At 37.6% G+C, this 53,650-nt stretch overlaps 1 long non-coding RNA gene and 1 pseudogene across 3 annotated transcripts; one reads left to right on the forward strand and one right to left on the reverse strand.

Annotated features, from left to right (window-relative positions):
* Positions 1-18,530: 18,530 nt before the first annotated feature.
* Positions 18,531-22,158, reverse strand: LOC145116288 (uncharacterized). Of its 3 annotated transcripts, none has more exons than XR_013711977.1 (5): positions 21,661-22,158; positions 20,610-20,819; positions 20,386-20,453; positions 20,176-20,229; positions 18,531-19,805 (listed from the first exon to the last, which is right to left on the reverse strand). It is a non-coding gene; the product is annotated as an uncharacterized LOC145116288 (long non-coding RNA). The 3 variants fall into 3 exon arrangements; XR_013711976.1 differs by having other exon boundaries at positions 18,531-18,805; positions 18,996-20,229; XR_013711975.1 differs by having other exon boundaries at positions 18,531-20,229.
* Positions 22,159-27,068: 4,910 nt separating this feature from the next.
* On the forward strand, positions 27,069-37,673 carry LOC145111701 (uncharacterized; annotated as a pseudogene).
* Positions 37,674-53,650: the final 15,977 nt, after the last annotated feature.

The following is a 53,650-nucleotide window of genomic DNA, read 5'->3' on the forward strand; positions in this document are numbered from 1 at the left end:
TATTTTATGTTGTATTTCAGAGACATCATGGTTGGGACACACCACAGACCTGAGACGAGCGGCGTGAGTGACGAGGAGCTTCGTCAGATGATCCACAATGAGGTGGCTGCGGCGATCCGAGCCGAGATTCCGAAGATGTTTGGGTCTATCAAGACCACATTGATTGAGACCTTTGATGAGCGGTACGCAGCGGTTACTGAGGCTGCGGCTACTGCAGCTACTGCAGCTGTTGCTGCTGCTAGACCTCAGGGGGTGACTCGATGTTGTTCCGAGAGTTCAGCAACACGAAGCCACCAGAGTTTGATGGGACGTAGGATCCGATTGCTGCGATGAGATGGATTTATGATATCGAGGGATGCTTCTACACATGTTCGTGTCCGGAGCATTTGAGGGTTCGGTTTGCACTGAACCAGCTTCGCTTGGGAGCAAAGGACTGGTGGAAGTTTGTGACGGCGAACTTCACTCTTGCAGAGATTTCGGAGGTGACCTGGGAGAGGTTCACCATCATGTTCAGAGATGAGTACGTTCCCCGGTGGAGAGAGAACGGTTGGCACATGAGTTTTTGTCCCTCAAGCAGGGGACAGAGTCAGTGACTGTGATCATGTTGGGTTTTCTACGCATCAAATAAACTCTAAAACTAGGTAGCGGAAAAATCGAAACAACGATATACCTAAGTGTACATGCATCCTATGGATCTATGGCTTCATGCAAATTACATCAACCCTAGAAAACTAAAACATAAGTAAGAAAACATACCTCTTATGTAGCCCTTGATCTCCATGCTTGAGATCTTGAACCTCCATGAAGTTGCTTGGATGAAAGGATCCAAACCAGAATCCCTCTAATGGTATCACACCTAATGACACCAAAGAGTGGAATAAAAATAACTAGGAGAAGGGTCAATTTCACAAACCCAAAGGGGTTAGAAATCGTCCCTAAGAGGGGGAGGAAGAAGGGATGGCAAAACTTCAAGCCAAGGTGCAAGGAGGAATGAAATCCCTAAGGCCCTATTTATAGCCTTGGATGCCTCCTAGGGTTTAGTACTCCTTCCCATGTGGGATGGAGGCCTAACCACGAAATTTCACTCCTTTCCCATGTGGGATGGAGTGATTTTCATCCAACCCTAATTCCATAAGGTTCTGGAACATTCCTGATTAACCAACTATCGATTAATGAACATTTAACCCTTTAATTAATTAAACTGTTAATTAATTCCCAAAATATATTTCCAAAATATATTTCCAATTAGTTTCTAATTAATTATTAACCATAATACTTAATAAACCAATTTCTCCTTTATTTATTCTACTCAATTTGGGTCTTGAGGGCAACCCAAAAGGACCCTGCTATTATTAGAAATATTACCAATAGTTAATGACCTTGGACACTATTCCAACAGTCTCCCACTTGGACAAGTCATCAACTATACGAGGACTAATATTTCTCCAATAATCAACAGAGAGTTAGCCATCCAATGCAACTACCGAACTCTTGATCTAGTCAATATTCAGCCCTTAGATAAGTGATCAACTATCCCTTCGTTCTATGATATCTGTATGAATTCGAGACATGGATAATGGTCAATCTCAAGAATTCAAGATTATGTTTCCCGATATAGATTTGTGACGACTGCATCTGACTACTAAATTGAACACATCAATTCCAGTCGGGGCTCGGCCAAGCACTTTAGATGTCAGCACCAAATCATCGAGGGGCCCAAAGATATCGCTTCTCCTATTAAGGTAGAAGGAACGAATAAACTTTGACTACATAGTTTTTGTCTATTTCATCATGTCACACATGGACATACCCTTTATAACTACCAGTTACGGTTAGCGTTGGAGTAGACCAATGCATAACAGAATCATAGAGCAAAACCCCGCATGCATGTAGGTTTGAAGAATAGAAGATATTATCGTCTTAGAATTACTCGTGACTGAATCCATGAAGTAATATCTAAGCGTGGGTTGGTCCAATACTTAAATCTCTATTAAGCACTCATGAGTGTTAGCGCAATCTCTTTGCTATGTCCGATCAATATAGACAATCCACTAATACTCATGACAGTCTTGAATCACTACTTACTTCCAAGAGTATGACCGACTGTGGACGTTTGAGTAAATTAATACTCGGGAAGTGGGTTCCACACATGCAAAAGTGAGAACGCAGTGATAGGCTAATTGAAATGACCGAAATCCATCATATATTAAGATCACCACTTAATAATCGCCAAATCAAATTAAAACTTATACCGCTTACAGTTCTCGGGTTTTAAAACAAACCAAACTAAGAGTTTTTTAAGTCAATTCACTTGCAAATTTAATGTCTCTCGACTATGTCTGACTGTCAAACTTGGTCAATGACATCGGCTTATGGAATGGATCGACAAGATTATCTTTCGATATGAATCATTGACTATGATGTCTTTACATTTGACTTACTATCAAATGTGTTGGTACTTACTGAGTATGTTTCATGTGAGCTCGTATGACTTGGGATCCATACTCGAGGTAAGTTCACCCAAAGTCACAAGAAACTTCATAAGGACCATCAATGATTGAATTTCAACAAAGATGTCACTAATGAATCTCTTTCAGTCACATTGTCCACTTTGCAATTTAACCAACTACAATATACTCTAAGTATGTTAAATCCACTATGGTGTATTACCTGGTACTCTTTCAAGCTAATATATCACCATTCAGTAAAAGCACGAATTCCGACTGCGAACGGAATTGCCTTTATTAGTGCGGAACTTAGCATCAATGTCACTCTTACAATGATCTCTTCCATACTATCAAGATCATCTCTTCTATCCTCCAAGGTCACTTAAGAATGTTCTTGATCTTGATTCATTGATTCTTGCCAAATTGATCTAATCAAAATTGTCATGCTCAAGGCATACGAGTCATTGGATCAAGTACATGTCATGGCATTTATGATCGATCCCATAGCAGAAGCATGTGGGACACGACTCATTTGCTTTAGCTCAATAGTAGAACTAGGACATTAGCATTGCTCAATGTCATGCCAGCCTAAACTCCTTTTTGAGTTCTGCATGTCGAGTTTCCTCAACATTCAATGTACTTTGGCTTAATCCAATGAATCACTTTGATCTATCTCCATAGATCCTTATTATGCACGTGTCTTGTATCTCCCATGTATATCATAGCGAAATAGTTCTCATACCAAGCCAAGCTTTTACACCTGCTAAGTTAGAATATAGTTTCCTATAAATCGTACATTGTCTATGTACAATACAAGGGTGACTACAGTGCTCCCACTAGCACTGACATATATATGGCTTATCTATGTTTCTCGAAATTCAAACTCCTTGAACTTTTCTCATTGAAACAAAGATTCCAATTACTCCCACTAGCTTTGACATATGTATGGCTCATCTTTATTTCTCGAAATTCATACACTTTGAACTTTCTCATTGAAATAATGATCCATCTTGCGAGATGCTTATTTCGGTCCATAAATGAACTTGTTAAGCTTACACATCTTTCAAAACCTATCTTGGTTTAATTATGTGTTTGTTCCTATCCATGATTGTCTCTACTTGAAGATCCGCTTGCACCTAAGGGTTAAGGTCAAGTGCTAGGTCTACCAAATAACAACATACATGGATTGAATCTCGCTTTCCAATTCCTCTTTCTATATTGTTGCCTTTAGGGCCTACTATAGCTTCCGATAGCTGGTACACTCTGATTGCTATCTACCAGTGACTCAAATACCTTAGCAATATAAACTCTTATATAACTAGGTCCATGACGTCTTCTATCAGATCTATAAGGAAAAATGGAAATATGCCAGTTTCCTTAATAGCTCTTTCAATTCCAAATTGAATGTTATGTCCAACTTTAGGCTCTTCGTTGGTTGGATCTCGAATCTTATCAAGATCAATGTGGCTCCCACTAGCCCTTTTGGAAATCAGCTCCCTCTCTCGGAAGACTGCCCTTCGAGCAACATACATTTTGTTCTCATAAGGATTGTTAAACAATTATCCAAAATGATTGATAGGTTCTCCAACGAGATAACACATCTCTATTCAATGTCCCAGATTGTCGAGCGCTTCAACGACGAGCGTAAGCCTCATAATCGTAGACTTACATATATGGAAGTGAGGATAGAATCCCACTTCACATATCATAGAGTGTTTCAGGAACCTACTTAGTTGGCACAAGACCAAAGGACTTCTTGTAACACTATTCATGGTACAATCCACGATTTGTTAGCAAATACAGTGCGACTCATCTAGTACAAAATCAATGAACGATTTGTTTCTCTATCCAACTAACACTTCCTAGTGGCAGTGTTTTGGGAGGAGACAGATCATGAAACTCTTTCACAATTACTTAGATGATCGATAAAGTTTGCACTGAGATTCTCACTATGAGTGTCTCATCCTATTGCCCAATTGATTCTCAACTTCACTTTATGAGAGCTCTGAACACCTGAAAGGTTTCAGACTCACATTCATACGAAGTTGGTATCACCATGTATTGCGATTAATCTGAACAGTCCATTAGTGTAAACTAATTCCAACAGATACTCACATCAACCAGTGAAACATTCATCATCTATCTTGATAAACAAGATTTGCATTTATCATGAGACTCGAGGTCAAATGATATCCAAAATCCGATCCAACTGGATACTTGGTAATGCATTCCTCGTTTATGTATCCAAGACTATGATTCCACAAATACATTTCACCCAAAACTTTGGATGTATTTGAATCAGTACATATTGTGGTCATTCTGAACGATCCATTAGTTGAACTAACATCAACAGATATTCACAATAATACACCTTATTTAAATGCTCGAATCAATTTTGAACGATTGCTACTATACTAGCTTCATAGATTTCATGACTTTCTTTTAACATGTTAGAATGCTCTACATTTAAATAAGTCAGAACTATCTCATGAATTATAGTATAAAAAATTTTAGTTATATTACCATAGACTAAACTCTTGAGGAAAATTGTCATTTGATCCCATGAATGTAGCAAGGGCTTGGCATTCATGATCAAATTATCTTCTCCATGTTCTAGTCTTCTTACTTCATTTTAGTAACTGCACATTCTTGCAAATGTCAGTACTAATCCTCAGTAAAATACTCAAGGTTTAGAAGTAATGTTTTGATGGCATTATAAATTCATATATTTTTTTGAATAACAAACATGAAAGAACTAGTTATCTTTTGATCCAATGGAAAGTAGCACGGGCTCGTGATCCATGATCAAATTTAACTTCTTCATGTTCCAGTCCTTTCACCTCAAATATACATTTGGGCAAGTTTGATTTCTTAGTCCTTTTCTTGTTATGGAAACGAGCAACTATCAGAACATGTCTTAGAATAAGCCTTCCTTTGTCCTAGGTATTAGGGCCTAGATTAGGTATACCCACACTAATCGCCTTTTAAACCGTGTGCAATTGGCTTTCTTCTTCTTGACACTTCTATTAATGATAGTAAAATATGGGAGTGTTTTGAAGTTTGAGTTTCTATGACTGCCATGTTAATTCCAAAAGGAAACTTTAACATGCTCCACAACTCCTTCATGGTCATTCCAAGTTGTTCATATCAAAATCAAAATGAATTGATTATATGTACATGTCAGCTAGTCGATTAATCCTAGTCAACTCCTAACTCAAGGAAATTCCATTTTACTTCAATATGTCATTTTACAACGTACATTTGACAATTGCTCTTTCTAACACTTTAGAATGCAATGTTTGAAGTAACCAAGGAATAGCTTTAATAAAGGCATGATCTTTCTTTTCGTTTATGAGAACTACTCCCAAACTACGAATTTGACAAGATTGATCATCCTCATAGCTGACTTATGAAGTGTTATGGAAGGAATGAACTTAGGTTGCCATTTTTGAGGCTATTTCTTCAAAAGGAACCATATATGTGTTGCATGAGTGTAAAGGTTTCACCTTTACGTGATTAGTGGGTATGGAAAGGTCAGATCTATAGGTTAGAGAAGCGGATCTGACCTCAGAAGGTCATTTGAGTGTTGCCATGGACGCTACTCGCCGAGTTCATAAGTGGACTCGACGAGTCGAGTCAGGGTTGCCCCGCGATTCGTGACAGGAGTAACCCGTCGAGTGAAGGGATGACTCGACGTGCCAAGTGAGGCTAGAAGCATTCAGAGGACCCGCATGGACTCGCCGAGTCGCCCATGTGCACTCAATGAGTCGGGTCAAAGTTTGACCGTTGACTTCAGTTGACCTTAGGGTTTTGGTCAAGCTGATTCAGGAGAGTTCAGGGAGGGGTAGAATGGCCTTCTACCCAATCTTTAGATATGAGACTATGAGAGGGTATTGATCAGGAATGTTATTCAGATGATAGGAGGAGGCTAGGTCGGGACGTCAAGCACGAGAGTTTATCCGACTTCGTACGAGGTGAGTCTTCTCACTATACTATACCTAGGATGGTGCCTATGTGTGACCGGAAGGTCTTATATGCTATGAGATGTATGTGTTGTATGCTGTTATATGATATGTATGTGTTATGTATGTTATGAATGAGAAGGACCGAAAGGTCATTATGATGTGGACCGGAAGGTCATGATGATATGGACCGGAAGGTCATTACGGGTAGGACCGGAAGGTCTACCAGGGTTGTGGGACGGAAGTCCTCTGAGACACAGTGACCGGAAGGTCTTATAGCCTTGAGTGGCGTATGTGCGTATGTGGTATTTTGGGGAACTCACTAAGCATTTATGCTTACAGTTGTTGTGTTATGTGTTTCAGGTACTAACGAGGATCGCGAGAAGGCGCCGGCATGATCCGTACACACTCATGGAGTTTATGTCTTGAGATTCTGGGATATGTTTTGTTATGATAACATTGGATACATTATGTTTTGATATTACCTTATGAATAAAAGTATGTTTTAAAAATGAAAATTTGTTTTGGAAATTTACGTTGTTACAAATATATTAGTACTTATAATATATTTATAAATCATATATAACCTTCTCTCAAGAGTCCATCCTAACAAATTGTCCTGATGATATGCAACCCAAATGGACCATGCTACTCTCGGGTCAAGTACATACCAATAATAGTTATGGGCTTAGACATCTAATCCAACAGTCTCCCACTTGGATAAGTCTAAAACTATTATTGCAAGTACGACTTCATAACCCGACTAGCAATCGTAGCTCTTAAAGCCGTTGTCGAACTCAGAACAAATCAATGACGCGTCCATTAGATAAGTGATCATATATTCCTCCATTCTAGATATCATATGGACTGAGACATGGATTATAATCATTCTCTTTGTCCATTTGTTGTTTCCCGATTTCCGATTTATGACGACCGACTAATTGAACAAATCAAATCAGTCCAGGCTTGGCCAAGCACTTAGGGTGTCATCACTAAATCATCGAGGGGCCCACAAATATCGCTTTTATCCCTTTAAGGTTAAAAGGAATGGATAAACTTCGACTCATATGCTTGATCTATCTACTCATCAAATCACACACAAATATGTGTTTTATAACACCAAGTTACTGGTGCGTTTTCACATAATCAATGTGCAACCGACTTGTAGACTACAACTCATATCTCTCAGCTTGAAGAATATAAGATATTAGCATCTCATGATTCACTCGTGATAAAATCCATGAAGTGATTCAAATGAGTGTGGGTTGAATCCAATACTCGAATCTTATTCCAAAAGCACTCATGAATATTGCAGCTAAGTCTAGCCACCTAGACAGACTACAGACCCATTCATGACAGTCTTGCCTCAATACCTACTTCCAAAGTATGATCGACTGTGGATTGTTTGAATAACCTAGTTATTCGGGAAGTCAAAACATGCAAAGTGAAACACAAGAATAATACTAATCCTATATGGCCCCAAAACTCCTTGAGTGTAAATAAAACACCTTTTATCTAAGCACCATATCGATTACTCATTATTCATTGTATAATGGTTCGATTTATCAACTTAATACTTGAATAAAACAATAGTCATGCCATGCTCCAAGCATGCACACTATGTTTACCTATGGTCCTTTCTTTTGTGAAATAGATCAATTGAACACGACTCCAATGATGCTCATTTCACAATCCCAATCTCTTTTGTAAATGTAAGAATACCAAACTCTTGCCATTTACTGTAATATGTTAGATTCTAAACTTATATGAAATGATTCTCTTGTAATGACTATGCACAAAAGTCACAAGGACTTGACAACAGACATTACAAAGTATTCCAATGGAGATCAATTCCATGGAAACGAAGTCTCGTATTCAAAGTACATTCCTTTGAACATCCTTCTTAGCATTAAGTTTTCTAATCTTACACAGATTCAGAGAATAACTTCCACCTATAAAAACAATTCCATATTACCATTTTGACTATCACTTCTGAATAAGACTTGCCTCTTTTCAGAATATGTCAATATGGTCATTTCCAAAGTTTACAGTATACTTCCAATTGTCCATGAGCAACCAATCTTTGGTAAACCTCAGATTGTCCTCGACAATTGTTTAATCATTTTAGTCATATCCGGTTCTATTCCTTTTTCCCTCTTAATGCCCTAAGCATTTGGAAAATTTAGAATGGATGTAATGGATCCTATACCCGAAGCATGTGGTACACGATTCATGCTATAAAAAATTTTATTTTCCAAGTTCTCACAATTCGAACTATGAAGAGGGATGCCGTAATCATAATCGAATTTTGAGAACGCAACATATATAGAATTTCCTTATGTTGAACCATTCCAACATAACATTCATATATATCCTTGACTAAAGTTGATTAAAATCTCAATCTAAGCTTGTAGAATTGGAATGAAGTATAAAATCCTCTCCCTTAATTATAGCAAAACAACTTTTCAAGGCGAATTGAAACTTTTGGTTTCTATAATTAACATTTCTAACTTGCAACACGTAACATAATAATCATGCTCCCACTAACATGATAATTATAATTTAACCAGCATAACACTTTATGCTCCCACTAGCTTTGACATGTACCCAGAAATCAGCTGGACTTATAGAAATCAATACTTTATTGACTTTCTTACCAAAGTTCAGTTTTCTGATACGAGATGCTTTGATAGGACTTTATCAAAATCATACACCTTTTCTTAGACAGCTCACATGTGTGTCTAAACAATTTTAGAACTATGAAAAGGGATGCCGTAATCATAGTCTCAATTGTTTAGACCTTTTCCATTTCTCACAAGTCTATGTTAGTGTGCCGGTTACCCACACACGCTCCACTAATGACTTTGAGAATGCAAATATCACAATTGCTATCTACTTAAAACCTACTTAGTGAAAGCGTTTCCTCACCATCATTTTCATGAATCGGAGAGAAACCTTATGACACTTAGATTTTATTTTTTATGGTGTAGGTGTTCCTATCCATGCGAATTTGTCAAAACCATAATCATAAGACAAGGTTAGTGACAAATCCAGACTCATATGGACTGAACTTGTTTAATCTTACTTTCTTGCCACCTGACAGCACAGGGCCTACCATTGCTTCCAGGTTGTTATGCAAACAATTGAAAACTCATAGAACTCACAAGAATAGTCAACTTTTAACTGGAATAGACACAGATATAAGAATATGTCAACACGATAGGTTACAAACCTCAAGTCGTGGGCTAGTGATTAACAATACTCTTGATTAGTTCTTGAAACTATCTCAAGATCTTTTAAGACTCCCACTGACCACTTGACATATAAGATTCTCTTGTCAAGAACCATTCCTTGACAAAACAAATTATTCAAGAGTTAGTGCGGATTCTTATCAAGATAAACGCTTCTTCCAATTGGTCTTAGTTGGTCTCTGTTTTATCCAAAACATCACAACTTACCAATTTCAAATGTACAAGAGTAAGAAACATGTTACTCTATATTTAATAAGTGTTATAAACCCTTTTTTTTAAAATTATGTCACTCAAGTTACAATCTTAGACTATGACTCAGGTATCATCGGTTTGGAAAGGAAGGGTCGGGCTTGATCGCAGCGCACACACCCGTGTTTTCCACAATATGTGATTTTGGGATGAACTCTGATAAATGTTTTTAATTAGCAATGATTTGGAATGTTGAATTAAACGATATATGTGTTTTGACTATAATAAAAATGAAATTTTTACCCTTGACTTTTGGGTAGTTACAACTATAAAGTATTCTAAAAGCATAAAGCAAAGAAGACAAAGCATGGAGACAAAGTATGGAAGTTAACAAGCAACCTCCACTCTTCTCCTGACACTTTCGGCCATGAAGCCTAGAATGAGACAAAAGAGTTTACTAGTTTATTTAACCACGTTATATAAACTCACTAATATGATCATGATTAAACAAAGTGTCAAAAACTTTGTACATGACTTATTTTATCATACAATATGATATAATAACTAGTTTATTGTATCTTTTATTATTTTTTCATAAAACAATAATAATTCTCCAATTTAAATACAAGACTTGATATTGTTGGAGCATAAAAATGCTCTACAGTGTTGAGTGTTTATTAGGTTAGAATATTCCCTTGTATGTAAAGCATATTCCCTCCACTAGTATATAAAGTGGACGTGATGTTCATTTTATTATTAGTGCACTATCTAGACTTTGTAGTTTAGAGAGAGTGTAGTGAGATCTCTCCCACCAAGGGAGAGTTATCTCTCCCAACCCATGAGTGTTATTGTAATATTTTGTATATCTCTATCTATTCACTACAGTTTTACTCACATATCTTGTTCATCATGTTCATACACGATTATCTTCTAGGTGATATCTTCCGCACCGATCCAATCGATAAAATGGGAACCAGTAACCTTGAAGATCTCACGATTAGTTCAAGGCAACGATCCCGATTGATAGGCATATGTATACGAAATATGCTTTAGGCTGCAGTCAAAATCATGATTTTAAAGGTAGTTGTGTGCGTGTGGTTTTTGGCATGACAACATATCTCTATCACGTGTATTACACGTTCATATCAGCCTCCAATCAGCTCCATTTACGCTTGCTGATGACTGATCAAAGGCATTTAAAGCTTTTTGGAAATAAGGAACAACAATCAACATCTCTGCATCAGCAAGTGACATTCACGCTCCACTCAGCTTGCGCCACCTCAGATCTACCGAGTCCCACGTACATTCAAGGTGCAGACTTCTAGTTTATTGTCGCTTATTTCTTTTGAAGAAAAAAATTAATATGAAACTGGTACCCACATCCATCGTCAAACTAGAAGCAGTATTCGTCATTTGTCCATGAAATCGGCCGGACCCACCTGTCCCTCATCCAACTTTGTTCAGTCGCTTTTTGTCAGGATCTGTTGGGCATTTAATACAATGTTCACATTTTGCTTGATGGACAAATCTCTGCGCTCACAGATCATAAAACCATTTCACCTACCATTTCGTTTGTCTCATCTTTTTGTAAATTCCGAGACCACGTCTTTCTTCTCGCCTTCACAATTCCGAGACTTATGTTTTGACGCATGTGAACTTCAACTCCGAGATGACCACCTATTCCGATACTCTCCATGTGACCTCACCCACTGCATTCAATTTACTCTTTTTGTCCCATCTTCTTTTTAACTCCAAGACCAAGTCACAATACGGATCCACATTTTTGAATCCATATTCCGAGATTTCGGATCCATACCTATAGCCTACCCATTTCTAACCTTTTTCATTCCGGACCCTCATACCCATTTCGGACCTTTTGTTATTTCGGATCCTGCACCTCTACCTTATATAAGTTCTAACCCACCAAGCCCTTATGGATCCACGATGTGAATCCATTTCACCTCTAATCTTTTTTTTAACTCCGAAATTCATCATTTTTTTACCTTATTTCATTTTATTTTTTTACTCATTCCTTTTTTAAGCCTTTTTATTATAACCAATTTATTCCTTCATTTGTTTAATACCAATTATTTTTATTTTATACCAACTTTTATTAAAACCAATTAATATTTTTAACACCAATTTTAGCCCTATGGTTGATGACTTCATTCTTCTTGCTGATTATGAGTGATGACGCGGTTGGTTTAGAGATTATTATTTGTGTCTCACCTTTACCGAGCAAATCACATTTTCCGCCTCATATTTATGTGCTTCAGAGATTGATCAGTTCCGAGGTTTGCATTTTTACTCCCTTCGGACTATTTATATATTGTCTCGGACCATCATTTGGGAGTTCAGGTTTGCATTTCTGTTATCAACACTACTTCGGTTCAACATTATGATTCTTTAGCAGCGGGTTTATAATACATATTCTACAGTGTTTGTTCATTTCGGAAATACATCACCAAGTCTACCTATGACCGAGAATAATATCTTCGTTTTTACGTGTAGATGCTCACATCAAGGGGGAGCGTGCGATGCTCCATTATATTTGACATATTCTCTTGCCCGGTTTCATAATTCGTTTTGATCTTTATTGCATGGTCGATTAAAAATAGGGGGAGAATTATGAGCATCCATTCTGATTTATTATTGGAGTTTTGACGTTAGAGAAATTTGAAGATGGAGACTGATTTAGTAGTGTGATGTGGCACTGATTATTGGTCTTCACAAATCGAATTTTTGGCATTACTACATGTTCTTCGAATTATGATTATTTATCTTCAGACTCTACACTTTAGGATGTTTCATTTGTGTTTGCATCCAGATTAGATCTTATGATTTCTTGAGTTTGGATTTGCGACATTTTGAAGATGAAGATTATTTTGGCGATGTGACGTGGCACTTATTTTTGATCTTCCGATCAAATTTTTGGCATTGCTAGACCATGTCTTTGGATTCATATTATTTATTATTTGGACTTCACTTTTGGATGCTTCACATTTTCAGCAGGTTATTCTTCATAGACTATTTGGTGTATTATCACTCGAGTTCGGAATATTGAAGACGTTGTGTGATTCGACATTATGCTCTTCGGTTCTATAGTCGAGGGGGAGACTGTGAACATGATTAGTTTTTGGGGATTGATCACATTGGAAGATTGGAATTTTATACTTTTATTCAGAGATTGGGGTTTCTCAGTTTGTTCTTTGATGCTAGATATTCCATTGCCAGATTCCGATACCACGACAACTTCAGCTTTTCCGAGACTCTTCAGCACCAGACCTACCGGACCTGCTCGTCGGATGTTCTGTCTTTTATCACTGCTTTACTCATACCATTTCCGAGCATTTAGGGGGAGATTGTTGGAGAATGAAAATGCTCTACAATGTTGAGCGTTTATTAGGTTATAATATTCCCTTGTATGAAAATCATATTCTTTCCACTAGTATATAAAGTGGAGTTGATGGTCATTTTATTATTAGTGCACTATGTAGACTTTGTAGCTTAGAGAGAGTGTGGCGAGATCTCTCCCACCAAGGGAGAGTTATCTCTCCCAACCCATGAGTGTTATTGTAATATTTTGTATCTCTGTATCTATTTGCTACTACTCACATATCTTGTTCATCATGTTCATACACAATTATCTTCTTGGTAATATCTTCCGCACCGATCGAATCGATAAAATGGTAACCTATAGATATTATTTATTAATAATCATATTAATAATAAATATACAAAATATGCCAACTTTATAAATGTGTGAACCTATAGGATCATATGTTATTAGTAATATCACTCAATAATTATTATTGAGCATATAGATCCAAAACTTACGGGAGAAGTGTCTAGAATGGTCACGTTGGCCTAGTTATCGAATTTCAGAAATGCTATACGCCAAAATGATCATGCCTCCCAACTGTCCGACTGGCTAATCCTTATTTGATAAAACTCTCGGTATTCATTGGGATTGCTGATGGAGAAAGCTTTCATTTTCAGATTGTCATAATAACTAATAAGTTATAGTATTCTAGGTTAATATCAGCTAGACGCATTACCCGTTACGTTGGAGGGATATCTGTCAATCATCGGATTCGTCTAGGGGAGTTATCTCAGTATAATATGTATTATAATGCATGTCCATTCATGTTAGGATAGAAAACTAATAGAGTAGAGATGATAGATTAGTCTGTATGTGCTTAAGTGTAAACTAGTATAATAGAAAGTATAGTTGTCCATGTATTAGTAGAATCTACAGTGTACTCTTTATGTGCGTATTTGTTGTAATTAAATGTTTAGTTAGGGGATGATAGTGGAACGGTGAAAGAGGGTGGGAGCCTATAGGACAGCGTGTCGACGAAATTAACGTGTATGTTGTAAGTACACATAGACCCATGTTGACGGAACGGTTTGTAGGCCGTAAGTACACATAGACCCGTGTTCATGAAATGGCGTGTAAGTCGTAAGTACACATAGACCTGTGTTGACGAAATTGTGTGTAGGGTGTGTAACGTCCCGAAAATTTCCAGAGATTTTTCAAATATAAAATATAATAACAAGTTAAAACCTTTGTTTCAAAAACCATTAAGTAACATTCATTTGGTTGGAAACATACATTATTAGAGTTATGTTTAAAAAACCGTAGAAACGAATATCTTCGATGCATGTGTATAGTTCCGTCGAGCTCTCCTCACGAATGACCTACAAAAATGTTTAATCCACATCTATAAGAATAAAGCTTAGTGAGTTCCTCAGTATGCCATATATTTCATCATACACACAACGCATCCACACAAGAGCTCAGATCTAGCGCCGAACAATCAGATCTCATATCCACATAAACATACGTAACAATCATACATGAAGTAACGGGTCTGCTCCAACCTCGGGTGAATTCTATGGGTCGAATCATAGTCTTACATCTAGTTATGTGCTACCCCAATGGTCTTTCCCTATAATGCATTGGACTACCCCGATGGTCTTACAAGCAAGTGCCATGGGTTACACCCATGGTCATTTCCTTGAAATCCAAGAGCTACACGCATGGTCTTTTCCTTGAAATGTCATGGGCTACCCGCATGGTCTTACAAGAAAGTGTCATGGGCTACCCCCATGGCCTTTTCCTTACAATGTCGTGGGCTACCCCCATGATCATACAAGAAAGCGCCATGGGCTACCCCTGTGGTCTTTTCCTTACAATGCTATGGGCAGCCCCATGGTGTTACAAGCAAGTATCATGGGCTACCCAAATGTTCTTTTCCTTGTAATTCCATGAGCTACCCCGATGGTCTGTCAAACAATACATAAAGTTATATGTAGCCTGGAATCACATAGACAAACAAACGGATAATCCAACTAAGAGCAAACAATCAAACAAGAATATCACAATCAGCCATTAGACCAAGTGTTCTCAAGCTATCCAACTTAAACTACATAGCATCCAGGCTATCAGTACCATTTAAATACATAGCATAAACTCATAATATAAACTAACAGAGTACATTTCCTTGGAAACTAGCATTCCCTAGTTACCCTGCCCTTGACCACTTATCAATGGAGTCCTTTGCTAGTCGAACAAACATAATATTCATAACCTGCCTTTCCCAATTATCCTAACCAATCATAACTCCTAACAGTACCATACGACCAACAGGCAAGACCCTATGATTTTAGCATACTGTGACACCAAGTGTCCTACACAATGCATGCATAACAAGGAATCTTCCTAGAATACTAGCGGGCTTGTAATCTAATAGTACATCTATCCTAACATACATAGGATATACAATTAGATATATGGCATAGTGACTCACCTGAACAGGAAACACAAAGTAAAACCACTAGAGTGCCTAAGAAAAATTCCCATCTCTTTGAGCACCTACAACTATATTAATAAACCTCACTTAGCCAATATTTCAAATATTATTTATTAATATTTCATAATATATTTTATTCACTTTCATCATGATACTGGAAATGATTGTAACACTAGTCAAAATAGGTCAATAACAATCACATGTGATTATACCAATCATGTAATGTGATTTTGTTAAACTAGTAATGTGATAAATGTACTATGTAGTTCATGTTAAATTCTAATACAAATATGAACTTTCTTTATGATACAACTCAAAGTATACGTCCATACTATTCCAAAAATATAGAAAACGTCTAAATCTGACTTCGCATGAAGAAGTTATGATAAACCGAACACTATAAATCTCTATAATAAGAGGAATTAAAAGACTTAGAATTAGCTATTGGAGTCTAAAAGAGAGTTGTAGTACTCGTAAATACCTACGCGTGGATATAAAGAACGTCAAAAACGGAGTTCGTATGTGAAAGTTACGACCATCCGAAGATTCAACTGTCAGAAACCCTAATCTGACTGAGCTCACGACGTGAGCATAGAAACTCACGACGTGAGGAGTCAAATTGCCACATTTCGGACCTAGAAGGTGCGTGACGAGGCTACGAAGGGATAAGTTCTAAGCTCACGACGTGAGCAAGGATATCTCACGACATGAGGAGTCACATGGCCACCTTCCGAAGCTAGGGACGCAAATGGCAAGTCTACGGGGTGACCAGCCATGGCTCACGACGTGAGACTATATGGCTCACGACGTGAGAGGCCAAAAATCTTCCTATAAATAGCATGTTCGACCTCATCTATTCTTACACCTGAACTTCTTTCTCCTCTCTCCTTTGCTGAAGCCATCTTGCATCCCGAGCCCGATGATCGCGAACCACTCACCATTTCTGCTTAGATTACATATAATCACGCTACTAGGGTGAGTTTCACGGCCCCACTTTTTAATGTTTTCGGGGGAAAACGCATGCTAAGTATTATATATAAGTTAATATTATGTCTATATGATAGTATATCTGTATCAAGATAGATAGTTATATTAACCGGGATATAGTTGTTTTGTATCTGATATTTTGAAAATATACAACTATTGTAAAGTTGTTAGCATGCTATTATTATAGAAGTATACTAATGTAGATCTTGAGTTATACTTAGGATTCTATATATATGTTGTGAGCGATATAGTTCCAGAGTTATACTCGGAAGTTCTATATGTTAATTGATATATACGTCGTTATTGTTGGTTTTATGTCAAGATAAAACTAGGAACGTTATATGTTGTTATTATCGGTTTTATGTCAAGATAAAACTTCGTATGTTATATGTTGTTATTATTGGTTTTATGTTAAGATAAAACCTGGTTTTTCCTCAAGTTATAGCTGTTGTACTGCCTAAAGTATTATGAATTTAGGAGTAATGTTTAAAAGCATAGTCTAGTAACTTAGGGTTTTAGACACGAATATGCTTTGTTGTTAGAGTTATAGGAAGCCGACAAAGTCTACATGAGCTACCTCATTCATCAAATAAGATTGGGAATCTTAGTGGAAATCCTCTGACCTGTAACCGTTAATCCCGTGTGAGCGAGGAAGATGTGTATGGATCTATGTGGGTTAACGCCCCATCCGTGGTTGTTGGCTACAACCCAATCGGTTTTACGGTGGACTATAGATCTATGCGGGTTGACGACCCCACCCGTGGTTGCTAGCTACAACCCAACGGTCTGCGGGTGACGAACTTTCCTATTGATTGTTATGGACCCAGCGTCGATGAAGCGTACGGGGGAAGTATTTACCTTGGTGGAATCCTTTATGGCACCAATGGCGGTTTTATTGTAGCACCAATGGAGGAACCATTGGTGGGATATCATTTAATCAGAGGTTTGTATGTCTAGCAGCGGTTACGGACTCGTGGTAGCACAACTTTAGAACCATTATACTTTATCGATATACAAGTATGAATGTTAAGTATAAGTTTCCCAAAGACTTATACTCTAAGTACAAGGAACTTGTAGGTATACTACTTGCTCATTAAGTAGACAATTATACCTAGCACACTTACTCGTATAGAATTGAAATATATTTATATGTAGCGGTTTTACTCGTATAGAATTGAAATAGATTTATACGTAGCGGTTTTACTCGTATAGAATTGAAATAAGATTTATACGTAGCGGTTTTACTCGTATAGAATTGAAATAAGATTTATATGTAGCAACCTTAGTTTGTATGGGATTACAATCATTTATTCATAATATGTGAAACTTATAGGTATATCACTTATTTAATAAGTAAACCATTATACCTAATATATATATATATATATATATATATATATATATATATATATATATATATATATATATATATATATATATATATATATATATAATGTTGGAGAGTCCAAATGATACTTTCAAAACTATACTTTTGAACTTGAGAAAAAGTGTTATTTTATATGGAGTCAAAACATGTGAACTCACCAACTTTATGTTGACGTATTTTAAAATGCATGTGTTTTCAGGAAGTTGATAACTATGATACAAGAAATGACGTTACACTGCCCGGTGTTTCCGCCGACGGCCGGGGTCTGACAATGATGAACTTCTAAAGTCACGCACATTAAAGTATGATAAGTAAATGTCGCTAATATTTTAACCGCAAAATAATCAATTTGAGCCTCATGTCTAAACGAATTTATTAATACATATAATTCAAATTAATTTAATTACCTTTAATTAATTTAACCAAACCATAATCACATAAATATTATCGTTCACTAGATAAAATAAACAACCTTAACCAATAGACTTAGTTCTCATTTACAATTAACTAGGGAAGTATCCCGCTTTGCGGGGGTTAGATTTCAATCCAACCGTTTGCTTTGAAATCAAATAAGGAGGCTCAAAATATCAGCACCCCAATAAAACAATCATCCAAAAAAACCCAAATAAAACAATGGTAACGTACTCATGATCCATATTCATTGATGTATTACAGTAAAAACCTAAGAAGGTTATTCAATTACAAAATCTGGCAATTTCACCACCCAAGCTTCTTCTTTAGTATCTTAAGAGCATCTTTTGTTTGGCTGCAAAATCAAAAACATAACAGCAAGATGGAATTACTAAAGATATCATCACCCCACAAAATAAAAACTATCATCAGCTTGTGAATTTCATCAACAAAGACTTTTTCAATGTAGCTTCAATTAAATGTATTAAATGGAGAGAGAAAGCAATCATATATGGTAATGAATTAAAAGATTGAAAATAGAATACTTATTATAATGGAAAAAAAGAAGTTATATCCAGGATCCACAGCATTATCAGTATTTGACATGTCTTAATGTGTCCTTCACCAGTCTAAACCTGCGATGATCTCCCACAAATCCACAAAAATTAATATGTAAAACCCTCAAAAGTTCAAAAGTGTTGAAAAAATTTCAACAGTAAAATCGGGTTGGTCCGGTGGTTCAATCGGTTGACCCATGACCCATCCGTCAAACCGGATAAAAAAAATCGTGTTTTTCAAAAGTGATTAGCACTTCGGATGCAGTACCTGGAGCAAACTGTAAAGGGTATTTTGGTCATTTCAACATGACACAACCAAAAGGCGTTATATCAACTCTTAATTTTCACCTGAAAACCAGTGATCTTTTTGTGGCGCGACTTCTTTACTTCACACCATCACCAAAGACACCATGAGAGCAAAGAGATGTCATTCCAGCAAGTGAAAAACAAAACATCAATCTTTTTCCTTGGAAGGTGCAACATTTCTTGTTTCCTGGAAGTTCTAGGGTTGAACTTACATATCCCCAAAAGATATAAATCCACGAAAATACAACATAACTTAAAAAAGAGTGTCCACCAGAAACTACTTTCCATTTTTTTACTATAAACACAACAACCATCATGAGCTATGACATCAATAAGGTATAAAAGATAGAAGCTTACTCAATGCACCAATTCAGTCTACTGCATGCATGGTTAATAACAATCACTATAAATTATTATAAAACTCAAAAGCGTTTAAAAAAAAGTACCTTCAATGTCAAATGTGGCTTTATGTCTAAGGCACATCCTATGTTCCTAAAAAAGAAAAAGAAATATCAATTCTAACCTTCAATATAACTTCAGGAAGGATACAATTTAGAAGTAACTCATACAACTTTCTCCAAACCTGGAACAACCTATAAACATATACACATAAAAAAAGATACAATGACAGCATATACACAGCGTACAATATGTATAAAGATAGAAGGTATAGACCTTTTAGGGCTCTGCTCTTTCATAATGTCAGCTGCTATCTCAGTTACATATTCTTCCCAATTAATTGGTGAAATTGATTATGTATTTGATCAATATTCTATCACCATTAACCAATGGTTGCAATTTCTAACTTTTATCAAAAAAAAAAAAATTACTGTAAGAAGCAGAGCATAGAGTTTGCACGTACCTGTGATTGTTGTTGTAGTCCATTACAGAGAATAATCAACATCTTTCACTATCTCTGAGTACAAACATATACAACATAATTAACAATCAGGTAGGAAGATGGTAGATCAAACCAACAGAAAAAAAAGAACACGAGAGGTGCTTATGTATTTACCATCCTGTAACAAATAAAAGTGTAATCTAAGAAGAAGAGATTGATGACATAGTTTACCAAGTAGAAAAACAGTCTTCATCAGATTTTTTCATTGAGGATTTTTGTTGACCAGTTGGTGTTCAAAACTAAAAAACCACAAATAACATAAAGTTATATTTCATAATGCGAATTCCTATTCTAATATCAAGGGTCAGATCCAAATAAACTCATGCAAAGGTGAAATTAAAGTCAATAAGATCTAAAAACACAAAAAGAAATTATGAAATTGAGAAAAAACTCACTTGTCTGTTAATCATGCCAAAGCCAAAGAAATTTCGTCGAGAGGTGCTGATCTGGTTATTCCAAGAAGTTCTCCACACAGGAATCGGAGGCTACAGACGACAGCGAGAATTCCATGATCGAGGGGTCGCAGCCACAGAAGATGAGCCACAATCGGCGGCCTTCTGCTCGTCTGGCCTAGACATGATGGCATGTTTGTGTCGTGTGTGTGTCTGTTACAGCAAAACAGAAATCCGAAGCACAGACGATCAACAAAATTAGTCATTTCGAGGCTAAGGACATATTGGGAAAATAAGTAAATTAGGATAATATCCACCGAAGAAAGGCATGGTGATCTGTATTTGCAAAATCGATTGAAAGAAAGGGGTTAAGGTTCAATAGCGCTTGTAGATGGAGAAATTGGAAAGGATTAACAGGGAAAGGAATAAATCAGTGGAAAAAAAAACCGTCTTTTAATTGTCGTCGATGGTCCGCACCACCGCCTTCGAGTGCTGCCCTCTTCCTAAAGCCCTAAACCGAAAGGAAGACGCCCAGTCGACATAAGGATAGGTCGACGACCTCCAATCGAAGATGGAAGCTTCATCGGTTTACAAAAAGAGAAGGTTAAGACTGTGCGGAAGCAGCCGAGTGAATATTTGGAGAGGCAGTGATTGGAAGCATCGACATAAACTGTATCAAGAGAAATCGGTTTGTATCTATTGGATGAGGGTGGCGGTGTAGGACACGTAGTAAAAGAAAAAAGCAGCTGAAGACACGTTACCAAGAACAGAACAGATTAAAAAATAAAAAATAATAAAAAAATCCAACCAATGGCAGGGAAGTCCTATTCACCAGGCACTTTTATATATATATATATATATATATATATATATATATATATATATATATATATATATATAAAATAAGACTTTACCTTATATTATGTTTATTTTGCAATTAAACCCGGTGTTAATTAGCCCAAAACATTAATTGAATCCACCCAACAATTAAAAGCCCAAATCTTAAATATGTGGTCATAAATATGTGGTCAGTTAGGTCAAGAGGTTGCCATACTTGCCTAGGCACCGCCCAATACCCTCCGCAGTCGGCAACACTCTCTTTCTGGCAAGGTTTCCATTTCCGGTGACAACATCATCTCCGACAACGGCATGGCCTCCGATGACCATCACCCCTTTCTCCGACTACATTTCTGCGAACCATTTTCCATATGCATGGGGGTTGAAGTTGTGGATCCCTTTTAGTCCTTCTTCGCACCTAAATCTCGCCTCCACCACCTTCCCGTCTGAGTTAGATTGTACAGTCGGTACAACTCACCCACTCTCACTCCTTCTCCCTACATTCTCATCTCCATATTTTCTGGAGGTTACATCCCTGTAACGAAGCTCCGACAACGACTAGTGGTGGTATTTAGCAAAATCCGATGAGATCTTGGTGGTGGTAGCCTCCCTCTCCTTCTCTCGTTTTCATCAATTTTGAGGCTCAAGGGATGAGAGAGTATGACTCATAATGTGTGCCTAGATGTTATTTAGGAAATGGAATCAAATGGCTTTCGAGAATGACATGATTTGTAGGTTCAAATGAAGCAAAATGTGGTTAGAGTATATGCATCGGGTTAGGGAAGAAGGTGACAACTCAAATTTGGAAAGTTGACTATAAGGTCCCCAGGGTTTGGTATGTTAATGCTTTTCACCATAATCTGAGATTTTATGATCAAACGAGTTCTACAAATTATAATCTAACCCCTGGACTAAATATATGCTATTTATATTAAATAAATAAGTTATTATTATTATTATTATTATTATTAGCATTTTTATAATGTCTTTTATTTAGTTACTTCATTTTTCAAACCTACAACATTTAGGTTTTAATTATACAAATGTCTGTTATTATTTATTAATAATATTTTGAAATCATTAAGTGGAAACGAGACGTTACACCTCTCTCCCACTTGAAGTAGATTTCGTCCTCGAAATCTACCAATACAAATTTCTTCTTAACAACCTCCAAGTCACATTTAGGTTTCTAAACCACTTCCTTGTGTATGAGTTTTCAGAACTCTATTCACTAGAGTCTACAATATACAATCATAAAGTCTTCACGTACAGTTGCATAATCCATCCATGAGTAAAACTCTCAAGAATCAAATTTTCATCCACTGAAGCTCTAGAGCTAACATTCTAAAGCAATCAATCACCTTCGGGAACAAATGTCATCTCGGTCCATAGCGAGAATCACATGAACCGATGATGAACGAGTACCATACACAACCTAACTAACGAACATGCTGATCAATAATTCACCGATAACTACATAACAAGATCCACGACTAACCATCATATGCCGACAAATTCTTATCAAGACGCAAGAACAAACCCCAAACAAATAACCCAACAAACAAAGACTAAACTAGCCTACATAACCAATCTGTTCTAGCATCACTCAGGACTAACCCTAGGAATAACTAAGCAAAGGATACAACCTAACACGACCGACGAGTCTGTTGATAGAATAACTTCAGGATTGATTTGCGGAAATATAAGTTAATCTCAGTGGATCTTTTGATAAGCTCAATAATAACGAAAAATACTGAATAATCAGGAAAGATATAACAGCAAGATTAATCAATAAATATAAGCACACATACTTAGTTGAATCGTAACAAGGTTTGCATTCGAACTCGAGTTAGTAAGTGATGAACAACATAAGCAACAAATGAAGATAATGAAGACTTGTATTCAATAAAGTGTAATACAGGGAAAGTCTTGAAGAAGTGGGTTCTAGATCGATCAACATGATCACCTATAAATAGCTGAACAAGTTACATCAAAAACAATAAAATGCTCCCAAGTAAGATGGCCATACTTGCTATATTTTGACTGACATGACACAGATGACTACTCAATGTCAGAAAAGGTGAACATTACTTTTGTGACATATATGATTACAATAGACAAAGTAAATTACTTTTCGGGTCGTTCTTCTCCACACCGGTATCAGGTCTTTAGTGATAACTCCCAAGTCTTCTTAGCAATAACTACTACCACAACATCAAGTCAGGAATTCGGTACTTCTTAGCTGTAGAGGGTCACTTCATGCTTCAACATAGTCATTTCAACCCAAGTGAATGATATGGTCCACCCATAGTCTTACAATCACTTTTGTATGATAAAGCGATTCTCCCCCACTTGAAATTGACTAGACTCCAACGACTTCATAACCATTCAAAATTTTGAGTCATTCCAATAACTGCACCACTTGGTTCCTAATAACCATACCTGACATCAAAGGCATAAGAGAACCCGAATCCTTCAAACCGAAATCCAAGAGTTCCAACACACATCTACAACACCACAATCAACAAGCAATCCATTCATAAATAATCAATCTAAACAAAACCATAGTTGATTAAAAAAATACCATTCAACAGATCATCCATGTTAACAACTAAAACAACGAAAACATAAACAACAAGATACTGATGACATCAACAATGTCACATCCGATCGAGATGAAGAGCTGATAGCTCATACCCCTGTCCTTGGAACTCCAGTCGTCCCATGCCATCCATCTGGTAACTTCCAAGCTAAAAGGTGTTGGATCCAAAATCACCCCTCCGCTCTCAAAGGATAATCAAAATTAGCATGGCCTGGATGACTGTAAAAGAAGCCCCTCTTGACCGTATCTGAAATATCTCAAAACTGACACACAACAAGTGCCCCGATGAATCTGGCGACACCTACCGTAAGATCTGTAAGTTTCTCAATCTCCTTACCGAAACTTAGTCACCTCATCCTTCTTGACTGTTGATGTCGATGAATGAACCTGATCATGTATCCTTTTCCATTGACGGATCTCCAACTCTTACTCCAACTCTCTCTCTCTCTCTCTCTCTCTCTCTCTATATATATATATATATATATATATATATATATATATATATATATATATATATATATCAATCTATCCATTTCTCTCTCTCTTTCTCTCTCTCTCCCTCTCTTCCAACTAAACCGGAAAGAGTCTTATGACTCGAGATGCTCACGTGCTCTTGGATTTCTGTTCAAAACATATCATGGTAGCGAGTCATCCTCAGCTTCTCCGTTGTAGCATACTGAAGGAAAATCAATGCTCTTTCTTTGAACTTGGCGGTGATCTCCTCCATTGTCTCTATAGTCTGCTCAATTGCCAAAAACTCTCAGGCCAACTGTTAAACCTCAATCACTAGCACAAACTCCTTCTTCAATTTGGTGACAAAATCCTCCCATGACATGGACTTGACCGCATCTGGTTCGAGGCCCAAAATGACCTCGCACCACCAATCTCTAGCTCTGACACGCAGAAGACACTCTACAAATTTTACATTGGCCTCCACGGGACAAAAGCTGGCGCGAAAGACACTCTCTGTATCGTCAATCCAACGTGTACTTATGATTGGCTCCGTAATCCCAAAGAAACAATATCAAACTCCCTGAAGGTAACCATATGACCCCATGGCCGACCAGCCTCCAACTCGGCCTATAGAATCCTAATCCGCTCGTCCAACACCAAAACCATCCCGTCTCTAAGAGTACTGATCATATCTGACCAAACCTCCCTAGCAAACCATGAAATCTCTACGGTAATTATGTCGCAAATATCCCTCTCACTCAGACGTGAATCACCAACATGAAAGGTTTCCATCCTGAATTTGAAATATAATGTGAACACATCAAAGTTAATGCATAATGCCAACCCATACTATGCATACCTACCTACAAGTTTCTTGGTATTCCTGTAACACTTCCTTGACCCAAGTATGGATCTTGTGATTTCAATAGTACGGGCCCAATACTACCTTCTACACTTATCCAAACTCATTCGAAGGACTATTCCAAGATTCCCAAGTCACTTAAAATCACTCCATTATACTCCTCACTAATATGCATACAACTAGCCATATGCAAAATACTACACTTCCTCGACTCTCTTTCTAGGACTCTCCTTTCCCGCAACCCGCAAGGATTATCAAGCCTCAACTAACTTGTAGGAAATGCCTCGCAATCACATGAGCTACCAGCATGGTCTTTTCCTTGAAATGTTATGGGCTACCCGCATGGTCTTACAAGTAAGTGTCATGGGCTACCCCCATGGTCTTTTCCTTGCAATGTCATGGGCTACCCCATGGTCTTACAAGCAACTTCAAATGGGCTACCCCCATGGTCTTTTCCTTGCAATTCCATGGGCTACCCCCATGGTCTTTTCCTTGTAATTCCATGAGTTATCCCCATGGTCTTACAAGAAATTTCCATGGGCTACCCCCATGGTTTTTCAAACAATACACAAAGTCATATGTAGTTAGGAATCAGATAGACACTCGAACCAGGGCCGAATATTACAGGTGTACAATTGGTGTGTCTGCACAGGGCCTATAATTTTATGGGGCCCCAAATTTTTTTAATCCTTTAATACTAGTTAGCCCAACCAAGGGAAAATAGATTGGGGAATTCAGGAACTGCCAACACTCACAGAATCAAGGAGCGGGAAAAAAAAAGAGGCAATCAATCGATCTTCAATCTCCCCTCTATTCTCTCGATATTAGCAAAAATCAAGGAAGCCCTTTCGTATCCTGCAACGCAACAGTCTCAAAATCCAATCCCAATGAGTCCAATAATTACGGTTCTTCCTTCTCTGTTTTCTTCATTCTTGTTTTCGCTCTCCATTCTCTGATTTCTGTATCCTCTCTGATTCTCTATTTCTCTCACAAACTCACAGTCTCACTTCCACTTAGAACTAGAAGTTAATCGGAGTTCGATCCCAAAGAGTTCGATAATCAGAATCTGATTTTAGAACCTGCACCAGGTGGCATCAAAAATCAAAATCAGAATCGTTGAATCGGTCTTTTCAAGAATCAATTCAGAATCAAAAAAAGGTACTTTAAAATCAAAATAGTTTTTTAGAATATCTCACATAAACTTGAGTTCTTGATAGTTGAAAACTTTGGTTTTGATTCTCTCGACAGGCCTTGGCTCGTGAACAGTAGAACAATGAATAGTGATAACTCTTTGGTTTTCAGAAAATCCTAAAATTCTTGGTTTTTCACTTTTTCAGAAACCTGGAAATCAATATGAAGGATTAACACTTTATCCTCTTTATGATTTTCTCTATTTTATGTTGATAATGGTTTTTACCTCTTTGGTTTTTAGTAATTTTTTTCATATTTATTTATATTTTTACAGGTGCATTGTATTTGATTTGTTCAGAATCGAAAACTAAGAACTGAGAAGGAAATCAAGGAATTTACAGATCTGTAATATCACAAATGAAGAAGACATCTAAAAATTAGGTGTTTCCTCTCCTTTTTTATACTTTACTACTTTAGACTTTAGTATGTCTCCTCGAATAAGAAAATATGAATCTGGACGTGAAAAACGTAAAAAGAAACAAAAATTGAAGTATCTACTAAAGCTTAAGAATGATCTATGGATAGGTTTATAATAAAACAAACAAAAGAAAAGCAAACTATTAATATTGATACTAATGTTGATAATGTTACTGTTAATGGAACTAATAGTGATAATGTTAATGTTAATGATGCTAATATAGATGATATTAATGTTGATGATAACAATTTTGATGAAGCTAATGTTAATGATAATAATTTTGATGATTGTAATAACATTTATACATTTGATATTTTCGATCCAACAAATTAGGAAACTCTAGATTCTAATATGGTAAATATTATAGCATTAGAAGGTCCTAAAAGATATTTATCTATTCAAAATATCCTAAAGATAAATATTTAAGAAGATTTTCTGCTTTATATTATCCTAGGGTTTTACCAGATAGGGAAAAATGTGATAGAGATTGGCTTGTTTATTCTAAACAACTTGATAAAATATTTTGTTTTTGTTGTAAAATATTCAGAAAAGGGTGTGGAAAAAATCAATTAGCAAATGAATGTTTTGGGGATTTGATGCATCTTAGCACTAGAATTAAAGACCATGAAACAAGTATAGAACATGAGAAAAATAAAACTATTTGGTATGATTTGCGTTTAATATTACAAAAAAATAAAACTATTGATAAAGAGACTAAAAAACAAATAGAAAAAGAAAAAAAATCGTTGGAGAAAAGTTTCATTGAGAATTGTTGATGTTAAATTTCTTGCTAAATATAATCTAGCTTTTCGTGGTACTAAGGAGAAATTGTATGAAAGTAACAATGAAAATTTCTTAGGCTTAATCGAAATGTTAGTTGAGTTTGATGTGGTTCTCCATGAGCATGTTCAACGTATAACAATTGATGGTATCCATAATCAATATCTTGGGCATAGTATACAAAATGAATTAATATTTTTGCTTTCTCATGAAATAAAATATATGATTATTAAAGAAATAAAAAAAGCAAAATATTTTTCTATAATACTTGATTGTAGACCTTACATAAGTCACCAAGAGCAAATGACCTTGATTTTAAGATATGTAGATGTATCATCGGGTTCTGTTTGCATCAAGGAATCCTTTTTAGGGTTTTTGGATGTAAATGATACAACCGGCCAAGAATTTTTTGATGTTTTACAAAATGAAATGAATTTGCTTGATCTAGACAATAATAATGTGCGTGGACAAGGTTATGACAATGGGTCAAATATGAAAGGAAAACATCAAGGAGTGCAAAAAAAGCTTTTGGATATAAATTCAAGAGCTTTTTACACTTCTAGTGGTTGTCATAGTGTAAATTTAACTTTATGTGATATGGCTAATACTTGTGGTAAAGCAAAAGGTTTTTTTGGAACCATACAACGTATTTATACAATCTTTGCAAATTCGACTAAAAGATTGCAAGTTTTAAAAGATAATGTGAAAGGATTAACTCCTACATCTTTGTCATCCACTCGTTGGGAGAGTCGTGTTGATAGTGTAAAAGCAATAAGATTTCAAATTTTAGATATTAAAAAGGCATTACTTCAAATTGCTAAAAATGATAATGATCCAAAAATAAAAAGGTGAAGCGAAATCCTTAGCAAAAAATGAACTTGGTAACTTTGAGTTTATAATGGCTCTGGTAATTTGGTATGAAATGTTAAATACTATTAATTTAGTTAGCAAACAATTGCAATCAAAATATATGCTTATTAATGTTGCTATGGAAAAAATAAAGGGGCTTATTTCTTTTTTTAAAGAATATAGAGAAGTTGGTTTTTTAAATGCTTTAAAAATTGCAAAAGAAATTGCCTTGGAAATGAACATTAAGCCAATGTTTCCTCAAAAACGTGAAGTTAAAGTAAAAAAACATTTTGATGAAACTTCAAATGATACGTCTTCTAGTGTTTCAAAATCCCCACAAGAGTCTTTTAGGGTAAAATATTTTCTATACATTTTTTATCAAGCAAAATTTTCTCTAACTACAAGGTTTGAAAAATATTAACAATATGATAATATTTTTGGGTTTTCATTTAACTCTGAAAAATTACGTTCATTAGATGATATGAGCTTAAAGTCATGTTGTAAGACTCTTGAAACTTCACTTAAACAAGATGAACAATCAAATATTAATGGAAATGATTTATATGTTGAATTAAAATTACTTCTACAGCTTTTACCTAAAGAAAAAATGATAGCAGTAGATATTCTAGATTTTTTAAAACGTGTTGCTTGCTTTCCTAATACATCTATTGCACATAGAATTTTTGTAACGACGTAAATTTTCAAACAATTTTTCATTTTTCAAACAACATGATTATCATTTAAACATTCTCAAATCTCATGTTCAACAATTGTCATCAAATAAAACATATCCCAATATCACAATTAAAATCCTCGGTCTGTGTGTACGGATCATGCCGGTGCCTTCCCGCGATCGTCACTAGTACCTGAAACACATAACACATAACACTGTAAGCATAAATGCTTAGTGACTTCCCCAAAATACCACATATAACACATATTAGTCACTCGAGGCTATAACTCTGTGAGCCCACTGGCCCTAACTCTGTGGACCCTCTGGTCCTAACTCTGTGGACCTTCCAGTCCTAACTCTGTAAACTCTGGAATACACACAGCATAAATCACATAGAAATAATACAGTGCAACACATCACATACATAGCATACAAGATACTCTGTCACATAACTCTTCTTACCACTCAAGGTAAAGTATAGTGAGAAGACTCACCTCGGGTGACTTGGTAAATCTCGAACTCGGAAATACTGATCTAGCCTCCGCCTAATCACATAAAATAATTACTCTAATAAATACGACTCTCAAAGGCTAGGCTATTCCTTCTCTAAGTTCTCTCAGGAGGGTAAAAGACCATTTTACCCCTCCAATGGCTCAAAAGTCCAAACATTGACTGGACCCTAAAAGTCAACGAAAGTCAATGGTCAACTTTGACCAGACTCGTCGAGTGCACATAGGTGACTCGGCGAGTCCAAGCGTGTCCTCTGGGTCTATCTAAACCTCACTCGACTCGCCGAGCGAACCTTCCACTCGACGAGTCACCACTGGTCATGAATCGCGGGTCAACCTGACTCGACTCGCCGAGTCCCCTTATAGACTCGGCGAGTTCCTTCCATGGCAACACTCAAACGACCTTCTGAGGTCAGATCTGCTTCACCAACTAGTAGATCTAACCTTCTAGCATTCAAAAGTCACGTAAAGGTTCGAACTTTAGGCCCATGCATCACACTATCATCTCTATATGCCAAAATAACCCTTAATATAATAACCTAGGCCCCAAAACTCATAAAGGATTGCATAAAGCTGAAGAATAGGGACTCTCTAGACCTCTCAAGGTCCAGATCTGATAATATTGTCACCAGGGGACATCACACACACAAGATCTCTTACCAAAGTGAAGAGATGAAACCCTAGATTCATGAAATCTATTACTCAAATGAAGATAGACATGAATCCTTACCTCCCACAGCAGCTCTGAACGAAATGATGGAAGATTTGAGTCCCACACGTCAGCCTAGCTTGAAATCCTTCCTTCCCTTTGCTAAAACACACCAAAGAATGATGAATTAGCCCTCCTCTTGCACTACAAGCTTTCTCTCTTCTCTCTAGGGTTTCTCAGGGGAAGGTGGCCGCAATTGAGGCTATAAATGCCTTTAAATAGGTCCCAAACCCAGGAAATTAGGGTTTCTCTGCCCAGCACCTACTCGGCGAGTCCCTCCTCTGACTCGTCGAGTCCATTCATTAAATCCACGCGGCAATCTCGACTCGACTCGGTGAGTCGGTCCCTCAACTCGTCGAGTCCCTTCTTAAATCTCAAGATTAACATACACAATAATGTCTCTGAAAATCCGAATGTTACAATTCTCCCCCACTTGAATTAGATTTCGCCCTCGAAATCAGTCCTCCACAACATATAGATCTAATCCAATAACCAAACAGCACCAGCGAAAGGGTCTCATACCACACAACTATCTTCCTCTCTGGACACCTGAATCCAACAGGAACTCCTCCCTGGAAAAGGACAAATCCAACTGCCACTACGCTACCCCTTCTGACTCTCCAGAATCTGGAACTCTAGTAGCCTGACACACAGCCAGACCGCCCTCTTCAGATGTCACCACGTTATTCGCTCCTAGAATAACAAACCCTGATAGCTCACTGCCCCTCTGATTCTCTAGTGGGGACCAGTAAAACAAGTCCATGCCCAAAACTGGCTACCGATCACTCGTCCCAGACATGATAAAAAATCCAGATCATATACCAAGGAATGGAAGGATCACATCACACCAGGGACTCATCCACTGTACTGTAATCACAACCCCTCTGAACAACGAACCCTCAACACCCTGTCCTCAGACACGAACAATGACCATGCTTGTTCAGAAGCGTCCTCCGACATCTGACAAGCATAAACCTCAGCTCCCTTCTCAATATCCCTTTCAAGACTGAGCGTCAGGTCATCTCCCGACCCAGCAATTGAACCTCCAAAGGTTACCCATTGCGTGTACCAACACGCCTCGCTGACTTCCTTATCAATGCAACTATCTCGGCTCTGTGTGACACACGAGTCACGAAGTTCGCTTCACCTCAAGCGAGTACGGAATTCGACTCGCTCTCGACCTCTGCCGTCTACTACTCATTAGTTCCATGTGTTTCGCGGTTTTCTCATACCAACGAATTGACCCACTCCGGTCTAAGACACCAGATGGAACAATACCCCCTTCCAAATGAAGTGCATCTCTGAATCTGGAATTTCATTCCGTCTACTCAATACACCACTAGAATCGAACTCAACTCAAGAGTCTGATCCGGCACAGAATTGGAACCACTCGTCCCAACGAACCACTCAACCCATAACTCATGACCCGCAACTCATGCGTTCCTCACTTATCCACTTCCCTTTGGTTGCGACAACCATTACTCAATTTCAAAATATAACGACTCCCGACAAATATGGAGACCCCAGTCTTGCCCTTGGTTCGACCACCAGGCTCCCACAAAATCAAATATTAGGGCTACCCAAGCCCAAAAATCTTCTGCGCCACGCTCTGGTCAGAGAGCACTTCGTCACAACATTCTCTTGCTGACTAGTGGGTACCACGGCTCCCCGCAGTATCACAACGACCTCTCACTGAACAGTGAGTACTACGGCTCCCCGCAGCATCACCACAACCCCTCACTGAATATAGAGTACTGCGGCTCCCCGTAGCATCACCGCAACCTCTCACTGAATAGTGAGTACTACGGCTCCCCGTACCATCACCGCAACCTCTCACTGAATAGTGAGTACTACTGCTCCCCGTAGCATCACCGCAACCTCACTGAATAGTGAGTACTACGGCTCCCCGTTGCATCACCGCAACCTCTCTCTGAATAGTGAGTACTACGGCTCCCCGTAGCATCACCGCAACCTCTCACTGAATAGTGAGTACTACGGCTCCCCGTAGCATCACCGCAACCTCTCGCTGAATAGTGAGTACTACGGCTCCCCGCAGTATCACAACACCCTCTCGCTGACTGGCAATTACTGCGGCTTCCCGCAGTATCACCGCACTCTCTCGCACTAACTCATGGATGCTACAGCTCTCTGTAGTCTTACCGTGCTTTCTCTTACCACTCCACGATCTCATCCTCAAGTCGACGCCATCCTGCGTTCACTCACTCATGCTCTGCGACCGAGCGTAGATAGATACACACACCCATCCCGGCTATGCATCACTACTTCGGACGACCACTGCCGTGACAAAACTTCTTTTTCTCGCTGCTATTCACATTCTCAGATAATCCCGTTTGGTGTCAATTAGCTGAAGGGCCCCCACCGGAACCATAGACACTTATACACCACTTGACATCTCATAACTCAAGTCTCGAAATAATCCGAAACTTATAACATTAAACTCGGATACCTCGGAATACTCCATCTCCCAAACTGAAACACGGAGAAATCGCCAACGGCTCAGAATACGAAAATGACCCTCCGAAACTCTTTCCTCTATTGCTCAGAACCAAGCGAGATTACGCATGCCGTCCCGGAAATTGGCTGCCTGATCATCTCTTACCCTTTCCAAAAAGCATAGAATAGTCCATTCATCGAACCAAAATCTCCCAACTACCGAAGTATCCCTATGAACCAACCACCTCGAAAAATTCTTATCTGCCACAAGGCCTCTGACCAACGGCCACCTGCCGTGCAGACACTCATCCTTTCTTGAACGCGGACAACATGCATTAACTCCCTCTGCAACTCACCTCGACCACCGATAACCCTAGTCTCGGGAATCCGCACCGCATGTCTCTATATCCAGTTCTCTAACCACTCTTGAACAAACCTCTGATCTCCTCAAAAAGTACCCGGTTCTCCCCCACTCAGGGGTCGAACCATCACCAATTGGTTCACCAACAATCTATCCCACAGACTGTTTTTACCAGTAACATCGCACCTACTCTTGGAAGGTGATACACTATGCTCACTGATCTCCCCGATGGAGATCAAACAACTCCAAATACCCCGAATCTCAGATGGAATCCTCAGAAGCTTCTCATCATTACTGCCTCTAGTCATTCAGAATCTCGCACCATCCCACTACCGGACATCTCAACTGTCCAGTAGTAACCCTGACTCTCTGTTTGAAAATAATGAACTAACATACTCCTCATCCTCGACTCCTCAACTGACGTCCCATCACGTGAGTTATCCTAAGAGCAGAGACCTCATTTCCATACACGATACCCATCATAGACACTAAGAGCCACCGCTCCGATATACTCCTCTTGACCGTCCGTTGCTACAGCTAACACATGCCCTACTATGCTCAAATAGGGTGTATCCTGATCCTTGACCGTCTCAGTTCCCGCTGACAACCTGCTCCTGCTATATCCTTACCTCGCGGCAGACATACTGCCCCAGATACTCCGATGAAAGATCGTAACCAAAGCCACCCCACAGGGCTCACCCCCAACCTCGGAAACCGAATATCTCAATACCTCTCCTGCTTCCCACTGGAACAGAAATAGCACCGCTCAGGTCACAGAAAATGACATTTCCACTATCGGCCAGTCGCTCAGCCCAGATCGTATTCTCCCATAACGCACCATCCCTACACATCCCTGAGTCTTGCGACTCCAACTAGCATCTCACCAACCATTCCTCGAAGCTAACTCGATTTCCCTTTCAAGGGATGCTCCACTAAAATTCGTTCATCATGGCCCTCTAGCCCCATACTCTTTCACATCTGATCTCAGACTGACCAATCACAACAGAATAACTGGCAGAGCCAGTAACACTAACCGCCACGGGTCATGGTACTCGAACCATGTGGCCACCTCTCGATCTGCTATGAATCATGGTACCCGAACCATGTTTTCTCTTCTCAATTCGCTACAATCATGGTACTCGAACCATGTTCTCTCTTCTCAGTCTGCTATGGATCATGGTACTCGAACCATGACATCACCTCTCGATCTGCTACAAATCATGGTACTCGAACCATGAAATCACCTCTCGATCTGCTACAAATCATGGTACTCGAACCATGAAATCACCTCGCGATCTGCTACAAATCATGGTACTCGAACCATGAAATCACCTCGCGATCTGCTACAAATCATGGTACTCGAACCATGAAATCACCTCGCGATCTGCTACAAATCATGGTACTCGAACCATGAAATCACCTCTCGATCTGCTACAAATCATGGTACTCGAACCATGAAATCACCTCGCGATCTGCTACAAATCATGGTACTCGAACCATGAAATCACCTCGCGATCTGCTACAAATCATGGTACTCGAACCATGAAATCACATCGCGATCTGCTACAAATCATGGTACTCGAACCATGAAATCACCTCTCGATCTGCTACTTAAAATCTTCGGAATGTTCCCTGTATCGAGTATGGGTCCTCTACTTTCAGTAGTACGGGCCCATACTACCTGCCACATCTACCCATACTTTCTGCACGGACCATCCCCGAGTTCCTAAGTAGCTGCTCAACCTTATCGATCACCAATCTTGTCACGTGTGTTCGCTCCTCTGCGAAATGCTCTACTCTGTCAGCGTACTCATCTGACTAGGGTCACCCTTTCCTAGGCTCTTCCTAGGTTCTCACACTTCTCTGCCATCAGCTGCTGAAGAACTCCTTATGATGCCAGCCATCTACCTCCTGAATATCGTCATATTCACTTAGTAGGTGACTCCCATCATCAAGAGTTCCACAAAGCACGAAGCAAGCAGCATTCGGGCATCGAATATCTCTACTAACATGTAAAATCACTCTAGGTTATTGCCCACTTGCTCTCCTCATACTCAAAGGATATCACCGAACTCAAGCAACTTTACCCCACGCGGGCATCTGACTACTCTCTCAGTAGACTCCTCAAATGCTCATCTAGGTATCTCGCCTAGATTACTTCTCTACTCAGATCCCTCTCTAAAAGGATTCCTGCTGGATACTCATACTCGAAGGCACATCACATATAACATCAACTCATAGGCTAAGGCATCACAAATCAGGTCACTCTAGTCCTAAAATATGAAATACTTAGCCTATCTCTAGCATGTATAGTATATCATATAATATCTCATAACACATAATGTAAGGGTATTTTGGGAAATCACCGTTCGGGCGCTGGCTGACCGTACACACTGCTCTGTTCTGCTCGCCTCAAAACCTTTTACTCTTTTTAGAAAAATTGTTTTATTGCGAAAAATTCCTCAAATCCTCAGTTTGAGTTCAGATACGCCCGAAGGTGCGTCCGAATCCCTCAAACCAAGACTCTGATACCAACTTGTAAGGACGTAAATTTTCAAACAATTTTTCATTTTTCAAACAACATGATTATCATTTAAACATTCTCAAATCTCATGTTCAACAATTGTCATCAAATAAAACATATCCCAAGATCACAATTAAAATCCTCGGTCTGTGTGTACGGATCATGCCGGCGCCTTCCCACGATCGTCACTAGTACCTGAAACACATAACACATAACACTGTAAGCATAAATGCTTAGTGACTTCCCCAAAATACCACATATAACACATATTAGCCACTCGAGGCTATAACTCTGTGGGCCCACTGGCCCTAACTCTGTGGACCCTCTGGTCCTAACTCTGTGGACCTTCCGGTCCTAACTCTGTAAACTCTGGAATACACACAGCATAAATCACATAGAAATAATGCAGTGCAACACATCACATACATAGCATACAAGATACTCTGTCACATAACTCTTCTTACCACTCAAGGTAAAGTATAGTGAGAAGACTCACCTCGGGTGACTCGGTAAATCTCGAACTCGGAAATACTGATCTAGCCTCCGCCTAATCACATAAAATAATTACTCTAATCAATACGACTCTCAAAGGCTAGGCTATTCCTTCTCTAAGTTCTCTCAGGAGGGTAAAAGACCATTTTACCCCTCCAATGGCTTAAAAGTCCAAACATTGACTGGACCCTAAAAGTCAACGAAAGTCAACGGTCAACTTTGACCAGACTCGTCGAGTGCACATAGGTGACTCGGCGAGTCCAAGCGTGTCCTCTGGGTCTATCTAAACCTCACTCGACTCGCCGAGCGAACCTTCCACTCGACGAGTCACCACTGGTCATGAATCGCGGGTCAACCCGACTCGACTCATCGAGTCCCCTTATGGACTCGGCGAGTTCCTTCCATGGCAACACTCAAATGACCTTCTGAGGTCAGATCTGCTTCACCAACTAGTAGATCTAACCTTCTAGCACTCAAAAGTCACGTAAAGGTTCGAACTTTAGGCTCATGCATCACACTATCATCTCTATATGCCAAAATAACCTAGGCCCCAAAACTCATAAAGGATTGCATAAAGCTGAAGAATAGGGACTCTCTGGACCTCTCAAGGTCCAGATCTGATAATATTGTCACCAGGGGACATCACACACACAAGATCTCTTACCAAAGTGAAGAGATGAAACCCTAGATTCATGAAATCTATTACTCAAATGAAGATAGACATGAATCCTTACCTCCCACAGCAGCTCTGAACGAAATGATGGAAGATTTGAGTCCCACAAGTCAGCCTAGCTCGAAATCCTTCCTTCCCTTTGCTAAAACACACCAAAGAATGATGAATTAGCCCTCCTCTTGCACTACAAGCTTTCTCTCTTCTCTCTAGGGTTTCTCAGGGGAAGGTGGCCGCAATTGAGGCTATAAATGCCTTTAAATAGGTCCCAAACCCAGGAAATTAGGGTTTCTCTGCCCAGCACCTACTCGGCGAGTCCCTCCTCTGACTCGTCGAGTCCATTCATTAAATCCACGCGGCAATCTCGACTCGACTCGGCGAGTCGGTCCCTCAACTCGTCGAGTCCCTCCTTTAATCTCAAGATTAACATACACAATAATGTCTCTGAAAATCCGGATGTTACAATTTTATTAACTATTCCTATTACTGTTGCATCTACAGGAAGAAGTTTTTCCAAATTGAAGATATTGAAGTCTTACTTACGATTTACAATGACACAAGAACGGCTTAATGGATTGGCTTTGATTAAAATTGAAAGAAATTTTTTGGATAAAATTATTTATGAGGAATTAATTGAGAAATTTGTTTCAGCCAATACTAGGAGGATGACACTTTTTAAGTAGAGACAAGTGTTTTTTTTTGTATTATTTTGAATGAATTTTAACTTACATTGCAATACAAAATAAAAAATTAAAATTGTTTTGCACATCTATTTAGATTTTTCAAGTTTTGAGGCCTATTTTTACTAATTTGCATAGGGCCTCCAAAATCTCCCGGTCGGCCCTGAGTCGAACAAATAATCCACCCAAGAGCGCAGAATCAAACAAGAACATCACAATCAGGCATTAGACCAAGAGTTCTCAGGCTATCCAACTTAGACTACATAGAATCCATGCTATCACTACCACATAACCATATATCGTAAAATCATAATATAAACTAACAGACTACATTTCCTTGGCAACTAGTCTTGCCTAGTTACCCTGCCCTTGACCACTTATCAATGGCGTCCTTTGCTAGTCGAACATACATAATATTGATAACCGGCCTTTTTCAATTATCCTAAGCAATCATAACTCCTTACAATACCATACAATCAACAGGCAAGACCTTACCAATTTAGCATACCGTGACACCAAGTTTCCTACAATATACATGCATAACACAGAATCATCCTAGATAACTAGCATACTTGTACTCTAATAGAAAGGATATAGAATGGGATACATGGCATAGTGAGAATCAACTGAACAGGAAACACAAAGTAAAACCACTGGAGTGTCTAAGATAAATTATCATCTCTTTGAGCACTTACAACCGTATTAATAATCCTCACTAAGCCAATATTTCAAATATTGTTTATTAATATTTCCTAATATATGTTATTCACTTTCATCATCATATTGGTAATGATAAACTTCTAAAGTCATTCACATTGAAGTACTATAAGTAAATTTCGTTAATATTTTAACCGCAAATAATAACTTTGAGCCTCAAGTCCAAACAAATTTATTAATACATATAATTCAAATTAAATTAATTGCCTTTAATTAATTAACCGAACCATAATCACATAAATATTATAGTCCACTAGATAAAATAAACGAACTTAATTAACAGATTTAGTTCCCATTTACAATTAATACGACTTTACCTTATATTATGTTTATCTTGCAATTAACCCCAGTGTTAACTAGCCCAAAACATTAATTGAATCCATAAAGCTTTTAGCCAAACAATTAAAAGCCCAAAATCTTAAATATGTGGCCAGTAATGTCAAGAGGGTGTGTTACTTGCCTAGGCACCGCACAACACCCTCCACAGCGGGCAACACTCTCTTTCTAGAAAGCTTTCCTTTTCCGGCGACGGCATGGCCTCCGATGACCATGACCCCCTTCTCTGACTACATTTCTGCAAAGCATTCTCCATTTGCATGGGGGTTGAAGTTGTAGATCCCTTTGAGTCCTCATTTACACCTAAACCCCGTCTCCACCACCTTCCCGTGTGAGTTAGATCGTACAACCAGTACAACTCACCCACTCTCACTCCTTCTCCCTATATTCTCATCTACATATTTTCTAGAGGTTACTTCCATGTAACAAAGCTCCGACGACGATTGGTCGTGGTATTTAGCGAACTCCAACGAGATCTCGATGGTGGCAGCCTCCCTATCCTTCTCTCATTTTCATCAGTTTTGAGGCTCAAGGGATAAGAGAGTATGACTCATAACGTATGCCTAAATGTTATTTAGGAAGGGGAATCACCTGTATTTCAAGAGTAACATGATTTGCAGGTTCAAATGAAGCAAAATATGGGTACAATATATGCATCGGGTTAGACCATCTCTAACCCACCTCTATTTTTCCCCCAAAAATGGAGGGAAAATGGGATAAATTGTATTTCAACTCCAACCCTACTCCATTTTTTACCCCAAAAAGTATATTCCCGGTATATTCCATTCTTGCAACTTACATAGATTGCCAAACATACCCCTTCTACTAATTTAGTTTTGACAAATATATAATCTATATTTTTTTTCTTTACAAGAATAGTAAATAAACAAGATTATATTTATAATACAATTATAAATATGTTTTATACATGCATTTATAAAAGTATTACACATACACACTTTTAATTAAATATTATACATACATTTATATAAATATTAGACATTCAATAATGCATTCTAGGATTTCAAATGGAGGGAAGTTCATTTTCTCTGCAAGTATTGAATTGATTCTAGCATCAATTCTAACAAAGTCACATACACGGGCTTGGAGAAAATTAGTAGCCCTAAGGTATGTCTCTTCTATTTTAGGGTATTTGTAGGATTTGATCTTGCAGAACCTTGCAATTAAAAAGATCTCTTCGGGGTTCATGAAAACGAAGTCTACTTGAGTTCTGTGGTATTCTCCACCACAGTGAGAAAGGTTTCTCGTTTGAAGGACCTTGGTTTGAAAGTTGTTACGGCTTCGGGAATGTGATTTGACCAGATTTCCTTTGCAGATTTCCCATACTTCTTGTAGAACAGATTCAGTATCTCAAACTCCATGACCATTCTTTTTGCTTCAAGGATACTTTGGTCAAAAGGACTTAGATACTAGGAAGTATTTAGCATTCAAAGAGAGAGAGAGAGAGAGAGAGAGAGAGAGAGATAGAGAGAGAGAGAGAGGAATGTCTCAGTATGCCATAGAGGAAGGTTCAGAGTATGTGAGATGAGGAACATAGTCTGAATCCAGGAGTCTTCGGATTGGATTAACCAAGGAGGTGATCAGAGATGCGGGTATGCTTGTGTCAAAACCTTGGGCTAACATATATATTCAACAAGCTTAGCTGCCCTCCAGTCCGCCTTCTTTTTTTTGTCTTGGGGGAATCATAGGAGTTTTCATCAAACATGAAAGGCTCCAGATCAGTTTCTTTGACGGATGAAGGTTTCTTTGGGGAGAGTGGAGGAGTTGGATTTTTGTTCTTTTGAGGAGATTGCAGTGAATTTTTTTTGTGGAGACTGAGGAGGGCTTTTTTCTTTTGCACTAGGAGGAAGAGTTAGAATTTTGTTGGATTCAAAAGAAGAGTTGTTGCTTTCATTAACTTGAACAACCATATCTTTTCCCCCTTTTGAGGAAGAAGGCTTACCCTTCTCCTCTAACAACGCATTAAGCTCATTCATCTTTTCGAAAGTTTTGCCAAAATGAATTAACATTTGTCCACTCAAGTCATTGTTGGTTGGAATTTAAGATTGGATGAGATGGCTATATATATCTTTGGAAACGGTGAGGATTCCGTTGATGGTTTTGTTGGCTGAGGCTGATGGTTAAAGATTGTGGATGGTTTCTTGGAGTTTAGCGTAACCAAGTTTGTAAGACTTGTGGGTTTCTTTGATCAAGACTTTTGTCTTCGCCTCTTGTTTATTTGTCATTTTGACCAATTGTTCTTTTAATTCCTTGAACTCAGAGAGGATGTCTTCTTAATAAACTCTTTGTGGTCTGTTTGTCGTTGTTGATCAAGCTTCCGGATTCCCATTTCAACTTCCAGAGTTGTTCTTTGAGCAGTCAAATTTTCTCTTTCTTCAATTGCCTTAATACTTTCTTCGAAGGAGTTAAGAGTTTGAGTGGAAGGTGGTTGCGGTGTTTGTTGACAAGTGATTTCGGTGAGAATGTGATCGATCTTGTTTTTGGGGTCGATAAATTCTCTCCTTGAGACTGCAACTTTCTTCTTCTTCTTCTTCTTCTTCTTCTGTTGCTTTTGTTTGTAAGTAGAGAGTTGATATCCACTTTATTCTTCATCTTCAAAGAACATGTCAAAGTCTTTAAATTGACCTTGCTGGTAAACTTCATCTTCTTCATTAAACATAAAATTAAAACCCAGTTCCTGATTAATCTGCACTTTATTTACACCATCATTTGAATACCATTATAAATTGGTGAATGAATGGGCTTTGATCCTCCTGCCAAGTTGCCTTCAGCTTCTCGAGCTCTATGCATTGTTTCTTCCATATTATCGACCTATTTCTGCACAGACTGAAGACCACAAATGGTCTTCATGGTATTGATCCAATCAGCCCAATAAGTTGCAACATATTTGAGCTCTTCTGCCTTTTACATATGAAGCATGGTTTTGTTGGGTTTTGAGCATTCTAACACTCCTATGGTGTACATGCAACCCTATAAACCTTGGATCTATGTTTTCTCTATTATACATGCAAATATTAACTATTCCAAGGTTTCATCCTAACTAGCATATTATGAAGCACCTATACTACAAAGTTCTAGTTAGATGACATACCTTTTGATGTAGCTTGATGTCTTCAAGCTTTAAGAGCTTAGCCCCAATAGTGTGGAAGCCTCAAATGGAATCACAAATCACCAAAACACCTTGGAAGAACTTGAGAGAATATGTATGCACACTAAAATCGGCCCACTCTTATTTTCACACACTTGTGCCAATTTTGTGAGCCAAGGACCCCTTTATATATTATGGAAGATTAGGGTTACATCCATGTAAACCCTAATACCCATGACCTTTCATTTACATAGGATCCATGGGTTAAAAGCTCAATGGACCATCCATGAAAGCTCAGCCCAACCTAAATGAACTTGGCCCATTCCATATATATAAGAGTCCATATTTAATTAGTTCTTTTTTATCACTTAATTAATTCTAAATTAATTCTTGATCAATACTAATTAAATAATATGATTCCATATTAATATATTAGAACTTATAATATATTAATATAAATCATATATATACTATTCTCAAAAGACTATCCATATAAATTGTGCCGGTGAAGTGCAACCCAAATGGACCATGCCGGGTCGGGTCAAGTACATACCAAATATAGTTATGGACTTAGACATTAATCCAACAGTCTCCCACTTGGATAAGTCTAAAACTATTATTGAGTATGACTTCAAAACCTAACTAGCAATCGTAGCTCTGAAAGCCGCTGTCGAACTCTGACCTTGTCAATGACTTGTCCATTAGATAAGGGATCATATATTCCTCCATTCTAGATATCATATGGACTGAGACATGGATTATAATCATTCTCTCTGTCCATTTGTTGTTTCCCGATTTTCGATTTATGATGACTGACTGATTGAACAAATCAAATCAGTCCTGGCTTGGCCAAGCACTCACATGTGTCATCGCTAAATCATCGAGGGGCCCACAGATATCGCTTTTATCCCGAAGGTAAAAGGAATGGATAAACTTCGACTCATATGGCTTGTTCTACTACTTGTTGAATCATACACAAAGGCACGTTTTATAACATCGAGTTACCAAATGCGTTTTCGTGCAATCAATGTATAACCAACTCATAGTAACAACTCATATCTCTAGGTTTGAAGAATATAAAATATTATCGTCTCATGATCACTTGTGATAAAATCCATGAAGTGATTCAAATGAGCGTGGGTTGAATCCAATACTCAGAACTTATGAGCACTCATGAGTGTTGTAGCACCACTTTGTCCACCAACTTAGACCTCAACAAACCAACCCATGACAGTCTTGATTCATATCTACTTCCAACATATGACCGACTGTGGATGGTTTGAATAACTTAATCATTCAGGAAGAGCGACTTAGTTATTCTGGAAGTCAAAACATGCAAAGTGAAACACAAGAATAAAGGAATCAAATATGGTATCAAACCCTATGAATATAAATAAACACTTTTATTTATCACCATACTGATTACTCATTATTCATTGTTTCGGTTTTATCAACTTTATACTTGAATTAAAAACACTAGTTGTCCCATGCTCCAAGCATGTACACTATGTTTTTCTTAAACAATAGCTTTGCCATACACCAAGTATGCACTCTATGTTTGTCTATGATCCTTACTTTGTGAAATAAACCAATTAAACATAATTTCAATGATTCTAATTTCACACTCCCAAATCCTTATCGAAAAATGTGAGAATTTCAAATTCCTATCATTTATCGAAATCTGTTTAGATTTTAAACTTATATGCACTGACCCTCCTGTAATGAATATGTACAAAGTCACAAAGACTTGTCAATAGTCATTATAAGGTATTCCAATGGAGATCAACTCCATGGAAACTAAGTCTCATATTCAAAGTACATTGCTTTGGACATGCTTCTTGCATTAAGTTTTGTAATCTTACACAGATAACTTCCACCTATGGAGACAACTCCATATTCTCATTTTGACTATCACTTCTGAATAAGAGATGCCTCTTTTCAGAATATGCCAATATGGTCCTTCCAAAATTAGCACAATACTTCCAACTGTCCCTGAGCAACCAATCTTTGGTAAACCTCAGATTGTCCTCGACAATTGCTTAATCATTTTAGTCATATCCAATTCTAGACCTTTTCCCTTCTTAATGCCTCTGGGCATTTGGAAAAATTTAGAAATGACAAATATTATAGCACATGCAATCGATCCTGTACCCAAAGCAAATGGTACACGATTCATGATGTCTCACATAAAGACATGATTCTAGACCAGTCTTTTGCTACAAATATTTTTATTTGCCATGTTTTCAAAATTTGACTATGAAGAGGGATGCCATAATCATAATCGAATTTTGAAAACGCAATATATAGAATTTCCTTAAGTTGAACCAATCCAACATGAACTTCATATATATATTCTTGACTAAGGATGATTAAGGTCTCAATCTAAGCCTTTAGAACTGAAATGAAGTATATCATCTCCCTTAATTATAGCAAAACAACTTTTTCAATCCCTACAGCCTCACGAATTGAAACTTTTGTTTTCTATAATTAATATTGCTAACTTGCAACACTAACAATAATTATCATGCTCCCACTAACATGATGATTATTAGCATAACACTTATGCTCCCACTAGCTTTGACATGTACTCAGAAATCAGCTGGACTTCTAGAAATCAATACTTTATTGACTTTCTTACCAAAGTTCAGATTTCTGATACGAGATGCTTTGATAAAACTTTATCAAAATCATACACCTTTCCTTAGATAGCATGCATGTGTGTCTAAACAATTTCAGAACTATGAAAAGGGATGTCGTAATCATAGTCTCAATTGTGTAGACCTTTTGCCATCTACTTCAAATCTACTTGGTGGAAGTGTTTCCTCACCATCATTTTCATGAATCGGAGAGAAACCTTATGACCCTTAGATTTTATGGTGTATGTGTTCTTATCCATCTGAATCATCAAAATCATAGTCACAAGACAAGGATAATGACAAATCCAAACTTATATGGACTGAACTTATGCAATCTTAACTTCTTGCCACCTGGCAGTACAGGGCCTGCCATTGCTTCCAAGTTGTTATGCAACCAATTGAGAACTTTCAGAACTCCTATGCAAAGCCAATTTTAACTGGAATGGGCACAGAATATGTCAACACGATAGGTTATAAACCTCAAGTCGTGTGCTAGTGAAGAAACTCAGGTTTTATTCTTGATTAGTTCTTGAAATTCTTTTTAGGATCTTTAAGACTCCCACTATCCTCTTGAAATATAAGACTATCTTGCTAAATATTCAAGAGATAGTGCGGATTCTTTATCAAGACAAACACTTCACACAATTGGCCTTAGTTGGTCTTTGTTTTATCTATAACATCACAACTTACCAATTTCAAATGTACAAGAGTAGGACACTTTTACTCTTACATTTGACAAGTGTTTTAAACCTTTCTTTAAGATATGTCACTCAAGTTACAATCTTGGAGTATGACTGTAAGAATTGTTTTGGAACGAAGTATGACTCATCTTCCTGATCTAACCATTTCAACAATTCATGACTCCTCTTCTTAGTCATAATAATGCACTAAGATGACCTTATGATTTCTAAATCATTAAGATGATCACAAACATGATACTAAAGTACTCTCCCATCTTTTCAGATTTGAGAAACTTTTATCTGTCTGCCTAATTTGATTCTTCCCATTCGTTCTGCCATACATTGAGACTTTTCCAATGTTTCAGAATTATACTTAAACTTGTAAGTATAACCATATTTACTAAACTTTAGTAAATCAAATAGTCTTAACGAGCTTTGTGGTGGACATGACCAGTGCACAAGAATGTGTACTTGATCCCTTTAGTCCTTCACTTGACTCACACATCCATGTGAACAAGTAATTAGTCATGATTTTCCAATGCTTGAAAGTTCTCATTCATCATACTATTCAACTTGCATGATTCCAAGTTTCGGTCCAATTGAAACTTGGGTGATGAGGAACTTTCCTGATTTGGTAAATTTAGACACTACCACAAATGAAAGAATCAAATCCATTTTCCAATATTGTTGTCAGTGGAATCATATAAGCAACAATTTTTCACAAATACCATTGTAAGGATACTTCAAATAAATAAAATTAAACAATTTTCTTTTATTTTAAAACTTTGCGGAAAAACTTATCCTTACAATCCACATGGAAAATTGTTGTTATCTATTCCTTAGCAATATATCATAACTTCTTAAGCAACTGCTCAAAATTATGATGCGATCGAAATCCACCTTCGCGATCAGAATCAGCATATACTTCCTTTAAGATTTCTCTCTATTCTTTGATTCTTAAAACATCAACATGTGACCCAGTCACATCATGTAATGAGGATCTCAGAATAGAACTTAACAGAGTTAGATAATGGGCTCTACCTGATGTAGAGTCAAACTTATTGACTTTAACATCCTTAGGTAAATTTGGCAGCTTTGCAATCAATGCCCCTTCCTTTGGCAAAATAAACATATGGACCCTTTGGTAATGGGACTATCTCAGACTTAGCCTTTCTCTTTACCATTTGGTCAACCGGGTTGACTATGGTCAATCCCTTTCCATTGGAAAGAGAATGCTTTTTCTGGATTTCCAGTGTCATCATTGTCACTGTCCATAAAATTTTTGGGAAGTTGATCTTCTAATCAAATTTGCTTTACTATCGTTCCAAATCATTGCTGATTCAGCAGCACCAAGCAAATAGATATGATCATTAAGGTTCATGTCATAGTCTGTTTCATAGTAGTCCCAAAGGAACTCACTATGTGACTTAGAAAGTGATTGAACATCCAACTTTCTCAAGACTTTGACACCCAACTCTCCCGGCTTGTCAATATGTGACTTCATCTCTAAGATGTGATCACACATAGACCTTGCTTGCCATTAGGGCTTGAGTGACCTTGAACTTGTGGGTTAGGGAGAATAATTGGAGGAGGTGGAGGAAGAGAAGTATGACTTCCATGAGCCAAACTCGGGAAGTCATATTCATTAGGAAAGCTTGGTTTGGGAAGATCATTTTTGTCTAAACCAGACATCAACAATGGGAGAAATTCACGTAAAGTTGATTTAAGTCCTTAATATAACACCCAATATGATATATTAAGGCTAGGACCCAACAAACTATTTTATAACTTGGAAGAGGGATGCCGTAATCCAAGCTATAAAATATTTGAAGGTAGGTGAATGACGATTCACCAATTTCCACCAAGATAAACGAAATGTATTATTAGCTTTTAATTGGTTTTGAAACTCCTAGATTCTTTTGAGATTCATTGAACTTTTCAATGGCATGTTTCAATCTCGAGTGTGCCCTTCAGGTTTTGTGACTGGGATGCCGAGGATCACAAAACAAGGTGTGAAGTAACCATGCAAATATACTTGGTACCCTTAATATTTACCCCTCAATCGATGTGCCGGTTAACCACACATGCTCCAACGATAATATGATAAACATTAAGTTACCCTTTGCCTACCTTGTTAAGTCCAGGTTAGTGTGTCAGTTAACCACACACGCTCCACTAACAGCTTAAACAAAGTGCAAAGTGTAATTTCATGGATTAGCACCTTATTCACATTTTCCTAAGTAACTAAGATTGGGAATTTATAAAAGGTTTAGTTACTTAGTGTTTATCATTAATACTTTTAATGAAGGGAGAATTATAGTCCTTGTCCTACCTGTTCGGCTAACGACCCTCCACCAGTCAAGGAAGCGGTGGGTGAGAGTGGACACCCATTAAACTGCCATTTTATAGGCAGTAACCTTATACCCCCCCTTATAGACCGACTTCGTGAATGAGGCCTACTAATGGTAAGACGACTTGCTCTTATACATATAATATATTAAACTTTTAATATTATAATAGTATAAGGGTGTATTTTAGACATTTAAAATACTTGGTGGTTTAATCTATTAATTAAACTATACTCGTAATTTAATTAAATTTAAACCATGTCATTATGGAATTATTAATTCTCTTTTAATTAAACACTTTAATTATCTATTAATAAAGTCCATAAGAGTTAATTGAATTATTCAATAAAAACATCATAATTCCAATTATTAAATTCAAAATTAAAACCATTTAATTAATTGTTTAAGTTATGAACCCAAGAGTTTTAGAATTCAATTCTTTTTTTTATCATAAATTTTTTTTTCCAAATTCCAAAACTTGAGGGCAAGTTTTGTAACTCTTGAAAACTTTTGGATTCCATAACTTATGGAGTTAAATACTTGTTTTATGATGAAAGTTTTCATGTTTCATAACTTAAGAACAAGTTATGGAATTCTTTAAAACATTAAGACTAAGTTTTGTAACTCCATAAAAAACTTTGAATCAATTTTTTTAAAAACCTTTTCATATCCATAACTTATGGAGGTTTCAAAAAACTCTTTAGATCAAACTTTTAAAACTAATAAAATAGTCATATCATTTTATCTTTTACTAAATTTGACCTAATTCAACTCATATAGCAAATGATTCAAATTTTACAAATAATTAGTTTTTCACAAAAACAAGTAATTATCTTAAAATTTGACAAACGTCATGTTTTTTTCCTTTTTTTTCCAACTTTGAAAATAAAACATTTGCATCAATATAACAGAAAACAACCCATGGCTCTGATACCACTGTTGGGTTTTGAGCATTCTAACACTCCTATGGTGTACATGCAACCCTATAAACCTTGGATCTATGTTTTCTCTATTATACATGCAAATATTAACTATTCCAAGGTTTCATCCTAACTAGCATATTATGAAGCACCTATACTACAAAGTTCTAGTTAGATGACATACCTTTTGATGTAGCTTGATGTCTTCAAGCTTTAAGAGCTTAGCCCCAATAGTGTGGAAGCCTCAAATGGAATCACAAATCACCAAAACACCTTGGAAGAACTTGAGAGAATATGTATGCACACTAAAATCGGCCCACTCTTATTTTCACACACTTGTGCCAATTTTGTGAGCCAATGACCCCTTTATATATTATGGAAGATTAGGGTTACATCCATGTAAACCCTAATACCCATGACCTTTCATTTACATAGGATCCATGGGTTAAAAGCTCCATGGACCATCCATGAAAGCTCAGCACAACCTAAATGAACTTGGCCCATTCCATATATATAAGAGTCCATATTTAATTAGTTCTTTTTTATCACTTAATTAATTCTAAATTAATTCTTGATCAATACTAATTAAATAATATGATTTCATATTAATATATTAGAACTTATAATATATTAATATAAATCATATATATACTATTCTCAAAAGACTATCCATATAAATTGTGCCGGTGAAGTGCAACCCAAATGGACCATGCCGGGTCGGGTCAAGTACATACCAAATATAGTTATGGACTTAGACATTAATCCAACAGGTTTGTCTTTCCTTCCTAGCTCTTAATGCCTTTTTTGAAAGCTTCACACTTTTTCTTTCTGGATTTTGTGGAGGGCTGGTGGTTTGTCCAACTATCATCTACAATAATAAACGGTTCAATCACTACCGAGGTGTCCCCCGAGTACATGGATTCTTGCACATTTGTGCTCCTCATGCCTATGTCTCTTGGTTGTAATGTCGATGGTGAAGGATTCCGAGGGATTCCTTGGTCTCGTTGGTCTAAAACCAAGTTTGGCCTCGACCCTGTTCTGGGAAAGGGTCTCTATAAAAGGACCTTGCAGTGCGTTAAGTGGTTGCAGTGTATGTGTTAGAGAAATAAAAATGGAGTGCATCTCCTCGGGAGTAAAGGCATGAAAGTGAGAGCTCCTGGAGACCTTAGGATTTTTATCGACTTCATGATGCACTTGGAATCCTGATTAGGCTATGTCCCCATGAAAGTGATCAGAATCCGTTAAACTTTTTGTAGCGGAGTGGATAGATGGGGTTTTTGCAGGTGATTCAATGTTGAATCGAATATCTACTAGAGACTTTTGAGAGTCTAGGGTATTCAATGTGGCATGCTTTTAGCTAGGTGGGGTATGGATTTTGAGTTTCTTTTTACGAAACATGTCTTCAAACACACGAGTTGCCTCTGCCTCTTCTTCAAGGACATTCACTGGCTCTTTGGCGTGAGTTGGGTCTTCAGTCATCATCAGATTTTCGGTCTCCTTGGGGTCATTAGTGAAAACTTTCCTCCTCTTGGAGGCGCCAACTCCTTTGGATGCAGTCTTTGTTGAATTCTTTCTCTTGGATATAGTCTTCACCCTTTTAGATTTGGGTTATAGGATTGGACCAATGGTCTGCAGTGTGGGGCTAGTCAGGGTAGAATGATATGGTGCTATATCATTTGTAGCCTCAATGTGATCAGTGACCGTAGAGTCAAAAAGTCCATGTGTGATCAAGATATGCATTGGCAATTGTCTAATGGGACCGAAGACAGATTGGTCTTTAGGAAGAGAGTACCTTTTGAGATCTCAGCATGAAAAACAGTTGACTTCATCGCCAATATTGATGACAACTTCCTTGTGAAGATCCACTAGGCAGAGAGACCAAAATCTGGCAGAAGTAAGCTCGGTGTGTCCTTCCTTGGGTGATCCCTTTCCAATGTATTTAGTGAAATCATCCCAAAGGATGGTTCTATAGTCGAATGCCTCTCTGGTGAAGATGCTACAAACGATGTCCAACACTTGCTTCGACATGTTGTCTGTTCCACCGGTTCTTCCAAACAAGCATCAAATTACGTAGTGACAAACGTACTGCCATACGGCTGGAAGTTTCGCTTTCTTGAATTCTGCAATACCTTTGAGCTTAGCTTGATAGCCCATTTTGTAGAGAGATTTGAAGACTTCAGAGTTATTGGGGATCTTGAAGGTGGTTGAAGGAGGAACAAGGAAATTGATAGCTTCAAGAAATTTTGGTTTTGTGAGAACTGCCATTGATTCATCTACAAGCTTGAGATGAACTTCATTTAGTTTGTCCAATGGTCTGAAATCAGAAAAAGCAGAAGTGAACAACACGGACTGGGTGAGAACTTCTGTGAATGCATCAAAAGGTCCAAACAATGAGTGTTTGGGAAAGAATTGGATCATCAACTTGATAGCAGCATTATAGAGCTCATGATCATTGAAGATTGCCCGATAATTTCTTGTTGCGATTGAAGGACTTGTGTTTTTGGTGGTTGATACTGAACCAGTTAGTTTGGATTGCTTCTTTGAGACACCAGATTTCATCATTTTGATTCGAAAAAGGATTTTGAGAAACTTGCAGAAAAGACTTTTGGCAAGATGAGGAAGAAGAAGATCGTTGATTTAGGGTTCAGAAAGCATAAAGCTTTCTTGGGAAGAAATGGGGGGTTTTATACCTCTGGATTTGAAAATGGAATCCAAACGAGAAAAATATTTTAGAAGTCGTAGAGACCAAAGGTTTCTACCATTTGGATTATTTTAATTAAAAAGAATTTTTCAGAAATAATTCACATTAAATGCAGTTAAGGGGCGCATTTAATGAAAATGATGATGAAGTGGGCGAACGTGGCGTGATGGTTGAAATAACTGTCAGAAATCATGGGTTTAGTAGATTAATTTTCATCTGACGGTTGAGTTTAGATCAATCACCTCACAAGCTGTTTGGTAAACATGTTTATTGAAAAGACGAATTTAATGAAAAGAATATAAACGTTCAAAAGGTTTTCTAATTCATTAAATATCACACCTTTGAAAAAATTTATTTATTGCCAAATAAGAAAAAAAAGACTTCATGTTCTTGAAGGAAAAGAACTGCAGTACGATAAATGATTGAGACAGTGGGATCTTGAGCACTGTAGAGAGACTTGATCATGAGGTTAGGCATAAAAATAATAAACTGGCCCGAAGAGTACATAAATCATAAATAGTATTTGGTAATTAAAGGATACCGAGGAGGCATTTATTAAATTTGTGCCGAATAGTTAAAGTTAATAAGAAATAAATTTTACACCATGGACAAATATATATGCTTCAAAGATCAGATGATAAAATGAGTGAAGCATATCTATTTGTTAGATGCAAAGACCTGAAGTCTTCATAGTTTATCCTTTCAAAAAACAATTGAGGATTAGGATTCATCATTCCTAAAATTTCTAAGAATCCATTAAGTTTAGTTGAATCAAGTGCTTTTGTGAAAACATCTGCAATTTCTTCATGGGATGGAACAAAAATGAGTTCTATGTTACATTTCAAGATATGATCTTTGAGAAAATGGTACTATAGTTCAATGTGCTTTGTCATTTAGTGTTAAATTGGATTGTGTGAAATTACAATTGCACTCTCTGAGTCATAATAAATAGGTATTTGTAACATTCTATAGCCATAATCCATGAGTTGAGTTTTCATCCAAAGGACTTGAGAACAGCAGCTTGTTGCAGCAACGTATTCTGCCTCTGCGGTTGAGAGTGAGACATAGTTTTGTTTTCTTGAAGACCAACTCACCAATCGTCCATCAAGGAAATGACATCCTCCGTTTACTTATGGTCAGGTACAGTAGAGACGATATCCAGATGCAACACTTAGGATCAACTTGATATTTAGCACACAAACCCGTTTCAAAGACGATATCCAGTTTACTTATGGTCAAGTACAGTAGAGAACCAATCATTCATCTATATACTTTTGGGTCAACTGGCTCTCCAGTTGAGTTTGCAGTGATCTTGTAACCAAAGGCCATATGAAACTTTACCGAGGAGCAGTTATCCATTGAGTATTTCTTTAATAACTCTGCAGTATACTTTTCTTGATGAATAAATATTCCTTGAGGGACTTGATTGATTTGAAGAACAAGAAAGAAGTTAATCTCTCTGTTCATGCTCATTTGAAACTTACTAGTGATGAGTTTTGCAAAGTCGCCTACCATAACTTTATCAGTTGAACCGAAAATGATGTCATCCACGTAGATTTGTATGAGCATTAGATGCTTTTCACTTAAACGTTAAAAGAGGGTAGGATCTATGACCCCACGCTTGTATCCAAACTTGATAAGAAAAGTAGAGAGAGTTTCATACCAAGCTCTTGGTAGTTGCTTCAAGCTATATACAACTTTCTCGAATTTGTAACAGTGATGAGGAAGATCAATATTCTCAAAACCTAGAGGTTGCTATAAGTATACCTCTTCTTTCAGTTCTCCGTTGAGGAAGGCAATTTTTACATCCATTCTATGTACTTTAACATTCTTGTGTGTTGTATATGCCAGGAAGATGTGTATGGCCTCTAGCCTTGCAACTGGAGCATATGTTTAGTTATAGTCAATTCCTTCCAATTGACTGTAACCTTTTGCTACAATTCGGGCTTTGTTTCTGATAACTACACTGGAGTCATCCAATTTGTTGCGAAAAACCCAGCAAGTTCCAAATATGTATGTCCTTTTGGTTTGGGGAGTAGTTTCCATACTTTGTTTCTTTCAAATTTAGCAAGCTCTTCTTGCACTACAACGATCCGTTCATGATCTAGAAGTCCATCTTTGATAGTTCTGGGCTCCGTAGAGGACATGAAAGCTGAATAATGACAATGTTTAGTTAAATCATCAGAATAGCGAGTGTGTATACCTGCAGAAGGACTTCTTATTATTTGGCCAGGTGGAAGATCACTTGTCTAGATGTGTAGACGTGATAAATGATTTTCAATATCTGTATTTGAAAGAATATTTTCAACTTCGGGAGGAGTTTCTATTTGAACATCTTGAACTTGTCCATCTTCATTCTGAGAACATCCTGCGGATTGATTTTGATTAGGTTGCTCTGCTGAAGGTGAAGGTCCCCCCTGTAAAGTTTATGGTTCCCCCTGGACTGAAGCATTATGAGTAATGGGAACTTCAGGAACTTCACCAGTTATTATTTCTTCAACATCATTTTCTAAGTCTTCGGATTCTTCAGACC

Source organism: Lactuca virosa, chromosome 5 (genome assembly GCF_052849685.1).
Source record: "Lactuca virosa cultivar CGN04683 chromosome 5, Lactuca_virosa_CGN04683_v6, whole genome shotgun sequence".
Classification (NCBI taxonomy): domain Eukaryota; kingdom Viridiplantae; phylum Streptophyta; class Magnoliopsida; order Asterales; family Asteraceae; genus Lactuca; species Lactuca virosa.